The sequence below is a fragment of the Agelaius phoeniceus genome, chromosome 27 (assembly GCF_051311805.1).
Source record: "Agelaius phoeniceus isolate bAgePho1 chromosome 27, bAgePho1.hap1, whole genome shotgun sequence".
Taxonomy (NCBI): Eukaryota; Metazoa; Chordata; class Aves; order Passeriformes; family Icteridae; genus Agelaius; species Agelaius phoeniceus.
The window spans coordinates 972,002-1,042,032 of record NC_135291.1 but is presented as its reverse complement, the minus strand read 5'-3'; the positions used below and the strand labels follow the sequence as shown (position 1 = coordinate 1,042,032).

At 56.0% G+C, this 70,031-nt stretch overlaps 3 protein-coding genes across 3 annotated transcripts in view; 2 read left to right on the top strand and 1 right to left on the bottom strand.

The window, feature by feature from the left end:
* Nucleotides 1–20,215, bottom strand: part of LOC143695865 (retinoic acid receptor RXR-beta-like) — a 23,739-nt gene extending 3,524 nt beyond the window's left edge. The window contains exons 1-6 of the mRNA XM_077191074.1: nt 19,927–20,215; nt 15,597–15,793; nt 14,062–14,209; nt 8,686–8,865; nt 7,882–8,036; nt 3,085–3,214 (exon numbers count right to left, since the gene is read on the bottom strand). Of these exons, the coding sequence (XP_077047189.1) occupies nt 3,085–3,214; nt 7,882–8,036; nt 8,686–8,865; nt 14,062–14,209; nt 15,597–15,793; nt 19,927–20,200 (1,084 nt within the window). The 5' untranslated portion in view covers nt 20,201–20,215. The remainder of the gene's footprint in view (nt 1–3,084; nt 3,215–7,881; nt 8,037–8,685; nt 8,866–14,061; nt 14,210–15,596; nt 15,794–19,926) is intronic.
* Nucleotides 20,216–43,679: 23,464 nt separating this feature from the next.
* LOC129134394 (uncharacterized) lies at nt 43,680–52,320 on the top strand. Its single transcript, XM_077191073.1, has 7 exons — nt 43,680–43,694; nt 44,277–45,149; nt 45,493–46,482; nt 46,868–47,860; nt 48,281–49,270; nt 49,571–50,590; nt 50,974–52,320. The coding sequence occupies exons 1-7, from the start codon at nt 43,680–43,682 to the stop codon at nt 51,973–51,975; spliced, it is 5,883 nt and encodes a 1,960-aa protein (XP_077047188.1). The 3' UTR covers nt 51,976–52,320.
* An 8,041-nt stretch (nt 52,321–60,361) lies between these two features.
* LOC143695864 (uncharacterized) lies at nt 60,362–62,714 on the top strand. Its single transcript, XM_077191072.1, has 3 exons — nt 60,362–60,403; nt 60,966–61,964; nt 62,436–62,714. The coding sequence occupies exons 1-3, from the start codon at nt 60,389–60,391 to the stop codon at nt 62,712–62,714; spliced, it is 1,293 nt and encodes a 430-aa protein (XP_077047187.1). The 5' UTR covers nt 60,362–60,388.
* Nucleotides 62,715–70,031: the final 7,317 nt, after the last annotated feature.

The following is a 70,031-nucleotide window of genomic DNA, read 5'->3' as shown; positions in this document are numbered from 1 at the left end:
ACCCCCAAATCCCCTCCAAAGCCCCCACTCCAACCCCCTCAAACCACCCAAAACTTGCTCCAAACTCCCTCAAATCCACCTCAAAAATCCCCCAAATTTTGCCCAAATCCCCAAATTTTCCCCAAATCCCCCCAAAATCCCCATTCCAACCCCTTCAAACCACCCAAAACTGCCCCAAACCCCCTCAAATCCACCCCGAAAATCCCCAAATTTTTGCCCAAAATCCCCCAAATTTTGCCCAAAATCTCCCAAATTTTTCCCAAAAATTCCAAAACCACCCCAAAACTCCCAAATCCACCCCCAAATCCCAAACCCCCCAAAATCCCCTTTACAACCCCCTCAAATCACCCCAAACCCCCTTGAATCCACACTGAAAACCCCCAAATTTTGGGCGAAAATCGCCCAAATTTCACCCAAAATCCCCCAAATTTTGCCCAAAACTCCAAATCCATCCCCAAATCCCCTCCAAACCCCCCCTAAATCCCCATTCCAACCCCCTCAAACCACCCAAAACCCCGTTGAATCCACCCCGAAAATCCCCAAATTTCGGCCGAAAATCCCCCAAATTTTGCCCAAAATCTCCCAAATTTTTCCCAAAAATTCCCAAAACCACCCCAAAATTCCCAAATCCATCCCAAATCCCCTCCAAAAGACCCAAAATCCCCATTCCAACCCCCTCAAACCACCCAAAACTGCCCCAAACCCCCTCAAATCCACCCCGAAAATCCCCCAATTTTGGCCGAAAATCCCCCAAATTTCGCCCAAAATCCCCCAAATTTCACCCCAAATCCCCCAAATTTTTCCCAGAATTCCCAAATTCATCCCCAAATCCCCTCCAAACCTCCCAGAGCCCCCATTCCAACCCCCTCAAACCACCCAAAAATTGCCCCAAACCCCCTCAAATCCACCCCGAAAATTCCCAAATTTTGGCCCAAAATCCCCCAAATTTTTGCCCCAAATCCCCAAACTTTGCCCCAAATCCCCCAAATTTTGCCCAAAATTCCCAAATCCATTCCAAAATCCCCTCCCAAACCCCCAAAATCCCCATTCCAACCCCCTCAAACCACCCAAAACCCCCTCGAATCCACCCCGAAAATCCCCAAATTTTGGCCCAAAATTGCCCAAATTTCGCCCAAAAACCCCCAAATTTTTCCCCAAATCCCCCAAATTTTTCCCAAAAATTCCCAAAACCACCCCAAAATTCCCAAATCCATCCCCAAATCCCCTCCAAATGCCCAAACCCCCCATTCCAACCCCCTCAAACCACCCAAAACTGCCCCAAAACTGCCCCAAACCCCCTCGAAACCAGCCCAAAAATCCCCCCAATTTTGGCCGAAAATCCCCCAAATTTCGCCCAAAATCCCCCAAATTTCACCCCAAATCCCCCAAATTTTTCCCAGAATTCTCAAATTCATCCCAAATCCCCTCCAAACCTCGCAAAATCCCCATTCCAACCCCCTCAAACCACCCAAAACTTGCTCCAAACTCCCTCAAATCCACCCGAAAATTCTCAACTTTTGGCCCAAAATCCCCAAATTTTGCTCAAAATCCCCCGGATTTTGCCCAAATCCCCCAAATTTTCCCCAAATCCCCTCCAAAACCCCCATTCCAACCCCTTCAAACCACCCAAAAATTGCCCCAAACCCCCTCAAATCCACCCCGAAAATTCCCAAATTTTGGCCCAAAATCCCCCAAATTTTTGCCCCAAATCCCCAAATTTTGCCCCAAATCCCCCAAATTTTGCCCAAAATTCCCAAATCCACCCCCAAATCCCCTCCAAACCCCCCAAAATCCCCATTCCAACCCCCTCAAACCACCCAAAACCCCCTCGAATCCACCCCGAAAATCCCCCAATTTTGGCCCAAAATCCCCCAAATTTTCCCCCAAATGCCCCAAATTCTTCCCCCAAAATTCCCAAATCCACCCCAAAACTCCCAAATTTTGGCCCAAATCCCCTCCAAAACCCCCATTCCAACCCCCTCAAAACCACCCAAAACCCCCTCGAATCCACCCTGAAAACCCCCAAATTTTGGCCCAAAATCCCCCAAATTTGGCCCAAAATCCCCCAAATTTTTGCCCCAAATCCCCAAATTTTGCCCCAAATCCCCCAATTTTTTCCCAAATTTTCCCCAAATCCCCCAAAATTGCCCCATTCCCAGCTGCCCTGCTCTGAGCAGGAGGCCCTGGGTGTCCAAGGGGAGCCCCGAGCTCTGGGGGACCCTCTTGGCCCCACCCCAAACCCCCTAAATTCCCTTAGAACCCCTCAAAACCCCCCCAAACTGGCCCAAAATCCCCCAAATCTTTCCCCCAAAATTCCCAAATCCACCCCAAAACTCCCAAATCCATCCCAAATCCCCTCCAAAACCCCCATTCCAACCCCTTCAAACCACCCAAAAATTGCCCCAAACCCCCGAAAATCCACCCCGAAAATCCCCAAATTTTGGCCCAAAATCCCCGAATTTTGGCCCAAAATCGCCCAAATTTCGCCCAAAATCCCCCAAATTTTTCCCAAAATCCCCCCAAAGTGCCCCACTCCCGGCTGCCCTGCCCTGAGCAGGAGGCCTGGGTGTCCAAGGGGAGCCCCGAGCTCTGGGGGACCCTCTTGGCCCCACACCAAACCCCCCAAATTCCCTTAGAACCCCTCAAAACCACCCCAAACTGGCCAAAATCCCCCAAATCTTTCCCCCAAAATTCCCAAATCCACCCCAAAACTCCCAAATCCATCCCCAAATCCCCTCCAAAATCCCCATTCCAACCCCCTCAAACCCCCCAAAACTGCCCCAAACCCCCGAAAATCCACCCCGAAAATCCCCAAATTTTGGCCCAAAATCGCCCAAATTTTGCCCAAAATCCCCCAAATTCTTCCCAAAAATTCCCAAATCCATCCCCAAATCCCCTCCAAACCCCCCATTCCAACCCCCTCAAACCACCCAAAACTGCCCCAAAACTGCCCCAAACCCCTGAAAATCCACCCCGAAAATTCCCAAATTTTTGCCCAAAATCCCCCAAATTTCGCCCAAAATCCCCCAATTTTTTCCCCAAATCCCCCAAATTTCCCCCAAAAGTGCCCCATTCCCGGCTGACCTGCCCTGAGCAGGATGACCTGGTCGTCCAAGGGGAGCCCCGAGAAGTGGGGGACCCTCTTGGCCCACTCCACCAGGGTGAAGAGCTGCTTGTCGGCCGCCTGGCAGATGTTGGTCACCGGGTCATTGGGCTGAATTTGGGGCGATTTCGGGGCAAATTGAGACCCCCCCCGACACTCCCACCGTCCCAAACCCAGCCCACAGTTCCCAAAGGGGAAAATTCCCGAAAAAACCCGGCGGGAATCGGCCCAAAAATGGGGAAAATGCGCCCCAAAAACGGCCCAAAAATGGGGAAAAAACAGCCTGAAAATCGGCTCAGAATTGGGGAAAATCGGGGAAAAATCTTGGATTTTTGGGGTAAATTGAGACCCCAACCAACACTCCCACCGTCCCAAACCCAGCCCACAGTTCCGAAAGGGGAAAATTCCCGAAAAAACCCGGCGGGAATTGGAGGAAAAATGGGGAAAAGCGGCCCAAAAATGGGGGAAATCTGCCCCGAAATGAGGAAAATCTGCCCCAAAATCGGCCGAAAAATGGGGAAAATTGGGGAAAAATCTTGGATTTTTGGGGTTGAGACCCCCCCCCCCAACACTCCCACAATTCCAAACCCAGCCCACAGTTCCGAAAGGGGAAAATTCCAGAAAAAACCCGGCGGGAATCGGCCCAAAAATGGGGAAAAACGGCCCAAAAATGGGGAAAATCTGCCCCAAAATCGGCCTGAAAATCGGCTCAGAAATAGGGAAAATTGGGGGGAAATCCCCAAATTTTGGGGCAAATTGAGACCCCCCCAACACTCCCAGAATTCCAAACCAATTCCAGAATTCCTAAGGGGAAAATTCTGGAAAAAACCCAGCAGGAATTGGCCCAAAAATGGGGAAAAACGGCCTGAAAATCGGCCCAGAAATGGGGAAAAAACGGCCTGAAAATCGGCCCAGAAATGGGGAAAAAACGGCCTGAAAATCGGCCCAGAAATGGGGAAAACTGGGGGGAAACCCAGATTTTTGGGGTTAATTGAGACCCCCCCTGACACTCCCACCATCCCAAACCCAGCCCAGAATTCCTAAAGGGGAAAATTCCAGAAAAAACCCGGCGGGAATTAGAGCAAAAATGGGGAAAAACGGCCCAAAATGGGGGAAATCTGACCCAAAATCGGCCCAGAAATGGAGAAAATTGGGGGAAAATCCCAAATTTTGGGGTAAATTGAGACCCACCCTTGACATTCCCACAATTCCAAACCCAGCCTAGAATTCCTAAGAGGAAAATTCCAGAAAAAACCCGGCGGGAATCGGCCCAAAAATGGGGAAAATTGGGCCAAAAATGGGGAAAAACGGCCCAAAATTGGCCAAGAAATGGGGAAAATTGGGGAAAAATCCCAAATTTTGGGGTAAATTGAGACCCCCCCCCCAACACTCCCACCATCCCAAACCCAGCCCAGAATTCCTAAAGGGGAAAATTCCGGAAAAAACCCGGCGGGAATCGGCCCAAAAATGGGGAAAAACGGCCCAAAATCAACCTGAAAATCGGCCCAAAAATGGGGGAAAACGGCCCAAAAATTGGCCAAGAAATGGGAAAAACTGGGGTAAATCCCAAATTTTGGGGTAAATTGAGACCTCACCCTGACATTCCTAGAATTCCAAACCCAGCCCAGAATTCCTAAAGGGGAAAATTCCGGAAAAAACCCAGCGGGAATTGGACAAAAAATGGGGAAAATTGGGCCAAAAATGGGGAAAATCTGCCCAAAAATCGACCTGAAAATTGGCCCAGAAATGGGGAAAATTGGGGGAAAAGTCCCAAATGTTGGGGTAAATTGAGACCCCCCCTGACATTCCCACCATCCCAAACCCAGCCCAGAATTCCTAAGGGGAAAATTCCGGAAAAAACCCGGCGGGAATCGGCCCAAAAATGGGGAAAAACGGCCTGAAAATCGGCCAAGAAATGGGGAAAATCCCAAATGTTGGGGTAAATTGAGACCCCCCCCCCCTGACATTCCAGAATTCCAAACCCAGCCTAAAATTCCTAAAGGGGAAAATTCTGGAAAAAACCCGGCGGGAATCGGAGGAAAAATGGGGAAAAACGGCCCAAAAATGGGGAAAAACGGCCAAATATCGGTCTAGAAATGGGTGAAAGCTTGGGGTAAAACCCCAAATTTTGGGGTAAATTGAGACCCCCCCTGACACTCCCACCATCCCAAACCCAGCCCAGAATTCCTAAAGGGGAAAATTCCGGAAAAAACCCAGCGGGAATCGGAGGGAAAATGGGGAAAAACGGCCCAAAAATGGGGAAAATACGCCCAAAAATCGACCCAAAAATCAGCCAAAAATGGGGAAAACTGGGGGGAAATCCCAAATTTTGGGGTAAATTGAGACCCTCCCCGACACTCCCACAATTCCAAACTCATCCCACAATTCCTAAAGGGGAAAATTCCGGAAAAAACCTGGCGAGAATGGGAGGAAAAATGGGGAAAAGCGGCCAAAAATTGGCCAAGAAATGGGGAAAAAACAGCCCGAAAATCGGCCCAGAAATGGGGAAAATTGGGGGAAAATCCCAAATTTTGGGGTAAATTGAGACCCCCCCCCTGACATTCCCAGAATTCCAAACCCAGCCTAAAATTCCTAAGAGGAAAATTCCAGAAAAAACCCGGCGGGAATCGGCCCAAAAATGGGGAAAATTCCAGAAAAAATGGGGATAATTGACCCAAAATGGATGAAAATTGGGGGAAAAAAATCTCAGATTTTTGGGTAAATTGAGACCCCCCCCCCCCCCAACATTCCCACTAAATTCCCCAAAATTCCCCAAAATTTCCCAAATTTTGCACTCACGGAGGCTCCCCCGGGGCCGGCGCCGTCGTCGCTCTTGGAGAATTTTGGGGGAATTTTTGAGGATTTTTGCCAGAACTTTGAAGGATTTTGGGGCAATTTTCAAGGATTTTGTGCCGGAATTTTTGAGGATTTTAAGGGAATTTTTGAGGGATTTTTAGGAAAATTTTCAAGGATTTTTGCCACAACTTTTGAAATATTTTGGGGGAATTTCCAAGGATTTTTGCCCAAAGTTTTGAGAATTTTGGAGGAAATTGTTGAGCATTTTTGCCAGAATTTTGAAGGGATTTGGGGGGAATTTTCAAGGATTTTTTTGCCAGGATTTTAAGGGAATTTTTGAGGGATTTTTGGGAAAATTTTCAAGGATTTTTGCCCAAATTTTTGAGCATTTGGGGGATTTTTGGAGGAAATTTTGGAGGATTTTTTCTGGAATTTTGAAGTATTTTTGGGAAAAATTTCCTGGATTTTTGCTGGGATTTTTCAAGGATTTTTGTCAGAATTTTGAAAAATTTTGGAGGAAATTTTTGAGGATTTTTACCGGAATTTTGGAGGAAATTTTCGAGGATTTTTTTGCCACAATTTTCAAGGATTTTTGGGGACTTTTGGAGGAAATTTTTGAGGATTTTTGCTGGAATTTTGAAGGATTTTTGGGGAAAATTTTCGAGAATATTTGCCAGAATTTTTGAGGATTTTTGAAAAATTTTGGAGGAAAATTATGAGGATTTTTGGGGAATTTTGGAGAAAATTTTCGAGGATTTTTGCCCAAATTTTTGAGAATTTGGGGGGATTTTCAGAGGAAATTTTTGAGGATTTTTGGCAGAACTTTGAAAAATTTTGGAAGAAATTTTCGAGGATTTTTGCCAGAATTTTTGAGAGATTTTGGGGAAATCTTTGCTTATGCCAATAGGAATTTTGGCTGATTTTAATGGGAATTTTCCCCGATTTCTGTGGGAATTCCTGGGGATTTTGGGATTCCCAAGCCCTCCTTTCACCCTGGCCTTCCTCCCCTCTCCCAAATCCCCAAAATTCCCCCAAATTCCCCCAAATTTTGCACTCCCGGAGGCTCCCCCGGGGCCGGCGCCGTCGTCGCTCTTGGAGGATTTTAAGGGAATTTTTGAGGAGTTTTGGGAAAATTTTCAAGCATTTTTGCCCAAATTTCTGAGGATCTTTGTCAGAATTTTGAAAAATTTTGGAGGAAATTTTCGAGGATTTTTGGGGAATTTTGGAGGAAATTTTGAGGATTTTTGGGGAATATTGGAGGAAATTTTCGAGGATTTTGGGGCAATTTTGGAGGAAATTTTTGAGGATTTTTGCCAGAATTTTGAGAGATTTTTGGGACAATTTAGATGATTCTAATGGGAATTTTTGCTGATTTTACTGGGAATTTTCCCCGATTTCTGTGGGAATTCCTGGGGATTTTGGGATTCCCAAGCCCTCCTTTCACCCTGGCCTTCCTCCCCTCTCCCAAATCCCCAAAATTGCCCCAAATTGCCCCAAATTTTGCACTCACGGAGGCTCCCCTGGGGCCGGCGCCGTCGTCGCTCTTGGAGGATTTTGGGGGAATTTTTGAGTTTTGGCAGAATTGTTGAGGATTTTGGGGGAATTTTTGAGGATTTTTGGTGGAATTTTTGAGGGATTTTTGGGAAAATTTTCAAGAAATTTTGCCCAAATTTTTGAGAATTTGGGGGGATTTTCAGAGGAAATTTTCGAGGATTTTTGCCAGAATTTTTAGGGAATTTTTGAGGATTTTTGCCGGAATTTTGAGAGATTTTGGGGAAATCTTTGCTTATGCCAATAGCAATTTTGGCTGATTTTTACTGGGAATTTTCCCCACTTTTGGTGGAATTTTCCCCAATTTCTCCAGGAATTCCTGGGGATTTTGGGATTCCCAAGCCCTCCATTCACCCTGGCCTTCCTCCCCTCTCCCAAAACTCCCCAAATTCCCCAAAATCGCCCAAAATCCCCCCAAATTTTGCACTCACGGAGGCTCCCCCGGGGCCGGCGCCGTCGTCGCTCTTGGGCTCCACGGCGAGCTCGGCTTCCAGAAGTTTCTCCACCGGCATCTCCTCATTGGGGGCCAGCCCGAAATCGGCATCGCCCTCCTTGTCCTTGCCCCGCTGGCGCTCCTCCTGCACCGCTGGGGAGGGGGAAAAATAATGGGGAATAAATGGGGGAATGATGGGGGAATGATGGGGAAATAATGGGGAATGATGGGGGGAAAATGGGGAATAAATGGGGAATAATGGGGGAAAATAATGGGGAATAATGGGGGGGAAATGGGGAAATCATGGGGAGATAATGGAGAATGATGGGGGAATTAATGGGGGAATAATGGGGAATGATGGGGGAATTAATGGGGGAATAATGGGGAATGATGGGGAATGATGGGGGGAAATAATGGGGGGAATGATGGGGAATGATGGGGAATGATGGGGGAAATGATGGGGGAAATGATGGGGGAATAATGGGGATAATGGGGAATGATGGGGGAAATAATGGGGAATAAATGGGGGGAATGATGGGGAATGATGGGGGAATAAATGGGGAATGATGGGGCAAATAATGGGGGGAAAATGGGGGAATAATGGGGGAATAATGGGGGAAAATAATGGGGAAAATGGGGGAATGATGGGGGAATGATGGGGGAATAATGGGGGAAATTTCACCCCCAAATCCCCCATTTTTTGGCGGATTTTTCCCCCGTTTTTTGCCCTTTTCTCCCCGTTTTTTCGCCCAGACCCCTCTCCCAGTCCCTCCCAGTTTATCCCAGTTTATCCCAGTCTCACCCTCGCGCTTCATGCCCGTGGCCAGGCACTTCTGGTAGCGGCAGTACTGGCAGCGGTTGCGCTGCCGTTTGTCCACCACGCACTCGCGGTTGTCGCGGCAGGTGTAAGTCAGGTCCTTGCGGATCGTGCGCTTGAAGAAGCCCTTGCAGCCCTCACAGCTCGACACGCCGTAGTGCTTGCCTGCAATTGGGGATTTGGGGCAATTTGGGGTGAAATCCAAAAAAAACGGGGTCAAAATCGGCCCAAAAATGGTGAAAAACGGCCCAGAAACGGAGAAAATCGGCCCAGAAACGGCGAAAATCGGCTCAGAATTGAAAGAAATCAACCCAAAACTGACCCAGAATTGACCCAAAATGCAGCTGCAGCTCAAAATCCCTGGAATGGTTTCCTGCAATTGGGGATTTTAGGGAATTTGGGGTGAAATCAAAAAAAATCGGGGTCAAAATCGGCCCAGAAACGGCGAAAATCAACCCCGAAATGGTGAAAATCGGCTCAAAATGGAGCAAAATCCACCCAAGATTGACCCAGAATGGCCCCAAAGTGCCCTTGAAGAGCCCTTGCAGCCCTCACAGCTCGACACGCCGTAGTGCTGGCCTGGAATTGGGGATTTGGGGGAATTTGGGGTGAAATCCAAAAAAATCTGCACCAAAATCAGCCCAAAAATGGTGAAAATCGGCCCAAAAACGGCGAAAATCGGCTCCAAATGGAGCAAAATCCACCCAAGATTGACCAAAAATGGCCCAAAGTGCCCTTGAAGAGCCCTTGCAGCCCTCGCAGCTCGACACACCGTAGTGCTGGCCTGGAATTGGGGATTTTAGGGAATTTGGGATGAAATCCAAAAAAATCGGGGTCAAAATCGGCCAAAAAATGGTGAAAATCGGCTCAAAAACGGCGAAAATCGGCCCAGAAATGGCGAAAATCGGCCCAGAATTGACAGAAATCGGCCCAAAACCAACCCAGAATTGACCCAAAATGCAGCTGCAGCTCAAAACTCTGGAATGGTTTCCTGGAATTGGGAATTCCAACGGGATTGGGGCAAAATCCCAAGAAATTGGTGCAAAAATCAGAAAAATCGGCACCAAAATTGACCCAGAATGGACCAAAATCAACCCAAAATGGACCCAGAATAATCGGCTCAAAAATGGCAAAAATTGGCCCAAAACCCACCCAAAAGTGACCCAGAATTGACCCAAAATGCAGCTGCAGCTCAAAATCCCTGGAATGGTTTCCTGGAATTGGGAATTTTCATGGAATTTGTGGAAAATCCAAAAAAATTGGGGTGAAAATGGGAAAAATTGGTCAAAAACCGGCCAAGAATGGACAAAAATCGGCCAAGAATGGACAAAAATGGGCCAAGAATGGACCAAAATCCACCCAAAATGGACCCAAAATCCACCTGGCCGAGCCCTCTGAGCTGGAAACCCTGGAATTGGGAATTCCAATGGGATTTGGGTGAAATCCCAAAAAATTGGGGTGAAAATGGCAAAAATTGGGGTGAAAATGGCAAAAATTGGGGTGAAAATGGCAAAAATCGGCGCAGAATCGACAGAAATCGGCCCAAAATCCACCCAGAATTGACCCAAAATGCAGCTGCGGCTCAAAATCCCTGGAATGGTTTCCTGGAATTGGGAATTTTGATGGGATTTGTGGGAAATCCCAAAAAATTGGGACAAAAATGAGCAAAATCAGTGCAAAAATAAAAAAATGGCTGCAAAAATGGGCCCAAAATGGAGCAAAATCCACCCAAAAATGGACCCAGAATTGACCCAAACCCACCTGGCAAAGCCCTCACAGCCAAAAGCCCAAAATGTTTCCCTGGAATTTGGAATTCCCACAGGATTTGGGACAAAATCCCCAAAATTTGGCAGAAAAATCAAAAAATCGGCACAAAATGCACCCAAAATTCCCCAAATTGACCCAAAATCCACCAGGCAAATCCCAGCTCCTCTCCCCAGCTCCCATGGTTGGCCCAAATTCTCTTTTTTTTTTCCTTAAATTCCCATTTTTCCACAAAAATTCCCAATTTATTCCCCATTTTTTCCCCAAAAATTCCCATTTTTTCACCCAAATTCCCAATTTTTTCCCATTTTTCCCTGTTTTTGCCCAAAATCCCGGTTTTTCTCCCCAAACCTGAGCTCCTGTCCGCTCAGATGTTGCCCAGTTGCTCCCTTTGCCCCCAAATTCCCATTTCTCTCCCCAAAATTCCCATTTTTTTCACAAAAAATGTCCAATTTTGCTCATTTTTCCCCCGTTTTTGCCCAAAATCTCCATTTTTCAGCCCAAACCTGAGCTCCTGTCCCCGCAGATGTTGCACAGGCGTTTCCTTTACCCCAAATCCCCAATTTTTGCCCAATAAATCCCATTTTTCCCCCTTTTTTCCCCATTATTCCCCATTTTTTTGCTGTAATTCCCATTTTTTCCCGGTTTTTGCCCAAAATCCCGTGTTTTCCCCCCAAACCTGAGCTCCTGTCCCCGCAGATGTTGCACAGTCGCTCCCTTTACCCCAAATTCCCATTTTCTCCATTTCCCCCCATTTTCCCCCCAAAATTCCCATTTTTTCCCCATTTTCCCCCATTTTTTCCCATTTTTTCCCAGTTTTTGCCCAAAATCCGGGTTTTTCACCCCAAATTTCTCTCACCTGAGCTCCTGTCCCCGCAGATGTTGCACAGGCGTTTCCTTTACCCCAAATCCCCAATTTTTCCCCATTTTTTCCCATTTTTTCTCCATTTTTCCCCATTTTTTTGCTGTAATTCCCATTTTTCCCGGTTTTTGCCCAAAATCCCGTGTTTTCTCCCCAAACCTGAGCTCCTGTCCCCGCAGATGTTGCTCAGGCGTTTCCTTTACCCCAAATCCCCATTTTTGGCCCAATAAATCCCATTTTTTCCCCGTTTTTTCCCCAATATTCCCATTTTTTCCCCAAAATTCACGATTTTTTCCCAGTTTTTGCCCAAAATCCCGTGTTTTCTCCCCAAACCTGAGCTCCTGTCCCCGCAGATGTTGCACAGGCCTTTCCTTTACCCCAAATCCCCAATTTTGGCCCAATAAATCCCATTTTTTCCCCATTTATTCCCCATTTTTCCCCATTTTTTCACCAAAATTCCCAATTTTTTCCTGGTTTTTGCCCAAAATCCCGTGTTTTCCCCCCAAACCTGAGCTCCTGTCCCCGCAGATGGCGCACAGGCGTTTCCTTTACCCCAAATCCCCATTTTCCCCCCATTTTTCCCCATTTTCCCCCCATTTTTCCCCATTTTTTCCCCATTTTTCCCCATTTTTTCGCTGTAATCCCCATTTTTTCCCGGTTTTTGCCCAAAATCCGGGTTTTTCCCCCCAAACCTGAGCTCCTGTCCCCGCAGATGTTGCACAGGCGTTTCCTTTGCCCCAAAACCCCATTTTCCCCCAAAAATTCCCATTTTTTTCCCATTTTTTCCCCATTTTTCCCCATTTTTTCCCCAAATTCCCATTTTTTCCCCATTTTTGACCAAAATCCCCATTTTTCTCCCCAAACCTGAGCTCCTGTCCCCGCAGATGGCGCACAGGCGTTTCCTTTACCCCAAATCCCCAATTTTTCCCCATTTTCCCCCCATTTTTTCCCCATTTTTCCCCATTTATTCCCCATTTTTCCCCATTTTTTTGCTGTAATTCCCATTTTTTCCCGGTTTTTGCCCAAAATCTGGGTTTTTCTCCCCAAACCTGAGCTCCTGTCCCCGCAGATGTTGCACAGGCGTTTCCTTTACCCCAAATCCCCAATTTTGGCCCAATAAATCCCGTTTTTTCCCCATTTTTTCCCCATTTTTCCCCATTTTTCCCCCATTTTTCCCCATTTTTTCCCGGTTTTTGCCCAAAATCCCGTGTTTTCCCCCCAAACCTGAGCTCCTGTCCCCGCAGATGTTGCACAGGCCTTTCCTTTGCCCCAAATCCCCAATTTTTCCCCATTTTTTCCCCATTTTCCCCCATTTTTTCACCGAAATTTACAATTTTTCCCCATTTTGCCCAAAATCCGGGTTTTTCTCCCCAAACCTGAGCTCCTGTCCCCGCAGATGGCGCACAGGCCTTTCCTTTACCCCAAATCCCCATTTTTTCCCCGTTTTTCCCCATTTTTCCCCATTTTTTCGCTGTAATTCCCATTTTTTTCCCGGTTTTTGCCCAAAATCCCGTGTTTTCTCCCCAAACCTGAGCTCCTGTCCCCGCAGATGTTGCACAGGCGTTTCCATTACCCCAAATCCCCAATTTTGGCCCAATAAATCCCATTTTTTCCCCCGTTTTTCCCCCAATATTCCCATTTTTTCCCCATAATCCCCATTTTTTCCCGGTTTTTGCCCAAAATCCGTGTTTTCTCCCCAAACCTGAGCTCCTGTCCCCGCAGATGTTGCACAGGCGTTTCCTTTACCCCAAATCCCCAATTTTTCCCAATAAATCCCATTTTTTCCCCAATATTCCCCATTTTTTTGCTGTAATCCCCATTTTTTCCCGGTTTTTGCCCAAAATCCCGTGTTTTCTCCCCAAACCTGAGCTCCTGTCCCCGCAGATGTTGCACAGGCGTTTCCTTTACCCCAAATCCCCAATTTTGCCCCATTTTTTCCCCATTTTTCCCCATTTTTTCCCCATTTTTTCCCCGTAATTCCCATTTTTTCCCGGTTTTTGCCCAAAATCCGGGTTTTTCTCCCCAAACCTGAGCTCCTGTCCCCGCAGATGGCGCACAGGCGTTTCCTTTACCCCAAATCCCCATTTTCCCCTCATTTTTCCCCATTTTCCCCCCATTTTTTCCCCATTTTTTCCCTGTAATTCCCATTTTTTCCCCATTTTTTCCCCAAAATTCACAATTTTTTCCCGGTTTTTGCCCAAAATCTCCATTTTTCTCCCCAAACCTGAGCTCCTGTCCCCGCAGATGGCGCACAGCCGTTTCCTTTACCCCAAATCCCCAATTTTGGCCCAATAAATCCCATTTTTTCCCCGTTTTTTCCCCAATATTCCCATTTTTTTGCTGTAATTCCCATTTTTTCCCAGTTTTTGCCCAAAATCCGGGTTTTTCTCCCCAAACCTGAGCTCCTGTCCCCGCAGATGGCGCACAGCCGTTTCCTTTACCCCAAATCCCCAATTTTGGCCCAATAAATCCCATTTTTTCCCCATTTTTCCCCATTTTTTTGCTGTAATTCCCATTTTTTCCCAGTTTTTGCCCAAAATCCCGTGTTTTCTCCCCAAACCTGAGCTCCTGTCCCCGCAGATGGCGCACAGCCGTTTCCTTTACCCCAAATCCCCAATTTTGGCCCAATAAATCCCATTTTTTCCCCATTTTTTCCCCATTTTTCCCCATTTTTTCCCCCGTAATTCCCATTTTTTCCTGGTTTTTGCCCAAAATCCGGGTTTTTCTCCCCAAACCTGAGCTCCTGTCCCCGCAGATGGCGCACAGCCGTTTCCCAGCCCCGTGGGCGTTGCAGTTTTGGCCTCCCCGGATGCCCAGCGGGGGCTTCACGTCCTCGGGGCCGCCCCCGGGGGGCAGCGCCAGCCCCACCGGCCCCGGGGGCAGCTGGGGGGGAAAAAACCAAAATTTAGGGCAAAAAACACCAAGTTTGGGCAAAACCGACAAACAGAACTTTATCCCCAAAGCCCCAGGGGTTTTCCTCCTGAAATCCCCAATTTTCCCCTCAAAAATCCGGTTTTTGCACCCAAAAAAATCTTATTTTTCTCCCCCCAAAAAAATCCCATTTCCACCCAAAATCCCCAGCATTTCCACCAAAATTCCCATTTTTCCACCCAAAATCCCATTTTTCCATACAAGTCCCATTATTTCTCCCCAAATCCTCCCATTTTTCCCTCCCCAAAATCCCATTTTCCCCCCCTAAACCCCTTTATTTCCCCCCAAATTCCCATTTCCCCCCCATCATTCCCCCATCATCTCCCCCATCATTCCTCCATTATTTCCCCCCATTATTCCCCCATTTTCCCCCCATTTCCCCCATTATTCCCCATTATTTCCCCCATTATTTTCCCCCATTATTCCCCCATTATTCCCCCATTAATCCCCCATTATTTCCCCATTAATCCCCCATTATTTCCCCCATTAATCCCCATTATTTCCCCATCATTTCCCCCATTAATCCCCATTATTTCCCCATTATTTCCCCATTATTTCCCCCATCATTTCCCCCATTAATCCCCCATCATTCCCCCATTAATCCCCATTATTTCCCCATTATTCCCCATTATTCCCCCATCATTCCCCATTATTTCCCCATTATTTCCCCCATTATTCCCCCAATCATTCCCCATTAATCCCCCCATTATTTCCCCCATTATTTTCCCCATCATTCCCCCATCATTTCCCCAATTATTCCCCCATTATCTCCCCCATTATTCCCCATTATTCCCCCATCATTCCCCCCCATTATCTTCCCCCATTATTCCCCCATCATTCCCCATTATTTCCCCATAATTTTCCCCCATAATTCCCCATCATTCCCCCATCATTTCCCCCATCATTCCCCCATTAATCCCCATTATTCCCCCATTAATCCCCATCATTTCCCCCATTATTCCCCCATTATTCCTCCCCATTATTCCCCCATATTTCCCCATTATTCCCCCATATTTCCCCCATTATTTCCCCATTAATCCCCATTATTCCCCCATCATTTCCCCAATTATTCCCCCATTATTCCCCCAATCATTCCCCATTAATCCCCCCATTATTTCCCCATTATTCCCCATTATTTCCCCCCATCATTCCCCATTATTTCCCCATTATTTCCCCCATTATTTTCCCCCATCATTCCCCATCATTCCCCCATCATTTCCCCCATATTTCCCCCCATTATTCCCCCATCATTCCCCCATATTTCCCCCATTATTCCCCCATTATTTCCCCCATTATCCCCCATTATTATTCCCCATTATCCCCCCCCCCCCATGCTCACCTGTGCTGCGCTGCCGCTGCCGCTGCCGTAGCCGAGGCTCTGGGGGGAGCCCATGGAGGAGCCGATCACGGGGAACGGGGACCCCAACCCCAACGGCCCCCCCAGGGCGGGGGCGGGGCCCAGGGGCGGGGACCCCATGGGGGGAGGGGCGGGCGGGGGAGGGGAGGCGGCGCTGGAGCTGTCGGGGCTGCGGCAGTCTGGAACGAGAGGGGGAGGGGAGGGACCCCAAAATGTGAGGGGGGGGACCCCGGGGGTGGGACAGGGCTGCAGCAAAATGGCCCAAATTCCATCAAAACAGCCCCAAAATGTGAGAGAGGGGACCCCGGGAGTGGGACAGGGCTGCAGCAAAATGGCCCAAATTGTGTCAAAACAGCCCCAAAATGTGAGAGGGGACCCCGGGAGTGGGACAGGGCTGCAGCAAAGGGACCCAAATTCCATCAAAACAGCCCCAAAATGTGAGAGGGGACCCCGGGAGTGGGACAGGGCTGCAGCAAAGGGACCCAAATTGTGTCACATCAACCCCAAAATGTGAGAGAGGGACCCCGGGAGTGGGACAGGGCTGCAGCAAAATGGCCCAAATTGTGTCAAAACAGCCCCAAAATTGCAGCAAAATGGCCCAAATTGTGTCAAAACAACCCAAAGTTACAGCAAAATACCCCAAAATTGCACCAAAATAGCCCCAAACTGCATGGAAATAGCCCAAAACTGCAGTAAAATGGCCCAAATTGTGTCAAAACAGCCCCAAAATGTGAGAGGGGACCCCGGGACTGGGACAGGGCTGCAGCAAAATGCAGCAAAATGGCCCAAATTCCATCAAAACAACCCCAAGTTATAGCAAAATGGCCCAAATTGTGTCAAAACAACCCCAAGGGGACAGTGAAACAGCCAAAATTGCATGGAAATAGCCCAAAACTGTGTGAAAATAGCCCAAAATTGCATGGAAATAGCCCAAAACTGTGACAGAACTGCAGCAAAATGACCCAAATTGCATCAAAACAACCCAAAGTTACAGCAAAACAGCCAAAATTGCATGGAAATAGCCCAAAACTGCGTGAAAATAGCCCAAAATTGCATGAAAATGGACCAAAACTGCAGCAAAATGGCCCAAATTCCATCAAAACAACCCCAAAACTGCAGCAAAGTGACCCAAATTGTGTCAAAACAACCCCAAAATGTGAGAGGGGGACCCCGGGAGTGGGACAGGGCTGCAGCAAAGGGACCCAAATTGTGTCAAAACAGCCCCAACATTGCAGCAAAATGACCCAAATTGTGTCAAAACAACCCCAAAATTGCAGCAAAATAGCCCAAAATTGCAGCAAAATAGCCCAAAATCCCATCAGGGACCCCCAAATTACAACAAAGTGCAGCAAAATTGCATCAAAATACCCCAAAATAGCCCAAATCACCCCCATATAACGTCAAGGTCCCCAAAATTACCCCAAATCACCCCAAAATTGCAGCAAATCCCATCAGGGACCCCCAAAATCCTGTCAGGGACCCTGAAATTGCACTAAAATACCCCCAAATTGCACCAAAATACCCCAAAAATCTCATCAGGAACCCCAAAATTGCACCAAAATACCCCAAAATCTGCTCAGGGACCCCCAAAATCCCATCTGAGACCCCCAAATTACCCCAAAATCCCATCAGGAATCCTCAAAATCAGGGCAGGGACCCCAAAATTACCCAAAATCCCCAAAATCTCCAGTCAGGGACCCCAACATTATCCCAAAATTCCCAAAAAACCCAAACTCCAGTCAGGGACCCTGAAATGACCTGAAAATACCCCAAAAATACCCAATAATCCCCCAAAATCAGGGCAGGGACCCCAAAATCAGGACAGGGACCCCAAAATTACCCCAAAATCTGGTCAGGGACCCCAAAATCACCCCCAAATCCCCCAAAATCCTGTCGGGGACCCCAAAATGATCCCAAATCCCCCCAAAACCACCTAAAATCCACTCAGGATGCACCAGAATCCCCCAAAATCAGCCCAGACCCCCCAAAATTCAGAAACGAACCCACAAATGCAGCCAAGGGTCCCCCAAAATCCCATCAGGAATCCCCAGTTCTCCCTCAGGGTTCCCCAAATCCCCTCAGGACCCTCCCAAATACGCTCAGGATCCCCCAAATCACCTCAGGATTCCCCAAATCTTTTCAGGATTCCCCAAATCCCCTCAGGACTCCCCAAATCCCCTCAGGATTCCCCAAATCCCCCTCAGGATTCCCCAAATCTTTTCAGGATTCCCCAAATCCCCTCAGGATCCCCCAAATCCCCTCAGGATCCCCCAAATCCCCTCAGAATTCCTCAAATCCCCCTCAGGACCCCCAAAATCCCCTCAGGACCTCCCCAAATCCCCTCAGGATTCCTCAAATCCCCTCAGGATTCCCCAAATCCCCCTCAGGATTCCCCAAATCCCCTCAGGACCTCCCCTAAATCCCCTCAGGATCCCCCAAATCCCATCAGGACCCCAGAAATCCCCTCAGGACCCCCCAAATCCCCTCAGAATTCCTCAAATCCCCCTCAGGACCCCCGAAATCCCCTCAGGATTCCCCAAATCCCTTCAGGATCCCCCAATCCCGCTCAGAATTCCCCAAATCCCCCTCAGGATTCCCCCAAATCCCCTCAGGATTCCCTAAATCCCCTCAGGATCTCCCCAAATCCTCTAAGGACCCCCAAAACCCCCTCAGGACCTCCCCTAAATCCCCTCAGGATCCCCAAATCCCATCAGGACCCCAGAAATCCCCTCAGGATCCCCCAAATCCCATCAGGACCCCAGAAATCCCCTCAGGATCCCCCAAATCCCATCAGGACCCCAGAAATTCCCTCAGGGTTCCCCAAATCACCTCAGGACCCCCAAAATCCCCTCAGGATTCCCCAAATCCCTTCTGGACCCCCCAAAATCCCCTCAGGATTCCTCAAATCCCCTCAGGACCCCCAAAATCCCCTCAGGACTCCCCAAATCCCCTCAGGACCTCCCCTAAATCCCCTCAGGACTCCCCAAATCCCCTCAGGATCTCCCCAAATCCCCTCAGGACTCCCCAAATCCCCTCAGGACCTCCCCTAAATCCCCTCAGGACTCCCCAAATCCCCTCAGGATCTCCCCAAATCCCCTCAGGATCCCCCAAATCCCCTCAGGATTCCCTAAATCCCCTCAGGACCCCCCAAATCCCCTCAGGACCCCCAAAATCCCCTCAGGACTCCCCCAATCCCCCTCAGAATTCCTCAAATCCCCCTCAGGACCCCCCAAATCCCCTCAGGACCCCCGAAATCCCCTCAGGACCTCCCCTAAATCCTCTCAGGATTCCCCAAATCCCCTCAGGATTCCCCAAATCCCCTCAGGATCTCCCCCAAATCCCCTCAGGAACCCCCAAAATCCCCTCAGGACCTCCCCTAAACCACCTCAGGACACCCCAGTCCCCCTCAGGAACCCCCCAGATCCACTGAGGACCCCCCAAACCTCCTCAAGACTTCCAATTCTCCCTGACGACCGCCCCAAACCCCCTCAGGACCCCCAGTTCTCCCTCTGGAGCCTCAGTTCCCCCTCAGGAACCCCCAAAACCCCTCAGGATCCCCCACATCTCCTCATGACCCCTCACACCCACTCAGGACCCCACAAACCCCCTCAGATCCCCCCAGATCCCCTCAGGACCCCCAATTCTCCCACAGGACCCCCAGTTATCCCTCACACCCACCCGAACTCCCTCACGATCCCCCCAAACCACCTCAGGACCCTCCACATCCCCTCATGACCCCCAAACACCCTCAGGAGCCTCAGTTCCCCCTCAGGAACCCCCAAAACCCCACAGGATTCCCCCAATCCCCTCATGACCCCTCACACCCACTCAGGACCCCCTCAGGACCCCCAGTTCTCCCTCACAACACCCCCAAACCCCTTCAGGACCTTCCGCATCCCCTCAGAGCCCCCAAACCCCCTCAGGACCGCCAATTCTCCCTCACACCCCCCCAAACCACCTCAGGACCCTCAGTTCTCCCTCAGGAACCCCCCAAACCGCCTCAGGACCCTCCACATCCCCTCACGACCCCCAGACATCCTCAGGACCTTCAATTCTCCCTCACGACCACCCCAAATCCCCTCAGGACCCCCAGTTCCCCCTCAGGACGCTCAGTTCTCCTTTAGGACCCTCAGTTGCCCCTCAGGAACCCCCAAAACCCCTCATGACCCCTCACATCCCCTCATGACCCCTCACACCCATTCAAGACCTCCCAAACCTCCTCAGAACCCTCCAAAACCTCCCAAATCCTCTCAGGAGCCTCCCCAACCCCCTCCGCACCGCCCTCCCGCCCCTCCCCGCTCCCGGTGCTGACCGCGGTCGCTGTCGCCCATCCCGCGCTGCCGGGGGGGGTCCCGGGGCTCCCTCGGCGCCCCCAAATTCCCGCCCCGCCCCCCCCCGGGGCCGCGCCCCCCCCCCGCGGCCTCGGCCCCGCTCCGCCGCCGCTGGGCCCCACCGGGACCACAATGCACAGCGTTTCCTCCGGAAGCGGCCGCCGACGCCGCCGTGAGGGGAACTTCCGCCAGTACTTCTGCCAGGCGCTGCTTCTGATTGGTCCGCGCTGCAGGACAGGGCAGCTGTGCCGCCATCTTTGTTGAGGGCAATTCTGTGGGCTTCTCAGAGAGCTCCGCGTTCTCTCATAAATCCGGCCGGTAACAGCGGAATCCGCCTGGAAATGCCGGGACTGAGCCTAAATCGCCTGGGATTCAACAAAAGCGCCCAAATCCACCTAGCAGCGTCCCCCAGGAGCGCTCCTTAGGCTCAACCAGCGCAAACTGCCCGTCTCCGGCCAGAGGCATCGCCGCCATTTTGGGTGAGGGCAGTTCCGCCTTCCCCTCAGAGCGCTCCACGTTCCCTCATAAATCCAACCAGGAACGGCGGAATCCGCCTGGGAATGGCGGGACTGAGCCTAAATCCCCTGGGATTCAACCAGAGCGCCCAAATCCACCCGGCAGCGTCCCCAGGAGCGCTCCCCAGGCTCAACCAGCGCAAACTGCCCGCCTCTGGCGTGAGGCATCGCCGCCATTTTGGGTGAGGGCACTTCCGTCCGGTCATGGATGTGCTCCCACAGGCGGGCGGAGCAACGGGAATTACAAATTTAGACTAAACCCGCCAAATTCAGCCTAAATCGCCCCCAAAATTCCGACGAAATCCCCCCCCAAAGTCGACCTAAAACCCTGCAGGACTCCTGGAGCTTCTAAAGAGAGCCAGGACAGCTCCCGCTCTTTCCTTGAAGCAGCGCCGCCATCTTGCGTGAGGGCAGTTCCGCCCGCTCCTCAGAGCGCTTCAAGTTCCCTCATAAATCCGGCTGGGAACGGCGGAATCCGCCTGGAAATGACGGGATGGGGCCTAAATCCCCTGGGATTCAACAAAAGCGCCCAAATCCACCCAGCAGCGTCCCCCAGGAGCGCTCCTTAGGCTCAACCAGCGCAAACTGCCCGTCTCCAGCGTGAGACATCGCCGCCATGTTGCTTGAGGGCAATTCCGCCCGCTCCTCAGAGCAAGCCGCGTCCCCGCATAAATCCGGCCGGGAACGGCGGAATCCGCCTGGAAATGCCGGGACTGAGCCTAAATCCCCTGGGGATGGTTCCTAAACCCCCTGGGATGGAGCCTAAACCCCCTGGGATTCAGCCAAAGCGGCCAAATCTTGGAGCTTCCCATGGATAGGGGCGGTACTGGAAAGGCGGGCGGTGACGTCACCTAGCCCCGCCCCTTTCCAGCCCCTCCTGAGGCGGCTCCGCCATTTCCTCGGCGCCGTCCCCGGAGTCGGTTCTGGGCCGGGACCGGAGCCCGTCCCGGGGCTCCTTCGCCAGCGGAGCGTCCCTAAGGTGTCCCCAAGGTGTCACCAGTGACCATGGTGCCCAAAGAGGTGCGATGGGAGGGGAGAGGAAGGGGAAAATGGGGGGAGACGGCGGGGGAGGGGACCCGGGGACTGGCTCGGGGTCGCAGAGGGGACAGCAGAGGGGACAGGGGGACGGCAGAGGGGACAGCAGAGGGGACAGGAGGGTGGCAGAGGGAACTGCAGGGGGGTGGCAGAGTGTCGGAACTCAGGACATCCCTCTGGGTGTCCAGAACGGCCAAGACCCCTGCCAGGGGGCTCAGAAGCCCTGGCACAGAGCCCAGAAGTGTGGGAAATTAGGGACAGGCGATCGGAAGATAGCGCGTTGTACGGGCAGACAGAACCCCTCCCCTCAGCAGTTAAAGTCAGCAGTTAAAGCTGCTTAACCCCCAGCAATGCCCCGTCAGTGCCGTAAGCAGAGCTGAGGTTATATAACCCCATGTAACCGGTTAATAAACGCCGTTTTGCCGTTCACCACACCGGTGTCTGTGAGCTTGTGGCCCGAGCGGCCGGGGTTGCCGCCGTGCCGTTCCTGAACCAGGTCACCACGCCTCAGCGGAGGCAGCAAAGCGGTGCCGAAACCCGGGACCCTGCCCGGGGAACGGGAATCGCCTGGACGGGTGAGCGGCGGCCGAAGCGGCGGTGCCAGCTGGGCGGGGAGGATGGGAGCTCTCGCAAAGCTCGTATTTCAGATTCATAAGCAACGGGGCATTGATTGTAAACCAAAAGATTTTACCCTCGCAGCGTCGAGGCTGTTGCAGATTGGGGTCATTGACCGGGTGGTGGACGTATCCACCCAGAAATATGGGACAAATGTACCCAGGCTCTGGCCGAGGAAACAACGTCCTCAGGTTCAGGGAGCTGTCTTAAATCATGGGGAAAAGTGGTGCAGGCTCTGCAAAAGGCTCGGCAAGAGACCTGGAAAGCTGCACAAGACTGTCTGAGGGCAGTACCCGGCTGGGGTTGGGGTGATTACACAGACTATGGATGGTTTGGGTGATTGCAGCCTTGCCAGGTGCAAAGATTTGCAGCCACAGGACCCTCGTCGCAGCCCCCGAGCCCAGACCCACCAACTGAGGGCCAAGAGCAGGCACAATCATTTTGGGACGGGAGAGCAGAGGAGGCCAGGGGCGCTGCTGTTGATTCTGGGGGGGCCTGGGAGAGGCCTCTGCCCCACGCGGCACAGGATGGGGCTGAGCCCCGCAGAGATGGCAGGGACAGGGAAGCTCTGCTGGATAACGCGGATGCACGTGAGCAGGAAAGAGAGGGGAGAGACCTGGAGGGGGAGTCAGGGCCAGCCAGAGCGCTTGTCTGAAAACAAAAACTCATAAAACAAGAGCCTCCCCCAGCAGGAGATGGGGCGAGCCGAGGGGGAAGGAGCGGCCCAATCCTAAGAGAAAGGGACAAGGTCAGAGCTTGCTGGATCGGTGGGAGAAATGAGGCGCTCAATATGAGCGATCAGCAAGTCTCCAACTTTATTGATAGCTCACACATATTTATATTGGTGTTAATGAAGCTCATATATATTGCAAAGCTGAGATCATTATTGGTTAATCACTTATCGGTCAACCACGCCTACTTCTGTATTCTTATGGTTATTTTGTTACTGCTTCTACATTCTTGTGGTTATTCTGCTGAAACTATCCTCATATTTTTGGCATGAGATCCTCTCCTCTATCCAGTTGTTGCACCAAGGGCACAATGTCCTTGTCAGTGGTTGGACACTGGCTGCTGAATCCTTGACTTGCCTCCTTCTAACTCAACCAACGCTATTATGTCGACGTGAGCATCGAGTTCCTCGAGTGTTCCCAGGTCCCAGTCCGGAGCAGGTTCGAAATGACCAGAAAAAGGAAAGGAGAAACCAGGAAGAAATTGGACAGTTTAGCTAAACTAGCTAATGAGCAAAAGCAAGCAGAAGCGAAGCAAGCAAGAGCGAGAGAGAGCAAAGCGAAAAGCAAAAGCAGAAAAAGCAAAAGCTGCAGTCTCTGTGTCCCGCCAGGCTGATACGAAAACCCAAACAAAACTTTCCCTCTTCAGAACCAGTCTTAAAGGCATTAACAGAACACATGGATGGGGATACAAGCATCATAACGTCACCCTGGGACATTTTACGGTCATTACCGTCCGGGTCTGGCATCGCGGATGTGATCAGGCGTGTCACAAAAGAAGAACATGCAGCCCCGATCCAGGCGGCTGCTGACACTGCAGAAACCAGCGTGATATAGCATGTGTGATATAGCATGTGTGATATAGCATGTGTGATATAGCATGTGTGATATAGCATGTGTGATATAGCATGTGTGATACAGCATATGTGATATAGCATATGTGATATAGCATATGTGATATAGCATGTGTGATATAGCATATGTGATATAGCATGTGTGATACAGCATATGTGATATAGCATGGTTTGAGTGTGGTCAGCCCACGTTGCAATGAGCTGCCCCCAGCCAGGGCATCCACCAACGGCCGTTCCCCCGTGCCAGACGAGACCATGGGGGCCACGCTGGGCGTGTGGCAAAAAGGGACATTTCGCCAAAGAGCACAGATCTAAACATCAGGGAAACAGGAAGGGGAGGGGGCTGTGCCCGGGCTGCTCACAGCTCCCTCCCAACTGGGACATGAAACAGCCCAGTTGTGCCAGTTCTCAATGGGGCGCGATGCTCCCGCACCTACAGGAGAGGAAATGTATTTGAATTTCTGTATAGAGGCTTTGCCCCAGAGGTCCTGGTTGCCCTTGGTGGGCTGCAGCTGCCATGTCCTTAATTGGGCTGCAGCTGCGATGTCCTTAATTGGGCTGCAGCTGCCGTGTCCTTAATTGGGCTGCAGCTGTGATGTCCTTAATTGGGCTGCAGCTGCTGTGTCCTTGATTGGGCTGCAGCTGCCGTGTCCTTAATTGGGCTGCAGCTGCCATGTCCTTAATTGGGCTGCAGCTGTGATGTCCTTAATTGGGCTGCAGCTGCCGTGTCCTTAATTGGGCTGCAGCTGTGATGTCCTTAATTGGGCTGCAGCTGCCATGTCCTTAATTGGGCTGCAGCTGCCATGTCCTTAATTGGGCTGCAGCTGTGATGTCCTTAATTGGGCTGCAGCTGCCGTGTCCTTAATTGGGCTGCAGCTGTGATGTCCTTAATTAGGCTGCAGCTGTGATGTCCTTAATTGGGCTGCAGCTGCCGTGTCCTTAATTGGGCTGCAGCTGTGATGTCCTTAATTAGGCTGCAGCTGTGATGTCCTTAATTGGGCTGCAGCTGCCGTGTCCTTAATTGGGCTGCAGCTGTGATGTCCTTGATGGGCTGCAGCTGCCATGTCCTTAATTGGGCTGCAGCTGCCGTGTCCTTAATTGGGCTGCAGCTGTGATGTCCTTAATTGGGCTGCAGCTGCCGTGTCCTTAATTGGGCTGCAGCTGTGATGTCCTTAATTGGGCTGCAGCTGCCATGTCCTTAATTGGGCTGCAGCTGTGATGTCCTTAATTGGGCTGCAGCTGCCGTGTCCTTAATTGGGCTGCAGCTGTGATGTCCTTAATTGGGCTGCAGCTGCCATGTCCTTAATTGGGCTGCAGCTGTGATGTCCTTAATTGGGCTGCAGCTGCCATGTCCTTAATTGGGCTGCAGCTGTGATGTCCTTAATTGGGCTGCAGCTGCCATGTCCTTGATTGGGCTGCAGCTGCCATGTCCTTAATTGGGCTGCAGCTGTGATGTCCTTAATTGGGCTGCAGCTGCTGTGTCCTTAATTGGGCTGCAGCTGCCGTGTCCTTAATTGGGCTGCAGCTGCCATGTCCTTAATTGGGCTGCAGCTGCCATGTCCTTAATTGGGCTGCAGCTGCCATGTCCTTAATTGGGCTGCAGCTGCCATGTCCTTAATTGGGCTGCAGCTGCTGTGTCCTTAATTGGGCTGCAGCTGCCATGTCCTTGATGGGCTGCAGCTGTGACCATTTTTTTCCCATATCCATAATTGGGATAAAAGGGGGTGGGTTGGCCATTCAGGGAGAGCCTTGGAGGAGCCCTGACCAGGGAGAGAGCAGCGTGCAGAAGAAGGAGCCTGTGCTGTGCAGATCTGCAGCCATGAGAACACGCCGGGCAGGTATGGAATTTAGAGATCTGATAACAACAGCAGTATGGGGCTCCAGAAATAAAACAGCAACACGCACCCGCTGCCCCTTCCAATGACCAATTCAGCAACTCAACCAACGGCCCAGCCAAACCCATGGACACCCCAGGAATGCCAGGAACGGCTCCCTGGGGACAGGGTGGCCCTGGCCATGAAGGCGTGGGGGCGGCACCCCTGGGTGGCCTTTGCCGTGAAGGTGGGCAGGCACCCGCTGATAGCGAGGGCAGTTTGCCGTCTCTATAACACCCCTGATGACTCTGCTGTCTGCCTCCCCTTTTGGGTCGATACGGGATCAGGCGTTACCATCACCCCGAACATACACTGGCCTTTACAGTGGAAACTGGGAGAAGCCCCCATGGTGGGCAGGGCTGGAGGGTTATCCCAAAAATCACCCAACCAGTAGCGATAACGCTCTGCACCGAAAGAGGACCGGGGAGAACTATCACCCCTTCCCCATATGTCAGAATGCCCACCCTTGCTGGGGAGGGATGCCCTAGCCCTGTTGGATGTCAGGATGATAAATTTATGCTAAGGGCCACTGCTGCATACCCGCTGCTACCCATCAAACTAACATGGAAATCAGCAGACCCAGTGTGGGTCGAGCAGTGACCCTTGCCAAAGCCTCGAATGATTGCCCTTCTTGAGCTAATGGGCTGTGAGCTACAGCGGAACCACATAGAGCCCTCCGCAAGCCCGTGGAACATCCCCATCTTTGTGATACCCAAACGATCCGGTGAGCGCTTCCGCCTCCTGCACGGCCTGCGAGAGGTGAACAAAACAATTCAACCAATGGGTCCTGTACAAACTTTGCTGCCCATGAACTCATGATGCCAAGAACAGCCCTGTGCAGTGCTCGACATCAAAGACTGCTTCTCTTCCATTCCCCTGCACGATGAACACAAAGAGTTGTTTGCCTTTTCCGTCACCTTCCCGAGCAGCCAGCAGCCCAGCCTGCGCTTCCAGTGGAGAGTTTGCCCCAGGGAATGGTCAACTCCCCAACCATTTGTCAAATCACGGTGTGTCGGGTCCGGCTCTCTGTCTCTGCCCGGACACGGGTAGGGTGGTTCTTGGGTGGCACGCGTTTCAAAGGACGAGTCTGGACTCTTCAGCTTTTCAATCTTCAGATTGTTTATTGTTTCTTATCTACAAAATTTTCTGTCTGCCCAACAGAGGTCTGATCTGCAAGGCAGCCAAGGGCACTCATGACCACCCACGGGGTGGTCATGTCTTTTTATACTAAAATCTACGTACATGATATTTACTTTTATTTTCCAATACTTTTCACCCATGTTGGCAAGTACACCTTCACCATAAACCAATCCCCAAGTGCCAACATCACCACAGGAGATGGAAGACAAGAAGAAGAAAGAAGGAGGACGAGACACGCCCTGATCCCTCCATCTTGTCTCCATAACCCCCCTGTACCAAAAACCTTAAAGTTTATATCTCACCCTCTAAATGTGTCCCTTTTACACCCTTCACTCGAAAGTGATTCTCAAGTCCTCAAACTGCTGTCACTTCTGTGGATGGATCAAAATCAAGCCACCAAGCACTCTTGGCAACATTCCAGGATTTCCGAGACCCCCAAGGGTTCTCCTGGCATCTCTGGACATCGGGAACGATGTGCTGAGATCCCACAACAGTGGACCGAGCCCTAGCGCCAGCCCGGCAGAGCGATCCGACTGTGACCATTATTCAATACATGGACAACATCCTGATCGTGACTCTACTTCGAGCCAGGTAGACCAGCCAGTGTCGACAGTTTTCTGAGATCTTGAAAATAAATGGGTTCGAAATCACGAGTGCAAAAATAAAAAGGGACCGTGCATCACCTTTTTGGGAGTGGGAATTTCAAACTCCTATATAACCCCTCCCCAGATAAAAATTTGTCGAGACATCGAGACACTCCATGACAGGCAGCAGCTGGTGGGATCCCTACAATGGCTCCGCAACATCATCCTGATCCCCCCCGAGGTCATGGACCCCCTAAACGACCCCTGAGAGGGAGAAACCCATGGGAGCGGAAAACTCTGACACCGAAGCGATGAACACCAGAAGCGATGAGCTCACTCAGTTTTATTGAACATCAGATGTCAGTGATCACGCTCACCCAGATGGGACCCGGGAGCACTGATTCACCTGTATGTCCACTTCACAAAGAAAGGGGAGTAGGAGCGCTCCCGACAAAGCCCAACCATACAATGGGCGGTGTTGGGATAAACCATCACACGTAGGAGCCCTGGCCCAAGGCCCCCCAACAAAGCCCAGCCATACAATGGGTGGTGTTGGAAAAACCATCACACGTAGGAGCGCTGGCCCAAGGGCTCCCGACAAAGCCCAGCCGATACAATGGGTGGTGTTGGGATAAACCATCACACGTAGGAGCCCTGGCCCAAGGGCTCCCAACAAAGCCCAACCATACAATGGGCGGTGTTGGGATAAACCATCACACGTGGGAGCCCTGGCCCAAGGGCCCCTGACAAAACCCAGCCATACAATGGGCGGTGTTGGCAAAACCATCACGCGTAGGAGCCCTGGCCCAAGGGCTCCTGACAAAGCCCAACCATACAATGGGTGGTGTTGGGATAAACCATCACGTGTAGGAGCCCTGGCCCAAGGGCTCCCAACAAAGCCCAATTGATACAATGGGTACTCTTAGGAAAACCATCACACGTAGGAGCCCTAGCCCAAGGGCCCCTGACAAAGCCCAGCCATACAATGGGTACTCTTAGGAAAACCATCACACGTAGGAGCGCTGGCCCAAGGGCTCCTGACAAAGCCCAGCCATACAATGGGTGGTGTTGGATAAACCATCACACGTAGGAGCGCTGGCCCAAGGGCTCCCGACAAAGCCCAGCCGATACAATGGGTGGTGTTGGGATAAACCATCACACGTAGGAGCGCTAGCCCAAGGGCTCCCAAGAAAGCCCAACCGATACAATGGGTACTCTTAGGAAAACCATCACACGTAGGAGCCCTGGCCCAAGGGCTCCTGACAAAGCCCAGCCATACAATGGGTGGTGTTGGGATAAACCATCACACGTAGGAGCCCTGGCCCAAGGGCTCCCAACAAAGCCCAGCCATACAATGGGTGGTGTTGGAAAAACCATCACACGTAGGAGCCCTGGCCCAAGGGCTCCTGACAAAGCCCAGGCATACAATGGGTGGTGTTGGATAAACCATCACACGTAGGAGCCCTGGCCCAAGGGCTCCTGACAAAGCCCAACCATACAATGGGTGCTCTTAGGAAAACCATCACACGTAGGAGCCCTGGCCCAAGGGCTCCCGACAAAGCCCAGCCATACAATGGGTGGTGTTGGGAAACCATCACACGCTTTTTCCCCAGGAGTTGAGCACCTTAGCAGCCTTATCATGAAAGGCAGGAAACTCGCCCTAAGGCGTTTGGGCATCAAACCCGCCAGGATATATCTGCCCTTCCGCACGCAGCTTTCCGTGCAGTCAGTGTCAATATCAGAGCATCCAGCCATAGCCCTTGCTGGGTTTGGAGCAGAGATTCTCTACGCAGCAAAACCCCCTTGGACTCGGCTGCTCGCGATTGATCTCCTGCCAAAAATAATGGATCGGCCACGAGCAGCACCCACGGCCTTCATGGACTCATCTTCACCAACCTCCACCGCAGCAGTGGGAGGGCAGTCAGGAGAGCAGGGGCAATGCATCAAACACCGACCCCACACTTCCAGTCCAGCAGCTCGAATGCCAGTGGCAATGCATCAAAATAACCAATCCTACGCTTCCAGTGCAGCAGCTCGAATGCCAGGGGCTGTGCATCAAACACCAACCCCACGCTTCCAGTCCAGCAGCTCGAATGCCAGCGGCAATGCATCAAAACCACTGATCCTATGCTTTCGGTCCAGCAGCTCGAATGCCAGGGGCAATGCATCAAACACCAACCCCAGGCTTTCAGTCCAGCAGCTTGAATGCCAGTGGCAATGCATCAAAACACCAACCCCATGCTTTCGGTCCAGCAGCTCGAATGCCAGGGGCAATGCATCAAACACCAACCCCAGGCTTTCAGTCCAGCAGCTCAAATGCCAGCGGCAATGCATCAAAACCACTGATCCTATGCTTTCGGTCCAGCAGCTCGAATGCCAGGGGCAATGCATCAAACACCGACCCCACGCTTCCAGTCCAGCAGCTCGAAGCAGCCGCCGTGGCCCTAGCTTGTGGGCTGTTCCCTGAAGAGCGCCTCAGCATCGTAACCAGCTCTATGTTTGTGGCTGAACTCTGCCTTAGCCATGGCTGGACCCGGCATATCAGTGTCCACGGTGGTGATGATGCTGGAAGAGGCACTTTTTTGCAAAAAGGCGCCATATCTATCATCCACATTAACTGTGGAGAGCTTTGTGGACAGCTGGCCAGCTGAGAAAGGTCACGTCGACATAATAGCGTTGGTTGAGTTAGAAGGAGGCAAGTCGAGGATTCAGCAGTCAGTGTCCAACCACTGACAAGGACATTGTGCCCTTGGTGCAACAGCAGGGTAGAGGAGAGGATCTCATGCCAAAAATATGAGGATAGTTTCAGCAGAATAACCACAAGAATGTAGAAGCAGTAACAAAATAACCATAAGAATATAGAAGTAGGCGTGGTTGACCGATAAGTGATTAACCAATAATGAGCTCAGCTTTGCAATATGTATGAGCTTCATTAACACCAATATAAATATGTGTGAACTATCAATAAAGTTGGAGATTTGCTGATCGCTCATATTGAGCGCCGCATTTCTCCCGCCGATCCAACCGTTAACAGCCATGATCCGGGTAAGGGATTCTCTCAAATCAGCAACGACAAGGCAGACGCTGCCACAAGAGGGCTGTGGACGCTGAGAGGTGCCCGTCAACCACACGAGTCCCTTCATCATAGGGGAGCTAAAGCACTCGTGAAAAACTGCGGGATTTGGGCCGCTGGCGTGAAACGCATCATCATCACCACCGCCAGAAATCACCACTGTGCGCCAGCAGAGTCAACCCCAGAGGCCTCAAAGCCGCAGAGATACAGCAGACAGACTTTAGATAAAACAGACTTTGATCTAAATAAAACACAACGTGTTATGTCGACGTGTCAGCTGCTAAGGGCCCGAGCGTCACAGAATCACAGAGTCACAGAGTCACAGAGTCACAGAGTCACAGTCACAGAGTCACAGAGTCACAGAGTCACAGAGTCACAGTCACAGAGTCACAGAGTCACAGAATCACAGTCACAGAGTCACAGAATCACAGAGTCACAGAGTCACAGAATCACAGAGTCACAGAGTCACAGTCACAGAGTCACAGAGTCACAGAATCACAGAGTCACAGAATCACAGAGTCACAGAGTCACAGTCACAGAGTCACAGAATCACAGAGTCACAGAGTCACAGAGTCACAGAGTCACAGAGTCACAGAGTCACAGAATCACAGAGTCACAGAGTCACAGTCACAGAGTCACAGTCACAGAGTCACAGAGTCACAGAATCACAGAGTCACAGTCACAGAGTCACAGAATCACAGAGTCACAGAGTCACAGAATCACAGAGTCACAGAGTCACAGTCACAGAGTCACAGAGTCACAGAATCACAGAGTCACAGAATCACAGAGTCACAGAGTCACAGTCACAGAGTCACAGTCACAGAGTCACAGAGTCACAGAATCACAGAGTCACAGTCACAGAGTCACAGAGTCACAGAGTCACAGAGTCACAGAATCACAGAGTCACAGAGTCACAGTCACAGAGTCACAGAGTCACAGAATCACAGAGTCACAGAATCACAGAGTCACAGTCACAGAGTCACAGAGTCACAGAGTCACAGAATCACAGAATCACAGAGTCACAGAGTCACAGAGTCACAGAATCACAGAGTCACAGAGTCACAGTCACAGAGTCACAGTCACAGAGTCACAGAGTCACAGTCACAGAGTCACAGTCACAGAGTCACAGAGTCACAGAATCACAGAGTCACAGTCACAGAGTCACAGAGTCACAGAGTCACAGAGTCACAGAATCACAGAGTCACAGAGTCACAGTCACAGAGTCACAGAGTCACAGAATCACAGAGTCACAGAATCACAGAGTCACAGTCACAGAGTCACAGAGTCACAGAGTCACAGAATCACAGAATCACAGAGTCACAGAATCAGTCACAGTCACAGAGTCACAGAGTCACAGAATCACAGAATCACAGAGTCACAGAGTCACAGAGTCACAGTCACAGAGTCACAGAATCACAGAATCACAGAGTCACAGTCACAGAGTCACAGAGTCACAGAGTCACAGAGTCACAGAATCACAGAGTCACAGAGTCACAGTCACAGAGTCACAGAGTCACAGAGTCACAGAGTCACAGAGTCACAGAATCAGTCACAGTCACAGAGTCACAGTCACAGAGTCACAGTCACAGAATCACAGTCACAGTCACAGAATCACAGTCACAGAATCACAGAGTCACAGTCACAGAATCACAGTCACAGAATCACAGAGTCACAGTCACAGAGTCACAGAGTCACAGAGTCACAGAATCACAGAGTCACAGTCACAGAGTCACAGTCACAGAGTCACAGAATCACAGAGTCACAGAGTCACAGTCACAGAGTCACAGAATCACAGAGTCACAGAGTCACAGAATCACAGAGTCACAGTCACAGAGTCACAGAATCACAGAGTCACAGTCACAGAGTCACAGAATCACTGAGTCACAGAATCACAGAGTCACAGTCACAGAGCCACACAGTCACAGAGTCGCAGTCACAGAGTCACAGAATCACTGAGTCACAGAATCACAGAGTCACAGTCACAGAATCACAGAGTCACAGTCACAGAGTCACAGAGTCACAGTCACAGAATCACAGTCACAGTCACAGAGTCACAGAGTCACAGAATCACAGTCACAGAGTCACAGTCACAGAGTCACAGTCACAGAATCACAGTCACAGAATCACAGAGTCACAGAGTCACAGTCACACAATCACAGAATCAATCACAGAATTTCTTGGTTGGAAGAGCCCCTCCAGATCCTCCAGTCCAACCCATGTTCTAACACCTCAGCTAGATCATGGCACCCAGTGCCACGTCTGTTCTGTTTTTAAACACATCGAGGGATGGTGACTCCACCGCCTCCCTGGGTAGATGATTCCAGTATTTGGCCACTCTTTCTGTGCAAAGCTTCCTCCTCTATTCCAGCCTTATCTGTATCTCCCTTGGCACAGCTTGAGACTGCATCCTCTTGTTCTGTCTGTTGTTTCCTGGAGAAAGAGACCGACCCCAGCCCAGCACAGCCACCCCTCAGGACACTGAAGGGAGTGATGAGGTCACCTCTGAGCCTCCTTTCCTCCAGGCTGAGCAGCCCCAGCTCCCTCGGTCGCTCCTCACAGGGTTTGTGTCCCCAGCCCCTCTCCAGCCTCGCTGCCCCCTCTGGACACGCTCAAGCCTCTCAATGTCCCTCCTGAACTGAGGGGCCAGAACTGGGCACAGCACTCAGGGTGTGCCTCACCTTGAGTGCCAGCACAGGGGCACAATGAGCTCCCTGCTCCTGCTGCCCACACCACTCCTGATCCAGGCCGGGAGCCCTTGGCTCTGAGCCTCCTTTCCTCCAGGCTGAGCAGCCCCAGCTCCCTCGGTTGCTCCTCACAGGGTTTGTGTTCCCAGCCCCTCTCCAGCCTTGCTGCCTCCTCTGGACACGCTCGAGCCTCTCAATGTCCCTCCTGAACCGAGGGCCCAGAGCTGGGCACAGCACTCAGGGTGTGCCTCACCTTGAGTGCCAGCACAGGGGCACAATGAGCTCCCTGCTCCTGATCCAGGCCGGGAGCCCTTGGCTCTGAGCCTCCTTTCCTCCAGGCTGGGCAGCCCCAGCTCCCTCAGTTGTTCCTCACAGGGTTTGTGTCCAAGCCCCTCACCAGCCTCGCTGCCCCCTCTGGACATGCTCGAGCCTCTCAATGTCCCTCCTGAGCTGAGGGGCCAGAACTGGGCATGGCACTCGAGGTGTGCCCTCACCTTGAATGCCAGCACAGGGGCACAATGAGCTCCCTGCTCCTGCTGCCCACACCACCCCTGATCCAGGCCAGGAGCCCTTGGCCTTCTTGGCCACCTGGGCACGCTGCTGGCTCATGCTCAGCCTGCTGTCACCATCACGCCCAGGTCCCTTTGTGCCTGGCCCCTGTCCAGCCACGCCATGCCCAGCCTGTGACCGTGGTCACAAGCGTTTTCAGGATGAGGAAGAGACGAGAATGTTGACTCTATGATCAGAAGGCTTGATTTATTATTTTATGATATATGTTACATTAAGACTATACTAAAAAGAAATAGAAAGGAAAAGGTTTCTTGAGAAGCTAGCTAAGCTAAGAATAGAAATGAATGAATAACAAAGATCTGTGTCTCAGACAGAGAGCAAGAGCCAGCTCTGCCATGAGTGGTCAGGAAATCCAAACACCCACAGGAGACCAATCACGGCTCTGCCTGTTGCATTCCACAGCAGCAGATAACCATTGTTCACTTTTGGTTGCTGAAACTGCAGCTTCTCACAAGGAAAAACCCTAAGGAAGGATTTTTCATGGAAGGTGTCTGCGACAGTGGGCAATAATCAGGGGGCCGCATCAGCCCAGGGAATCTCTCAGTGATATTTTGTACCCGGGCCCCAGGGAGGCAACAGGCCTGGTCCACATGTGGGGCCCTGGGTTCCCTTCAGAAGGGAAGCACCTACCACGATTACCCCACCACGATTGCCACGATTGCCCTACCACGATTACCACAATTACCCTACCACGACTACCCTACCATTACCCTACCACGATTGCCCTACCACGATTACCCTACCACGATTGCCCTTCCACGATTGCCCTACCACGATAACCCTTCCACGATTGCCCTACCAAGATTACCACGATTGCCCTACCACGATTGCCCTACCAAGATTACCACGATTGCCCTACCACGATTGCCCTACCACGATTACCCTTCCACGATTGCCCTACCACGATTGCCCTACCACGATAGCCCTACCACGATTGCCCTACCACGATTACCCTTCCACAATTACCCTACCACGATTGCCCTTCCACGATTGCCCTTCCACGATTGCCCTACCACGATTGCCCTACCACGATTGCCACAATTACCCTACCACGATTGCCCTGCCACGATTGCCCTACCACGATCGCCCTACCACGATTGCCCTGCCACGATTGCCCTACCACGATTGCCACGATTGCCCTACCATGATTGCCCTGCCACGATTGCCCTTCCACGATTGCCACGATTGCCCTACCACGATTGCCCTACCACGATTACCCTACCATTACCCTACCACGATTGCCCTGCCACGATTGCCCTACCGCGATTGCCACGATTGCCCTTCCACGATTGCCCTACCACGATTGCCCTTCCACGATTGCCTTACCACAATTACCCTACCACAATTGCCCTACCACGATTACCACGATTGCCCTTCCACGATTACCCTACCACGATTGCCCTACCACGATTACCACGATAACCCTACCACGATTGCCCTACCACGATTGCCCTACCACGATTACCACGATTGCCCTACCACAATTACCCTACCACGATTGCCCTACCACAATTGCCACGATTACCCTACCACGATTGCCCTACCATGATTACCCTACCATTACCCTACCACGATTGCCCTACCACGATTGCCCTTCCACGATTGCCCTACCATTACCCTACCACAATTACCCTACCACGATTGCCCTTCCACGATTGCCCTACCACGATTACCCTACCACGATTGCCCTACCATGATTACCCTACCATTACCCTACCACGATTGCCCTACCACGATTGCCCTTCCACGATTGCCCTACCATTACCCTACCACAATTACCCTACCACGATTGCCCTTCCACGATTGCCCTACCACGATTGCCCTACCACGATTGCCCTACCATTACCCTTCCACGATTGCCCTACCACGATTGCCCTGCCATGATAACCCTACCACGATTGCCCTACCACGATTGCCCTTCCATGATTGCCCTTCCACGATTGCCCTCCTTTTCCTCGTGATGCTGGCGGCAGTGACCCATCTTGCAGACCAATCACACCTGGGCTTTCACAGGGCAGACAATTTTCCCCGAAATCGTCCAGCTGGGTCTCGAGACCCAGGACCTCGTACCTGTTCTGGAGCGGTCCCTGGCTGGCTGACGGGGATGGGGAGGAGTTTTTGTTATTGCCTCCCCGAACAGGGACCCATCCCCACTCCCCCTCACCCCCCGGTGCCCTTCCATTGCCTGGGAGCCCCGGGTCAGGGGCCGCCCTTAAGGGTGGGAGGGCTGAGCTCCAACAGTCGATTCCCCTTTCACTTTTCCCCTTTCAATTTCTATTTCCCTTTTCCCCTTTCTATTTCCCTTTCATTTCCCTTTCAATTTCTATTTCCCTTTCACTTTTCCCCTTTCTATTTCCCTTTCATTTCCCTTTCACTTTCTATTTCCCTTTCACTTTTCCCCTTTCTATTTCTATTTCCCTTTCACTTCCCTTTCACTTTCTATTTCCCTTTCAATTTCTATTTCCCTTTAATTTCCCTTTCACTTTTCCCTTTCACTTTTCCCCTATTTCCCTTTCACTTTCCCTTTCACTTTCTATTTCCCTTTCATTTCCCTTTCAATTTCTATTTCCCTTTCACTTTCCCCATTCACTTTCTATTTCCCTTTCACTTTTCTCTTTCACTTTTCCCTTTCACTTTCTATGTCCTATTCATTTCCCTTTCAATTTCTATTTCCCTTTCACTTTTCCCCTTTAACTTTCTATTCCCTTTTCACTTTCACTTTCTATTTATTTCCCTTTCACTTTCCCTTTCTATTCCCCTTTCACTTTTCCCCTTTAACTTTCTATTCCCCTTTCACTTTTCCCTTTCACTTTCTATTTCCCTTTCACGTTCCCCTTTCGCTTTCTATTTCCTTTTCGCTTTCTATTTCCTTTTCACTTTTCCCTTTCAATTTCCCTTTCACTTTCTATTTCCCTTTCGCTTTTCCCTTTCACTTTCTATTCCCTTTTCATTTCCCTTTCACTTTCTATTTCCCTTTCACTTCCCCTGATACTCCTTGACCTTTCCACTTCCTCCTGAAGCTCAGCCACCAGTGAAAGGAGGTCGTTCACTGTGACCGTGGTCACGAGGGTTTTCAGGATGAAGAAGAGATGAGAGTGTTGACTCCATGATCAGAAGGCTTTGTTTATTATTTTATGATATATGTTACATTAGACTATACTAAAAAGCAATAGAAAGGAAAAGGTTTCTTCAGAAGCTAGCTAAGCTAAGAGTAGACAAGAATGAATAACAAAGATCTGTGTCTCAGACAGAGAGCAAGAGCCAGCTCTGCCATGAGTGGTCAGGAAATCCAAACACCCACAGGAGACCAATCACGGCTCTGCCTGTTGCATTCCACAGCAGCAGATAACCATTGTTTACTTTTGGTTGCTGAAACTGCAGCTTCTCACGAGGAAAAACCCTAAGAGAGGATTTTTCATGGAAGATGTCTGCGACAAGCACTAACGAAGAAACCGGTGAGGACAGGACAGGGGCAGCGCAGCTCTGAGCAGGGCAGGGAGAGGCGAAGCTCAGGAGTCCCAAAGCACAAAGAGGTTCAGGATTCCCAAGGCACAAGGAAATTCAGGATTCCCGGTCCACACAAGGTTCAGGATTCCCAAGGCCCAAGGAAGGTCAGGATTCCCAGGGCACACAAAGTTCAGGATTCCTGGTGCACACGAAAGTCAGGATTCCTGGGATATGCAAAGTTCAGAATTCCCACAGCAAAGGAAGTTCAGGATTCCCAGAGCACAGGAGATTCAGGATTCCAAGAGCACACAAACAGAGCAATTCCTGGGGCACACGGAATTCAGGATTCCAGGGGCACACAAAATTCAGGATTCCAGGGGCACACAAAATTCAGGATTCCCAGGGCACACAAAATTCAAGATTCCCAGGGCACAAAAAATTCAGGATTCCCAAGGTACATGAAATTCAGGATTCCCGGGGCACACGTGGTTCAGGATTCCCAGGGCACACGAAGTTCACAGTTCCTGGGGCACACAGAATTCAGGATTCCCGGGGCACACGGAATTCAGGATTCCCGGGGCACACGGAATTCAGGATTCCCGGGGCACAGGAAATTCAGGATTCCCGGGGCACAGGAAATTCAGGATTCCAGGGACACACAGAATTCAGGATTGCCGGGGCACACGGAATTCAGGATTCCTGGGCACAGGAAATTCAGGATTGCCGGGGCACAGGAAATTCAGGATTCCTGGGGCACAGGAATTGCAGGATTCCCAGAGCACACGGAATTCAGGATTCCAGGGGCACAGGAATTGCAGGACTCCCGGGGCACAGGAGCGGACCCTGATCGGTCCCTCAGGGCTGAGCTCCGGCGGTGCCAGGGAATTCTCTCTGCAGGCACAGCCCGGCCGCCCTCCTCCCATGCCCAAAGAGCCACAGAGAGACGCTGCCCCCAACCCCTGCCCCCATCCTCCGCTGTCTCTGCTCCCCCCTCCCAGAGAAACTCCCAAAAACCAGAGCAGTTCCCCCTCCCCGCCTTCTCAGCCCTCAGAGCCTCTCAGCAACTCAATGGGGAAAAAAACCCCAAAGTAACAAGGAGAGAACAGAAAATCCCAATCCCCAACAGGGCGGGGGTGGCTGCGGTTTTTGGGGTCCCAGCGACGCCCGGGGCGGGCTCAGTGCTCAGCAGCCCCCAAACCACAGCCGGGTGTGAGAAACAAAGTTCACTCCTGGGAAATTGCCAACGTTTAATAGGGGCTATAAAAGGACTTTAGCACAAGAAGTCGCCTCTAACTGAACCCATCGTTCTCCAGAGCCGGTCCCGCGGCGGGGCTGCAAACACATTCCTGAGTCTGGACATTGCTCAAACATTCCCGGGAGGTTTGGATGCTCCAGGAGCTCCTGTTGGCTTTGAACCTCTGCCTTTGTCTGCTGGACACTCTGTGGATTGGGTCCATGTATTTGATTTCTTCTCCTGGTTCCATCCCGTTGTTTCACACCCCCTGATCGATTCATAAATTCTCCTCAGGTTTGTGTCGCTGCTGTCATCACCTGGAGAGGCCGGGCCCAGGCGTGAGAAACAAGGGAATTGTTTTACACCACTGAGTCAGTTACATAAAAGCATTTTAACATGTACTGTCCCTATTTTAATATTTATTATTTGTCTATTTAATTTTTTGAACATTTTAATGCCTGTGATATATTGATTTCTTACTTTTGTTTATTATTTATTATTTTTAGATGTAAAAATATATTACTGCAGAAGTGACTGCGCGAGTTGGGATTTTCAACAACCAAATTGTGAAATTGCAGCTCTCAACCTTTCTGAAATCTTCCAGTGGAAAGGTTCCCAAACTCTCCCAGCAGCATTGGTCACCACGGGAAAAGCCCCTGCATCATTTCAGAGAAAAGTCCCTTCCCCAGCAGCTTCCGCAATAACTCCCTTCCACTTTCGTTTCTGAGCTGCTTCTGTTTCAGGGCCTCATTCCAGCTCCGATTCCTCATTCTCTACAGCCTGAGAGGGAGGGTTTCGTTTAACCGGCTCCAGCGCTGGCTCAGAGACAAACTGAGAGGGCGCTGGCCGCTTTCCTGGCTGTCTGTCTGAACCCACTATCACTGGCAAGCCCATTTTCTCAAAAGAAAAGTCTCTTTTGGGGACAGCCGAATCCTTTTGTCCAATTCCCAGTTTTTGCAAATTGTCCACCAAAGATTTTAAACCCTCTTCGATAGCAGTATTATTCACAATAACCTCTCCTTCCTTATCCTTTTCACATAGAGCGTGCTTAGTTTCTAAATTACTGTCATCAACAGTTTCTTCACTCTGAGTGCAGCTGTGCTGTGCTCTGCACACCAATCCCCAGAGAGGTTTTTCACTCCCATTACAGCTGTGCCTTGTCCTGCACACCAATCCCAAGAGAGGTTTTTCACTCCCATTACAGCTTTGTCCTGTGCTCTGCACACCAATCCCCACAGAGGTTTTTTATTCTGATTACAGCTCTGTCCTGTGTCCTGCACACCAATCCCCAGAGAGGTTTTTCACTCCGATTACAGCTTTGTCCTGTCCTGCACACCAATCCCCAGAGAGGTTTTTTATTCTGATTACAGCTCTGTCCTGTGTCCTGCACACCAATCCCCAGAGAGGTTTTTCACTCCCATTACAGCTCTGTCCTGTGTCTGACAGCCCGGCCCCCCCAAGGGGCAGCAGCTTCCTCATTCCCGCTCGGAGCTGGAGGAGCTCTCGGTCCATCCAATGCTCGATTCTGAGCTCAGGGGCCGTGGGCTGCCTGCGGGGATATCTGAGGCGGCAGGAAACAGCTGCTGAGCTGAAGTTGCTGGGAATGCCTGAGGCTGTTCTGACTCGGAGGCAAGGGCTGCACAAGCCCCAGCAGCAGCAGCTGCTGCTTTCCTCTCTGCCTTTAGGGCTTGCAGCACCTCTATGCTAATTTCCCACAAAGCAGCAGATTTCGGCGCCTCTTTGGCCTCACTCTGGCCAGATGCAACACAGTCCCACAACATCCGCCCCACAGCTTCCCATGCTGAAATCTCAAAGGCGACCGCTGCTCCTGCTGTGAGGTCACGGTGCCAAGCCCAATAGTCCCTTCACGCTGGAAGCATCGCACTTTTGTTCTCTCTTGGAGAGGATGTGTTGGAGGAGTTTCTGAACACCTTCCCTTCCATGTCCAGACCCCATCTCCTGCCCGGCCGCTCACCTTGATCAGGGTGAGATTCAAGTCGGCTACGATTGGGGCTCCAGGACCCTTTCCCTCTCCCCGGGGCAGTGAGGAGACTTTCGAGCGGTTTCTCCTCTCCTCGAGGGTTGGCTCCGATGCCCTGCGCAGCGGCCAAATCGCCGACCTCGAGTCCCTTTGGTGCTACGACCTTGGGCCTGCCCGCGTTCCCCACCAGAATCGCGGGGCGCGGAGGTTCGGGGCCATCACCCCGTGACCACCAGGATCCTGTGGAGCCAAATTTCTCATCCCTAAAAGGACCTTATTGATCATAAATCCCCGCTGTCCGCGCGTCTCTGGCTAACACACGATTGGTCAATCCCAGCTGTGCACGCGTCTAAATTGGAATGCTGATTGGATCTCCTGATTTTTCATGTCTTGCTGTGGTCGTCTGGCCCACCCATGCCTCACTTTTTTCTCTCTTTCCCAAGCCTGCTGAGTCCTGATTGCTCTTCTTCCTGTCTCTCTTTCAAGGCTACACCGACCCCATTTCTGACCACGTCCATTATTCATTGCTGGTGCCCATTGGTGCAAGCAGGCTGGATTGTGCATCGGCTGAGTGCGGCCATCGTCCTGCAAGAACTCCTCCGTCTGCAAAAGACTCCCAGCATGGATCAGTGAAAATTCCCAGAAAATTCCCCAGATTCGTCTCAAATCCCATGTGGGGAGGGGACAGGTGACAGCAGCGATGTCCCCGATGATGTCATGGCCCACAATGATGTCACAGCGGTGACATCACTGACCCCGCAGCAGCCTCGGGATGTCCTCGATGGCTTTTTGGCACCGCTCGGCCACCGTGCGGCCATCGGAGCCACCAGGGCCACCAGAGCCCCCAGGGCCCTTTGTGAGGAGCCTGCAGATGTCCCCAAGTGTCCCCAGCAGGTGACGCGTGGCCAGGCGGGCGCTGGCCTCCCACAGCCGCTCAGCCTCGGCCACCGTGGCCACCGAGGCCTTGGGGACATCAGGGGACGCCTCCTTTGTCCCCTTGTCCCCTTCAGGGTGGCCTCGATGGCCTCGAGCTGGTGCCACCTCTCAAAGACGAAACACCCGGCTCTTGGACACGCGGCCACCACCAAGCGCTCCAGCGGCCCCAGGGCCACCGGCCAGCGCTGTCCCCTCCTGGTGGCCGCCTCCTCCTGTCTGGCACCCTCTTCCTCCTCTCTGGCTGCCTCTTCTTCCTCTCTGGCAGCCTCTTCCTCCTCTCTGGCAGCCTCCTCCTCCTCCTCCTCCTCCTCCTCCTCCTCCTCCTCCTCCTCCTCCTCCTCAGTGCCCACCGCCACCCGGGCCTTGAGCACAGCCCAATCCGAGGCCACCTCCTCCCTGTCCAGGGCCACCGGTGGCTGCTGGGCCATGGCCACCGTGTTGTCCCCACCCTGTGTCCCTGCGGGTGGCCTCACACTGCAGGTCCCCGGCCCGGGCGGTGGCCTCGGTGGTGGCCTCGGTGGTGGCCTCGGTGGTGGCCTTGGTGGTGGCCTCATCCCCACTGGCCTCATCCCCACGGGCCCCGCAGAGCTCAGAGGTGCCCCGGGCCAGCCGGTACCAGCTCTGGGCCAGCACCTGCCAGGCCCAGGCTGAGGCTCCCACCTTGGCCCAGGTGGCCCCGGGGTGGGCCTGAGGGTGGCCAGGGCCTGGCGCAGGGAGGGGACATGGCGGTGGCCCGGGGAGGGGACAGCACGGAGGGTCAGGGCCTTGTGGCGGCTCCAGGCATGGCTGCTCAGGGACCCTGGGCACAGGCGCTGCTGCTCGTCCCTCTGCGGCCCGGGCACGGTGGCCGCCACCTCGCCCAGGGTGGCCACCAGGGCCCCCAGAGCCCAGAGCACCGGAGAAGGGGACACCTGGGCAGGGCACAGGGGAGGTGTCAGGGACCTGGTGGCATTTGTGGCCTCCTGCGGTGGCCCCTGTGCCCTCCCGGGGTCCCCTTTGTCCCCTCCCTGGAGGGCTCTGCTGTCCCCTCTGTCCCTTTGCCACCCCCTCGTCCCCTCTGCCACCCCCTGCCACCCTCCCGCTGTCCCCTCTGCCACCCTCGGTCCCCTCCAGCCCTCTGGCACCTCCCCCCTTCCTGTCACGCCCTCCTGTCCCCTCTGTCACCCCCGTGTCCCCCCACGCCGGGATTGTCACACCTTGAGGGGCTCCATGGCCACTGGGGGCACTCTGGGGACACACTGGGGACACGCAGGGGACACTCTGGGGACACTCTGGGGACACTCAGGGGACACGCAGGGGACACTCTGGGGACACTCAGGGGGCACTCTGGGGATGCTCAGGGGACACTCTGGGGACACTCTGGGGACACTCAGGTGACACTCTGGGGACACTCTGGGGACACTCAGGGGACACTCTGGGGACACTCTGGGGGCACTCTGGGGACACTCTCGGGACACTCTGGGGACACTCTGGGGACACTCAGGTGACACTCTGGGGACACTCAGGGGACATTCTGGGGACACTCTGGGGACACACTGGGGACACTCAGGGGACACTCAGGGGGCACTCAGGGGACACTCTGGGGACACTCTGGGGACACTCTGGGGACACTTAGGGGACACTCTGGGGACACTCTGGGGACACTCTGGGGGCACTCAGGGGACACTCTGGGGACACTCAGGGGACACTCAGGGGACACTCTGGGGACACTCCAGGTGACAAACACGCCCAGGTGACAGCTGGGGACACAGGGGAACGTGGCACGGCCAGATGGAGGAAGCAGGAAGAGGTGACCTCACTGTCCCCCGTGCTCTCCCCACCTGTGGGGCCAGGGCAGGGTCCCCAGTGTCCCCCCAATGTCCCCAGTGGGACCCCGATGTCCCCTGAGTGTCCCCACATGGCCCTGGTGTTGCCCCGATGTCCCCCACAAGCCCCAAGTGTCCCCCAGTGTCCAGCTGGGGACACCAGGGACTCACCGGGGTCCTGTTGGGGACCTTGGGGACACCCCCGTGTCCTTCCCTTGGGGACACCCCCAGGTCCTTCCCTTGGGGACACCGGGGCCACCCTGACGTCCCCTGTCCTCTTTTGGGTTGCCACGATGTCCCCGATGTCCCCGCAGTGTCCCCAACAGGACCCTGGTGTGTCCCCAGGAGGACATCAGGGGACACCTGAGCCTTGTTGGGGACCCCGGGGGGACATTGGGGTCCCCTTGGTGGCCTCGGGGGGGGACATTGGGGACCCAGCGCTGGCCCCACAGGAAGCGGGGGGGGGTGGCGATGTCACCTCTTCCTGCTTCCTCCATCTGGCTGCACCCGTTCCTGTGTGTCCCCAACTGCCACCCGGGCGTGTTTGTCACCAGGAGCGTTCCCAGAGTGTCCCTGGAGTGTCCCCAGAGTGTCCCCAGAGTGTCCCTGGAGCGTCCCCAGAGTGTCCCCGGAGTGTCCCTGGAGCATCCCCAGGTGCCATGGAGCCCCTCGAGGTGCGACAGTCCCGGAGTGGTGGCGGGGGAGGGGACAGAGGGGACACGGGGGTGGCAGAGGGGACACGGGGGGGGCGACAAAAGGCAGTGGGGGACGGAGGGGACACGGGGGTGACAGAGGGGACACGGGGGGGTGACAAAAGGCAGTGGGTGACGGAGGGGACACGGGGGTGGCAGACGGGACACGGGGGGGTGACAAAAGGCAGTGGGGGACAGAGGGGACACGGGGGTGATTGGGGGGACACGGGGGTGACAGGGGGGACACGGGGGTGGCAGAGGGGACACGGGGGTGACAGGGGGGACACGGGGGTGACAGAGGGGACACAGGGGTGGCGGGAGGGACACGGGGCCGCAAAGGGGACAGGAGGGCAGAGGAGGAAGGGGGGAGGTGACAGAGAGGTGGGGGGGGACAACAGGAGGCGGCAGGGGGTGGCAGAGGGGACACGGGGGTGACAAAGGCACAGAGGGGACAGCAGAGCCCTCCAGGGAGGGGACAAGGGGCGCCCCAGGAGGGCACAGGGGCCAGGCCAGCAGGCCGCAGCTGCCACCAGGTCCCTGACAGCTCCCGTGTCCCCTCCCCAGCTGTCCCCGGCCCTGCTGCAGCCGCAGGACAGCGCTGTGGCCATCCTGGGCCAGCTGCTGGCCACCCTGCCCAGAGAGAACGAGACGCTGCTCGGGTCTGCAGCGAGCCTGTCCCGGGACATGGAGGAATTCACCAGGGAACTCCGGGCCACCCTGTACCGCACCGATGACAACTGGCGGTACTGGAATGTCACCAATGATTGTATTAACCCTCTCACCTTCCTGAGCCAGGCCCTGGCCGCCTATGACAGCACCCTAAGGACCCCCCAGGAGCATGGGCAATGGCGGTTCTCCACATGGGAGACGTCACCAAGAAGGCTCATGGAGAGGTGGGCTGAGCTGGCCAAGAAAGCCACCGAGCTCCGCAACACCTGCACGGAGGTGGCCGCTGAGACGGCCAGGTATGAAGCCTTGGTGAGGATACAGGCCGGGGTGGCTGCCAGCGAGGCCACCAGGGCCACCATGGAGAGACAGCGGCTGGAGGCGGCCCTGGGGCTGCTGGAGCGCTTGGGGGCCGCGTGTGACGGAGCCACCGCCTTCCCCTGGAAGCTGTCATGCCTGCTGTGGGAGATGGAGGACACCCTGGTGGGGAGAAAGGAGGCGTCCTCCATTGTCCCCGAGGCCTTGGTGGCCAAGGCGGCCGTGGCCGAGCGGCTGTGGGAGGCCAGCACCCGCCGAGCCGTGGCTCACTTGGTGAGGACATTTCCAGACACCATCAAGCTCTGGTTCACTGGTGCTCCCACCTGCCCCAGTGCCTGTGGGGTGGCCGAGCGGTGCCAAAGAGCCACCGAAGACATCCCGAGGCTCCTTCAACCCCCGGAGCGTCCCCAAGGTGTCCCCAGGGTGTCCCCAGTGAGCACGGAGTTCCAAGAGGTGCGAGGGGGGGGAAGGGGGGACAGAGGGTGGCAAAGGGGACAGGAGGGAGGGGCAGGAAGGGGGGAGGGGACACGGGGGGGGAGGGGGCAGGGGGGATGAGATGGACACAATGGGGAGGAGACACGGGGGGTGGGGGCGGTGGGGGGGGGAAGAGGGGCGGGGCTTGGCGGGGCTCCGAGGGGAGGGGCAGGGGGGGCAGGGGGAACAAGAGGCTGACAAAGGGACGGAGGGGACAGAGGGGACCCCTCGGGGGCAGGGGCCAGCCCAGGACACCACAAGTGCCACCAGGTCCCTGACACCGCCCCTGTCCCCTCCCCAGCTGTCCCCGGCCCTGCTGCAGCCACAGGTCACCGTGGTGGCCACCCTGGGCGAGCTGCTGGCCACCCTGCCCAGGCGGGACGAGGAGATGCTGCTGCCCGAGTCTGCAGTGAGCCTGTACTGGGACCTGGAGGAATTCACCAGGAACCTCCGGGTCACCCTGTACTGCACTGAGGGCACCTGGTGGCGCTGCAATGTCACCTCTGATGATGGTGTCCCTGTCCCCTCCCTGAGCCGGGCCCTGGATGCCTGCAGGAGCACCCCAGGGACCACCTGGGATGATGTGACAATGGCAGCCAGGAAGTGGCACCGGTCGGTGTCGGCGCTTGTGGACAGGTGGGCCAAGCTGGCCAGCAAAGCCACCGAGCTCCGCAACACCTGCAGGAATTTGGCCACCAAGGCGGCCGACAGGGAGGGCACCAACACCGCCCGGGCCAGGGAGCTGCAGGCCGAGGCTGCCCGTGATGGGACAGCTCAGGAACACATGGGGGAGCTGGGTCAGGCCCTGGGCAGGGAGGAGGGGGCCGAGGTGGTGGCCGGGCGTGAAGCCTGGGAGAGCAGAGAGGCCGGGGTGGCTGCCAGCGAGGCCACCAGGGCCACCATGGAGAGACAGCGGCTGGAGGCGGCCCTGGGGCTGCTGGAGCGCTTGGTGGCCGCGTGTGACGAAGCCACCGCCTTCCCCCGGGAGCTGCAGTGGCGGCTCAGGGACACTGAAAACGCCCTCAAGGGGACAAATGAGGCATCCCCCGATGTCCCCGAGGATTTGGTGGCCATGGTGGCCGAGGCCGAGCGGCTGTGGGAGGCCAACGCCCGCCTGGCCAAGGATCACCTGCTGGGGACACTTGGGGACATCATCGGCTTCTATTTCAATGGTGATCCCACCCGCCCCAGTGCCCGTGGGGTGGCCGAGCGGTGCCAAAGAGCCACCGAGGACATCCCGAGGCTCCTCCAAGTCCCAGAGTGTCCCCAGAGCGTCCCCAAGATCTGCCCAGTGAGCCTGGAGCCCCAAGAGGTGCGATGGGGGGCACGGTGGGCAGAGGGGACAGAGGGGACACTCGGGGGACAGGGGGCATGGGGGGTGGGGGAAGGGGCAGTGGGGGATGGGAGGGACAGGAGGGGGTGGCAGGAAGGGGGGAGGGGACAGAGAGGGGGAGGGGAAACGGGGGGGGGCAGGGGGCAGTGGGGGAGGGGGCGGCCATGGTGGGAGTTGGGGTGGCAGAGGGGACAGCAGAGGGGCGGGGCTGGGCGGGGCTCCGAGGGGAGGGGCCATGGGGCAGGGGGAACAAGAGGCTGACAAAGGGACGGAGGGGACAGAGGGGAACCCTCGGGGGCAGGGGCCAGCCCAGGACACCACAAGTGCCACCAGGTCCCTGACACCTCCCCTGTCCCCTCCCCAGCTGTCCCCGGCCCTGCTGCAGCCACAGGTCACCGTGGTGGCCACCCTGGGCGAGCTGCTGGCCACCCTGCCCAGGCGGGGCGAGATGAAGCTTGTGTCCGCAGTGGAACTTTACTGGGACCTGGTGACCTTCACCAAGGAGCTCCGGGTCACGCTGTACTGCACTGAGGGCACCTGGTGGCGCCGCAATGTCACCTCTGATGGTGGTGACCCTGTCCCCTCCCTGAGCCGGGCCCTGGCTGCCTGCAGGAGCACCCCAGGGACCACCTGGGACTGTGTGACAATGGCGGCCAGCGAGTGGCAGGGGTTGGTGGCTGTGCTGGTGAACAGCTGGGCCCGGCTGGCCAGGGCAGCCACCAAGCTCCGCAACTCTGGCATTGAAGCGGCTGCTGAGGCGCTCGACAGGGCAGCCCTGGCCAGGGAGCGGCAGCGCAGGGCTGAAATTTTTGTGACTCCTCAGGAAAACATGGGGGAGCTGGGACAGGCCCTGGGCGGGGAGGAGGGGGCCGAGGAGGAGGACAGCTATAATGTCCAGAGGAGGACAGAGGCCTGGGTGGCTGCCAGCGAGGCCACAAGGGCCACCATGGTGAGACAGCGGCTGGAGGCGGCCCTGGGGCTGCTGGAGCGCTTGGTGGCCGCGTGTGACGGAGCCACCGCCTTCCCCCGGAAGCTGAAGCGCAGGGTTGGGGACATCGAGGTCACCATGGAGGGGACAAATGAGGCGTCCCCCGATGTCCCCGAGGCCTTGGTGGCCAAGGTGGCCGAGGCCGAGCGGCTGTGGGAGGCCAGCGCCCGCCTGGCCAGGGATCACCTGCTGGGGGCAGTTCCAGACGCCAGCAAGCTCTGGTTCACTGGTGGCCCCACCAGCCCCAGTGCCTGTGGGGTGGCCGAGCGGTGCCAAAGAGCCATCGAGGACATCCCGAGGCTCCTTCGAACCCCAGAGTGTCCCCAGAGCGTCCCCAGGGTGTCCCCAGTGAGCCTGGAGCTCCAAGAGGTGCGATGGGGGCAGGGGGAGGGAGATGGGGACAGAGGGGACAGGAGCGGGGAGGGGACAATGGGGGATGGAGAGGACACAGGGGGGGTAGGTGGGGTCAGGAGGTTGCACAGGGGACAGGAGGGAGGGGCTGGAAGGGGGGCGGTGACAGAGGGAGGGAGGGGAAAGGGGGAGGAGCGTGCCGTGGGGAATGGGGGGGACACGGCGGGGAGGGGACACGGGGGTGGCGGTGGTGGCAGAGGGGACAGCAGAGGGGGCAGGGGCTGGGCGGGGCTCCGAGGGGAGAGACAGGGGCTGGCAGAGAGGGGAACTGACATAGAAAGGACGGAGGGGACAGAGGGGACCCCTCGGGGGCAGGGGCCAGCCCAGGACACCACAAGTGCCACCAGGTCCCTGACACCTCCCCTGTCCCCTCCCCAGCTGTCCCCGGCCCTGCTGCAGCCACAGGTCACCGCGGTGGCCACCCTGGGCGAGCTGCTGGCCACCCTGCCCAGACGGGACAATGAGATGATGATGCTGCTCAAGTCCCCATGGTGCCTGTACAGTGAACTGTTGGACTTCACTGCGGTGTTCGACTGCACCCCCTATGGCATTGATGAAGCCTGGTTCCGCCGCAAAGGCACCTCTCGGGTTGAACCTCCCACGTCCCTGAGCCGGGCCCTGGCCGCCTACAGGAGCACCCCATGGACCACCTGGTTCCATGTGAGACTGGCGGCCAGGAAGTGGCAGGAGGCGGTGGATTGGCGTGTTCGCATCTGGGCCGACCAGGCCAGGGCAGCCACCGAGCTCCGCGACGCCTGCAGGGCGATGGTCACTGAGGTGACTCACAAGGTGGCCACCAACACCGCCTGGGCCAGGGAGCTGCAGGCCGAGGCTGCCCATGATGGGACAGCTCAGGAACACATGGGGGAGCTGGGTCAGGCCCTGGGCAGCGAGGAGGGGGCCGAGGTGGTGGCCGGGCGTGAAGCCCAGGTGAGGAGAGAGGCCAGGGTGGCTGCCAGCCTGGCCACTACGGCAAGCAGAAGGAGACAGCGGCTGGAGGCGGCCCTGGGGCTGCTGGAGCGCTTGGTGGCCGCGTGTGACGAAGCCACTGCCTTCACCCGGGAGCTGCAGCGCAGGGTTGGGGACATCAAGGCTGCCCTGAAGGGGACAAATGAGGCGTCCCCTGATATCCCTGAGGCCTTGGTGGCCAAGGTGTCTGTGGCCGAGCGGCTGTGGGAGGCCAGCACCCGCCTGGCCAAGGATCACCTGGAGGGGACACGTCACTACATCTGCAAGGTCTATATCTATGATGAACCTGTCAGCCTCAGCGGCCGTGGGGTGGCCGAGCGGTGCCAAAGTGCCACCGAGGACATCCCGAGGCTCCTTCGACCCCGAGAGCGTCCCCAAGGTGTCCCCAAGGTGGCCCCAGTGAGTGTGGAGCTCCAAGAGGTTCAATGGGGGCGGGGGGGGCCAGGAAAGAGGGAGCACTGTGGGGGGAGGGGAGGGAGCAGTGGGGTCTAGGGGGGACACGGGGGGTGGGGGGGGTGGCAGAGGGGACAGCAGAGGGGCGGGGCTGGGCGGGGCTCCGAGGGGAGGGGCCATGGGGCAGGGGGAACAAGAGGCTGACAAAGGGACGGAGGGGACAGAGGGGGCCCCTCGGGGCAGGGGCCAGCCCAGGACACCACAAGTGCCACCAGGTCCCTGACACCTCCCCTGTCCTCTCCCCAGCTGTCCCCGGCCCTGCTGCAGCCACAGGTCACCGTGGTGGCCACTCTGGGCGAGCTGCTGGCTACCCTGCCCAGGGTGGATGAGGAGAGGCTGGCGTTCATGTCCCCAGGGAGCCTTTACTGGGTCCTGGAGGAATTCACCAATGAGCTCCGGGTCACCCTGTACCGCATTGATGACAGCTGGTGGCACCACAGTGTCACCTCCAATGATGATGATCCTCGCACCTCCCATGATGGTGACCCTGTCACCTCCCTGAGCCAGGCCCTGGCTGCCTGGGAGAGCACCCCAGGGATCACCTGGGGCCATGTGACAATGGCAGCCAGCAAGTGGCACCGGTCGGTGGCTGTGCTTGTGAACAGCTGGGCCCAGCTGGCCAGGAAAGCCACCGAGCTCCGCAACACCTGCAGGAATTTGGCCACCGAGGCGGCCGAATTGGAGGCCATCCACATCGGAGGGGTCAGGGACCTGCTGGAACTTGATGCCGTTGTTAGGAAAGCTCAGGAAAACATGGGGGAGCTGGGTCGGGCCCTGGGCAGGGAGGAGGGGGACTATGAAGCCCAGGAGAGGAGAGAGGTCAGGATGGCTGCCAGCGAGGCCATCAGGGCCACCATGGAGAGACAGCAGGTGGAGGAGGCCCTGGGGCTGCTGGAGCGCTTGGCGGCTGCGTGTGACGGAGCCACCGCCTTCCCCCGGGAGCTGCAGCTCAGGGCTGGGGACATCGAGGCCGCCCTGAAGGGGACAAACGAGGAGTCCCCTGATATCCCTGCGGATTTGGTGGCCAAGGTGGCCGAGGTCGAGCAGCTGTGGGAGGCCAATGCCCGCCTGGCCAAGGATCACCTGCTGGGGACACTTGGGGACATCATCGGCTTCTATTTCAATGGTGATCCCACCCGCCCCAGTGCCCGTGGGGTGGCCGAGCGGTGCCAAAGAGCCACCGAGGACATCCCAAGGCTCCTCCAAGTCCCAGAGTGTCCCCAGAGCGTCCCCAAGATCTCCCCAGTGAGCCTGGAGCCCCAAGAGGTGCGATGGGGGGCACGGTGGGCAGAGGGGACAGAGGGGACACTCGGGGGACAGGGGGCATGGGGGGTGGGGAAAGGGGCAGTGGGGGATGGGAGGGACAGGAGGGGGTGGCAGGAAGGGGGGAGGGGACAGAGAGGGGGAGGGGAAACGGGGGGGAGGGGGCAGTGGGGGAGGGGGCGGCCATGGTGGGTGTTGGGGGTGGCAGAGGGGACAGCGGAGGGGCGGGGCTGGGCGGGGCTCCGAGGGGAGGGGCCATGGGGCAGGGGGAACAAGAGGCTGACAAAGGGACGGAGGGGACAGAGGGGACCCCTCGGGGGCAGGGGCCAGCCCAGGACACCACAAGTGCCACCAGGTCCCTGACACCGCCCATGTCCCCTCCCCAGCTGTCCCCGGCCCTGCTGCAGCCACAGGTCACCGTGGTGGCCACCCTGGGCGAGCTGCTGGCCACCCTGCCCAGGAGGGACGAGGAGATGCTGCCCGTGTCCACCGTGAGCCTGTACTGGGACCTGGTGACCTTCACTGAGAGCCTCCGGGTCACCCTGTACTGCACTGAGGGCACCTGGTGGCACCGCAATGTCACCTCCGATGATGGTGACCCTGTCCCCTCCCTGAGCCAGGCCCTGCCTGCCTGGGAGAGCACCCCATGGACCACCTGGGGCCATGTGACAATGGCAGCCAGGAAGTGGCACCGGTCGGTGTCTGCGCTTGTGAACAGCTGGGCCCAGCTGGCCAGGGCAGCCACCAAGCTCCGCAACACCTGCAGGGATTTGGCCACCGAGGCGGCCGACAGGGAGGGCACCAACACCGCCCGGGCCAGGGAGCTGCAGGCCGAGGCTGCCCGTGATGGGACAGCTCAGGAACACATGGGGGAGCTGGGACAGGCCCTGGGCAGGGAGGAGGGGGCCGAGGTGGTGGCCGGGCATGAAGCCCAGGTGAGGAGAGAGGCCAGGGTGGCTGCCAGGGAGGCCACAAGGGCCACCATGGAGAGACAGCGGCTGGAGGCGGCCCTGGGGCTGCTGGAGCGCTTGGTGGCCGCGTGTGACGGAGCCACCGCCTTCCCCCGGGAGCTGCAGCGCAGGGTTGGGGACATCGAGGCCGCCCTAAAGGGGACAAATGAGGGATTCTTTGATATCCCCGAGGATTTGGCGGCCAAGGTGGCTGTGGCCGAGCGGCTGTGGGAGGCCAACGCCTGCCTGGCCAAGGATCACCTGCTGGGGACACTTGGGGACATCCACGACCTCCTCTTGAGTCCCTATGATGGTTACGGTGGCCCCGATGGCCCTGGCAGCTGCGCGGTGGGCGAGCGGTGCCAAAAAGCCATCGAGGCCATCCCAAGGCTGCTTCAGGACAGTGACGTCACTGCTGCGACGTCATCACGGCAGTGACATCATTGGGGACATCACTGCTGTCACCAGTGCCCTCCCCGTGCAGTCTTTGAGACAGATTTGGGGAATTTCCTGGGAATTTTCCATGATACTGTCCCAAATCCTGCTGGGAATTCCTGGGGTGACATCACTGGGGACACTCAGGGGGGACACTCGGGGACAGGGGTGAATGAGTCCCCTCAAGAGCGTCCAGCTTTCCACTGCGCAGCAGAGCCAGGCCATGAATTGCCATTTTATAATTGGCTTCTGCAATTCTGCATTGGCTTCTGCAATTCTGCCTTGCCTTTTGCACTTTTGTATTGCATTTTACACATTGTTATTGATCACCAGCAATTTGATACTGATTTTGATTATCGATGATTCCTTGTAGCTTCTGGTTGGTGCAATAGAATCTATCCGTTCATGTGTGCACCATGCAGCCTATAAATAAATAAATAAATTAATTAATGTCCTCTCTATAAATCAGACCGGGCTGATCTGAACTCTGTGTCTGACACATCACTGACCCCATCGAGAGACGAGTGGTCAATAAATCCATCCCAACGTTCCTTGAGGGGAGCACAGCCAGGGAGCTGCTTCAAGGCGCTGTCACTGAGATATTTCCCCTTGGAAACCCTGGGTGGGATGCAAATACACCCGAGCAGATGGCAAAACTAAAATGATATCAAAGCCTCGTGGAATGGGGGTTAAAACATGGGGTCTCTAAAAGCTGTAAATTGGCCAAAGCTTCGCCAAGTGAGGCAAAATGATGATGAATCAAACACTGATTTTTTAAACAGGTGAAGAGAAACCGCCATCAAATATGCTGATCTAGATCCTGAATCAGCTGAGGGTAAAGCACATCTGGGTTTGTTTTGGGTGCGTCACGCTTCAAATGATATAAGAAGAGAAGATAAAGGGAGTTCAGGACATGGATAAATTCCTGGAGGTTGGCTGGAAGGTGTTTTGAGACAGGGGCCCAGCTGCAAGAGTTAATCCCAGCCTAGCACTGTGACCGTGTTCACAGGGGTCTTGTGTTGAGGGAAGAGACGAGGATCTGACTCCAGGTTTCAGAAGGCTTGAATTTTTATTTTATGATATATATTGCATTAAAACTATACTAATAGAAGAAAAGGTTCTTATCAGAAGGCGAGCTAAGTTAGGAATAGAAAGGAAAGAAAATTAACAAAGGCAGCTGTCTCGGACTCTCTCTCCAAGCCAGCTGGGCTGTGATTGGTGTGGTGGTTTGACAGGAAATGTGTTTTCTGGGATGCTGTGCTCAGGCCATGGATGCTCAGATTTTAATATTGGCATCTAATGTGGCCATTAGGACATGGATCCGCCTCTGAGAACATGGGGTTAAAAGCAGGGCTCTCCCCTGGGAGGCTCTCTTGGGTTCCGGGGGGAAAGAGTTCGGGTCTCTGCCCCGGCCCAGCTGCTGGCTGGGCAGGGAGAGGGGAAAAGCCATGTGGCCGGGAGAGGTAGGCCTGAGCCCGGGGGTGGAAGGGTGGAAGAGAGAGAGAGAGACACCGGGAGCCATCGGGCAGCCCCCCCTGAGAGACACAGAGAGAGAGAGAGAGAGAAAGAGAGAGAGAGAGAGGGAGAGAGAGAGAGAGAGAGAGAGAGAGAGAGAGAGAGAGAGAGAGAGAGAGAGCCACTGCCTGGGACTGTAACCTTGAGACTGGATAAACATGGATAAACATGGATAAACATGGATAAACATGGATAAACATGGATAAACATGGGCCTGTGCCGGCAGCACGGCTGGGACGGAGAAGGGGGGGGTTCAGCCGGCCGCTTGTAGGAGCTTTTAACCCCTTTTTGGAGAATGAGAACTTTACAGATCATTGACCTCTCCTAGAAGATAGAATGGAAGATGAGGAAAGAATGTGCAAGTGTGAGAGAGCTCTGGGCGAGTGAGAAATCGTGGAAGAGTAGAGAAGAATCCTAGTGGCAAGAGATGATGGAGTGGCTTTTGCTGGACTCTTTTTGTACAGCCATGGACAGAACCATGTTCCTTGTGACACAGAGACTGCATCTAGGGGGAGGCAATGCCTCAGAACCAAGAGGGTTCAGTGTTGGTGCCCCTCAGCCCCAGGGGGTGAAAAAATATGGGGGGGACAGGTGTCCCAAAAGAGAGACTGTGGGGACAGGTGTCCCAAAGGAGAGACTGTGCCTTTTTTGGATCGGGACAGAGCATCCTTAAAAAGACAACCCCAGAAGCAGCTCTGGTCCGTGTTCAGTGGTGAGAGCACTGGACATGAAAAGGAAGAGGTCACGATGGCAGATGGACTCCGGCCGGTGCCACGAGTGACACGGAAACACACGAGGCTTCAGCTGTGTTTCCAGGGGAAGCCCATGGTACAAGAAGGACTCCTCTCCTCTTGATGAACTGAGGATTGATTGCCTGAAGGGTGGTGCTGGACTAAGAGTTGGTGATTTGAGGAACAGATGTATTGTGTTGGAAATTTGGTGGGGGGAGGAGGAAATGTATTTGTAAGGTTTTCATTTTTCCTGTGTGTGTTCCTTTTATCTATAGTTGTGGTGTAGTTAATAAAGTTTTATTTTCTTTCCTTTCCTAAGTAGGAGCCTGCTTTGCTTATTCCTGGTCACATCTCACAGCAGAAACCAGGGAGAGGGCATCCTCATGGGGGCACTGGCATTGTGCCAGTGTCACACCAGGACACTGGGGCACATGAAATCCAGGATTCCAGGGGCACACGGAATTCAGGATTCCCAGAGCACACAAAATTCAGGATTCCTGGGGCACATGAAATTCAGGATTCCCAGGGCATACGAATTCAGGACTCCCACGGCACACAAAGTTCAGGATTCCAGGGGGACAGGAAATTCAGGATTCCCAGGGCATACAGAATTCAGGATTCCTGGGCACAGGAAGTTCAGGATTGCCGGGGCACAGGAGCGGACCCTGATCGGTCCCTCAGGGCTGAGCTCCGGCGGTGCCAGGGAATTCTCTCTGCAGGCACAGCCCGGCCGCCCTCCTCCCATGCCCAAAGCCACAGAGAGACGCTGCCCCCAACCCCTGCCCCCATCCTCTGCTGTCTCTGTTCCCCACTCCCGGAGAAACTCCCAAAAACCAGAGCAGTTCCCCCTCCCCGCCTTCTCAGCCCTCAGAGCCTCTCAGCAACGCAATGGGGAAAAAACCCCAAAGTAACAAGGAGAGAACAGAAAATCCCAATCCCCAACAGGGCGGGGGTGGCTGCGGTTTTTGGGGTCCCAGCGACGCCCGGGGCGGGCTCAGTGCTCAGCACCCCCCAAACCACAGCCGGATGTGAGAAACAAAGTTCACTGCTCGGAAATTGCCAACGTTTAATAGGGGCTATAAAAGGACTTTAGCACAAGAAGTCGCCTCTAACTTAACCCATCGTTCTCCACACCCGGTCCCGCGGCGGGGCTGCAAACACATTCCTGAGTCTGGACCTTGCTCAAACATTCCCGGGAGGTTTGGATGCTCCAGGAGCTCCTGTTGGCTTTGAACCTCTGCCTTTGTCTGCTGGACACTCTGTGGATTGGGTCCATGTATTTGATTTCTTCTCCTGGTTCCATCCTGTTGTTTCACACCCCCTGATCGATTCATAAATTCTCCTCAGGTTTGTGTCGCTGCTGTCACCACCTGCAGAGGCCGGGCCCAGGCGTGAGAAACAAGGGAATTGTTTTACACCACTGAGTCAGTTACACAAAAGCATTTTAACATGTACAGTCCCTATTTTAATATTTATTAGTTGTCTATTTAATTTTTTGAACATTTTAATGCCCGTGATATATTGATTTCTTACTTTTGTTTATTATTTATTATTTTTAGATGTAAAAATATATTACTGCAGGAGTGACTGCGCGAGTTGGGATTTTCAACAACCAAATTGTGAAATTGCAGCTCTCAACCTTTCTGAAATCTTCCAGTGGAAAGGTTCCCAAACTCTCCCAGCAGCATTGGTCACCACGGGAAAAGCCCCTGCATCATTTCAGAGAAAAGTCCCTTCCCCAGCAGCTTCCGCAATAACTCCCTTCCACTTTCGTTTCTGAGCTGCTTCTGTTTCAGGGCCACATTCCAACTCCGATTCCTCATTCTCTACAGCCTGAGAGGGAGGGTTTCGTTTAACCGGCTCCAGCGCTGGCTCAGAGACAAACTGAGAGGGCACTGGCCGCTTTCCTGGCTGTCTGTCTGAACCCACTATCACTGGCAAGCCCATTTTCTCACAAGAAAAGTCTCTTTTGGGGACAGCCAAATCCTTTTGTCCAATTCCCAATTTTTGCAATTTGTCCACCAAAGATTTTAAACCCTCTTCGATAGCAGTATTATTCACAATAACATCTCCTTCCTTATCGTTTTCACTTACAGCGGGTTTAGTTTCTAAATTACTGTCATCAACAGTTTCTTCACTCTGAGTGCATCTGTCCTGTGTCCTGCACACCAATCCCCAGAGAGGTTTTTTATTCTGATTACAGCTTTGTCCTGTGCTCTGCACACCAATCCCCAGAGAGGTTTTTTATTCTGATTACAGCTTTGCTCTGTGCTCTGCACACCAATCCCCAGAGAGGTTTTTTATTCTGATTACAGCTTTGTCCTGTCCTGCACACCAATCCCCAGAGAGGTTTTTCACTCCCATTACAGCTTTGTCCTTTGACAGCCCAATCCCCAGGGAGGTTTTTCACTCCCATTACAGCTCTGTCCTGTGTCCTGCACACCAATCCCCAGAGAGGTTTTTCACTCCCATTACAGCTTTGTCCTGTGTCCTGCACACCAATCCCCAGAGAGGTTTTTCACTCCCATTACAGCTTTGTCCTGTGTCCTGCACACCAATCCCCCAGAGAGGTTTTTCACTCCCATTACAGCTCTGTCCTGTGTCTGACAGCCCGGCCCCCCCAAGGGGCAGCAGCTTCCTCATTCCCGCTCGGAGCTGGAGGAGCTCTCGGTCCATCCAATGCTCGATTCTGAGCTCAGGGGCCGTGGGCTGCCTGCGGGGATATCTGAGGCGGCAGGAAACAGCTGCTGAGCTGAAGTTGCTGGGAATGCCTGAGGCTGTTCTGACTCTGGCAGGAAACAGCTGCTGAGCTGAAGTTGCTGGGAATGCCTGAGGCTGTTCTGACTCGGAGGCAAGGGCTGCACATCCCCAGCAGCAGCAGCAGCTGCTTTCCTCTCTGCCTTTAGGGCTTGCAGCACCTCTATGCTAATTTCCCACAAAGCAGCAGATTTAGGCGCCTCTTTGGCCTCACTCTGGCCAGATGCAACTGAGTCCCACAACATCCGCCCCACAGCTTCCCATGCTGAAATCTCAAAGGCGACCGCTGCTCCTGCTGTGAGATCACGGTGCCAAGCCCAATAGTCCCTTCACGCTGGAAGCATCGCACTTTTGTTCTCTCTTGGAGAGGATGTGTTGGAGGAGTTTCTGAACACCTTCCCTTCCATGTCCAGACCCCATCTCCTGCCCGGCCGCTCACCTTGATCAGGGTGAGATTCAAGTCGGCTACGATTGGGGCTCCAGGACCCTTTCCCTCTCCCCGGGGCAGTGAGGAGCCTTTCGAGCAGTTTCTCCTCTCCTCGAGGGTTGGCTCCGATGCCCTGCGCAGCGGCCAAATCGCCGACCTCGAGTCCCTTTGGTGCTACGACCTTGGGCCTGCCCGCGTTCCCCACCAGAAACGCGGGGCGCGGAGGTTCGGGGCCATCACCCCGTGACCACCAGGATCCTGTGGAGCCAAATTTCTCATCCCTAAAAGGACCTTATTGATCATAAATCCCCGCTGTCCGCACGTCTCTGGCTAACACACGATTGGTCAATCCCAGCTGTGCACGCGTCTAAATTGGAATGCTGATGGGATCTCCTGATTTTTCATGTCTTGCTGTGGTCGTCTGGCCCACCCGTGGCTCACTTTTTTCTCTCTTTCCCAAGCCTGCTGAGTCCTGATTGCTCTTCTTCCTGTCTCTCTTTCCAGGCTACACCGACCCCATTTCTGACCACGTCCATTATTCATTGCTGGTGCCCGTTGGTGCAAGCAGGCTGGATTGTGCATCGGCTGAGTGCGGCCACTGTCCTGCAAGAACTCCTCCGTCTGCAAAAGACTCCCAACATGGATCAGTGAAAATTCCCAGAAAATTCCCCAGATTCGTCTCAAATCCCATGTGGGGAGGGGACAGGTGACAGCAGCGATGTCCCCGATGATGTCATGGCCCTCAGTGATGTCACAGCGGTGACATCACTGACCCCGCAGCAGCCTCGGGATGTCCTCGATGGCTTTTTGGCACCGCTCGGCCACCGTGGGCCATCGGAGCCCCCAGGGCCCTTTGTGAGGAGCCTGCAGATGTCCCCAAGTGTCCCCAGCAGGTGACACGTGGCCAGGCGGGCGCTGGCCTCCCACAGCGGCTCAGCCTCGGCCACCGTGGCCACCGAGGCCTCGGGGACACCAGGGGATGCCTCCTTTGTCCCCTTCAGGGTGGCCTTGATGGCCTCGAGCGGGTGCCACCTCTCAAAGACGAAACACCCGGCTCTTGGACACGCGGCCACCACCAAGCGCTCCAGCGGCCCCAGGGCCACCGGCCAGCGCTGGCCCCTCCTGGTGGCCGCCTCCTCCTCCCTGGCACCCTCATCCTCCTCTCTGGCTGCCTCTTCTTCCTCTCTGGCAGCCTCTTCCTCCTCTCTGGCAGCCTCCTCCTCCTCCTCCTTCTCCTCCTCCTCCTCCTCAGTGGCCACCGCCACCTGGGCCTTGAGCACAGCCCAATCCGAGGCCACCTCCTCCCTGTCCAGGGCCACCGGTGGCTGCTGGGCCATGGCCACCGTGTTGTCCCCACCCTGTGTCCCTGTGGGTGGCCTCACCCTGCAGGTCCCCGGCCCGGGCGGTGGCCTCGGTGGTGGCCTCGGTGGTGGCCTCGGTGGTGGCCTCATCCCCACGGGCCCCATAGAGCTCGGAGGTGCCCCGGGCCAGCCGGTACCAGCTCTGGGCCAGCCCCTGCCAGGCCCAGGCTGAGGCTCCCACCTTGGCCCAGGTGGCCCCGGGGTGGGCCTGAGGGCGGCCAGGGCCTGGCGCAGGGAGGGGACATGGCGGTGGCCTGGGGAGGTGACAGCACGGAGGGGACACTCAGGGCCTTGTGGCGGCTGCAGGCACAGCTGCTCAGGGACCCTGGGCACAGGCGCTGCTGCTCGTCCCTCTGCGGCCCGGGCACGGTGGCCGCCACCTCGCCCAGGGTGGCCACCAGGGCCCCCAGAGCCCAGAGCACCGGAGAAGGGGACACCTGGGCAGGGCACAGGGGAGGTGTCAGGGACCTGGTGGCATTTGTGGCCTCCTGCGGTGGCCCCTGTGCCCTCCCGGGGTCCCCTTTGTCCCCTCCCTGGAGGGCTCTGCTGTCCCCTCTGTCCCTTTGCCACCCCCTCATCCCCTCTGCCACCCCCTGCCACCCTCCCGCTGTCCCCTCTGCCACCCTCGGTCCCCTCCAGCCCTCTGTCACCTCCCTCCTTCCTGTCACGCCCTCCTGTCCCCTCTGTCACCCCCGTGTCCCCCCACGCCGGGATTGTCACACCTTGAGGGGCTCCATGGCCACCTGGGACACTCTGGGGACACTCTGGGGACACTCAGGGGACACACTAGGGACACGCAGGGGACACTCTGGGGACACTCAGGGGACACTCAGGGGACACTCTGGGGACACACTGGGGACACTCTGGGGACACTCTGGGGACACTCAGGGGACACTCCAGGTGACAAACACGCCCAGGTGACAGTTGGGGACACAGGGGAACGTGTCACGGCCAGATGGAGGAAGCAGGAAGAGGTGACCTCACTGTCCCCCATGCTCTCCCCACCTGTGGGGCCAGGGCAGGGTCCCCAGTGTCCCCCCAATGTCCCCAATGGGACCCTGATGTCCCCTGAGTGTCCCCACATGGCCCTGGTGTTGCCCCAATGTCCCCCACAAGCCCCAGGTGTCCCCCAATGTCCAGCTGGGGACACCAGGGACTCACCGGGGTCCTGTTGGGGACCTTGGGGACACCCCCGGGTCCTTCCCTTGGGGACACCCCCGGGTCCTTCCCTTGGGGACACCGGGGCCACCCTGACGTCCCCTGTCCTGTTTTGGGTTGCCACGATGTCCCCGATGTCCCCGCAGTGTCCCCAACAGGACCCTGGTGTGCCCCCGGTGTCCCCAGTAGGACATCAGGGGACACCTGAGCCTTGTTGGGGACCCCGGGGGGACATTGGGGTCCCCTTGGTGGCCTCGGGGGGGGACATTGGGGACCCAGCCCTGGCCCCACGGGAAGGGGGGAGGGGTGGTGATGTCACCTCTTCCTGCTTCCTCCATCTGGCTGCACCCGTTCCTGTGTGTCCCCAACTGCCACCCGGGCGTGTTCGTCACCAGGAGCGTCCCCAGAGTGTCCCTGGAGTGTCCCCAAGGCATCCCCGGAGCGTCCCTGGAGCGTCCCCAGGTGCCATGGAGCCCCTCGAGGTGCGACAGTCCCGGAGTGGTGGCGGGGGAGGGGACAGAGGGGACACGGGGGTGGCAGAGGGGACACGGGGGGGGGGGGGGGGGGCAGGTGACAAAAGGCAGTGGGGGATGGAGGGGACACGGGGGTGGCAGAGGGGACACGGGGGGGTGACAAAAGGCAGTGGGGGACAGAGGGGACACGGGGGTGGTTGTGGGGACACGGGGGTGGCAGAGGGGACACGGGGGGGTGACAAAAGGCAGTGGGTGACAAAAGGCAGGGACACGGGGGTGACCAGGGGGACACAGGCATGACGGGGGGGACACGGGGGTGGCGGGAGGGACAGGGGGCATCGCAAAGGGGACAGGAGGGCAGAGGAGGAAGGGGCGAGGTGACAGAGAGCTGGGGGGGGACAACAGGAGGCGGCAGGGGGTGGCAGAGGGGTCAGGGGGGTGACAAAGGCACAGAGGGGACAGCAGAGCCCTCCAGGGAGGGGACAAGGGGCGCCCCAGGAGGGCACAGGGGCCAGGCCAGCAGGCCGCAGCTGCCACCAGGTCCCTGACAGCTCCCGTGTCCCCTCCCCAGCTGTCCCCGGCCCTGCTGCAGCCGCAGGACAGCGCTGGGGCCATCCTGGGCCAGCTGCTGGCCACCCTGCCCAGGGAGAACGAGACGCTGCTCGGGTCTGCAGCGAGCCTGTCCCGGGACACGGAGGAATTCACCAGGGAACTCCGGGCCACCCTGTACCGCACCGATGACACCTGGCGGAAATGGAATGTCACCAATGATTGTATTAACCCTCTGACCTTCCTGAGACAGGCCCTGGCCGCCTATGACAGCACCCTAGGGACCCCCCAGGAGCCTCGGCAATGGCAGTTCTCCACATGGGACACGTCACTGGAAAGCCTCAAGGACAGCTGGGCCCAGCTGGCCAAGAAAGCCACCAAGCTCCGCAACACCTGCAGGGATTTGGCCACCAAGGCGGCCGACAGGGAGGCCACTGCCACCGCCCGGGCCAGGGAGCTGCAGGCCGAGGCTGCCCGTGATGGGACAGCTCAGGAACACATGGGGGAGATGGGACAGGCACTGGGCCCAGGTGAGGAGGGGGCCGAGGTGGTGGCCGGGCGTGAAGCCCAGGAGAGGAGAGAGGCCAGGGTGGCTGCCAGGGAGGCCATCAGGGCCACCATGGAGAGACAGCGGCTGGAGGCGGCCCTGGGGCTGCTGGAGCGCTTGGTGGCCGCGTGTGACGGAGCCACCGCCTTCAACCGGGAGCTGCAGCGCAGGGCTGGGGACATCGAGGGCACCTCGGAGGGGACAAATGAGGAGTCCCCCGATGTCCCGAAGGACATGGAGGCCAACGTGGCCGAGGCTGAGCGGCTGTCGGAGGCCAACGCCCGCCTGGCCAAGGATCACCTGCTGGGGGCAGTTCCAGACGCCATCAACATCTTCTTCGCTGTTGGCCCCACCAGCCCCAGTGCCTGTGGGGTGGCCGAGCGGTGCCAAAGAGCCACCGAGCAGCACCAAAGAGCCATGTTCTGGTTCTCTCACCCCCCACCATGTCCCCAGAGCATCCCCAGGGAGTCCCCAGTGAGCCTGGAGCCCCAAGACGTGCGATGGGGGGGGCGGGGGAGAGAGATGGGGACAGAGGGGACAGGAGGGGGGGGGGCAAAGGGGGATGGAGAGGACACCGGGGGGGGGGGGGTGGGCGGGGTCAGGAGGTTGCACAGGGGACAGGAGGGAGGGGCCGGAAGGGGGGCGGTGACAGAGAGGGGGAGGGGAAAGGGGGAGGAGCGTGCAGTGGGGAATGGGGGCGACACGGCGGGGAGGGGACACGGGGGTGGCGGTGGTGGCAGAGGGGACAGCAGAGGGGCGGGGCTGGGAGGGGCTCCGAGGGGAGGGGCCATGGGGCAGAGGGAACAAGAGGCTGACAAAGGGACGGAGGGGACAGAGGGGACCCCTCGGGGGCAGGGGCCAGCCCAGGACACCACAAGTGCCACCAGGTCCCTGACACCTCCCCTGTCCCCTCCCCAGCTGTCCCTGGCCCTGCTGCTGCCACAGGTCACCACGAGGGCCACCCTGGGCGAGCTGCGTGCCACCCTGCCCAGGCGGGACGAGGAGATGATGATGCTGCCCAAGTCCCCAAGTTTCCTGTACAATGAACTGTTTGGCTTCACCAAGGAGTTCGACTGCAGCCCCTGTGGCATTGATGAAGCCTGGTTCCGCCGCAATGGCACCTCTGAGGATCCACCTCCCACGTCCCTGAGCCGGGCCCTGGCCGCCTACAGGAGAACCCCAGGGACCACCTGGGATGATGTGAGACGGGCGGCCAGGGAGTAGCAGGAGGCGGTGGATGGGCGAGTTGAGATGTGGGATGACCTGGCCAGGAAAGCCACCAAGCTCCGCGACGCCTGCAGGGCGATGGTCACTGAGGTGACTCACAAGGTGGCCACCAACACCGCCCGGGCCAGGGATCTGCAGGCCGAGGCTGCCCGTGATGGGACAGCTCAGGAACACATGGGGGAGCTGGGTCAGGCCCTGGGCAGGGAGGAGGGGGCCGAGGTGGTGGCCGGGTGTGAAGCCCGGGTGAGGAGAGAGGCTGGGGGGGCTGCCAGCCTGGTCACTACGGCAAGCAGAAGGAGACAGCAGCTGGAGGCGGCCCTGGGGCTGCTGGAGCGCTTGGTGGCCGCGTGTGACGGAGCCACCGCCTTCACCCGGGAGCTGCAGCGCAGGGTTGGGGACATCGAGGCCGCCCTGAAGGGGACAAATGAGGAGTCCCCTGATATCCCCAAGGACTTGGTGGCCAAGGTGGCCGTGGCCGAGCGGCTGTGGGAGGCCAACGCCCGCCTGGCCAAGGATCACGTGGATGGGACTCATAACTACATCTACCAGTTCTATATCAATGATGAACCTGTCAGCCTCAGCGGCCATGGGGTGGCCGAGCGGTGCCAAAGTGCCACCGAGGACATCCCGAGGCTCCTTCGACCCCGAGAGCGTCCCCAAGGTGTCCCCAAGGTGTCCCCAGTGAGTGTGGAGCCCCAAGGGGTTCAATGGGGGCGGGGCGGGCCCGGGAGAGAGGGAGCACTGTGGGGGGAGGGGAGGGAGCAGTGGGGTCTAGGGGGGACACAGGGGGTGGGGGAGGGGGGCAGAGGGGACAGCAGAGGGGCGGGGCTGGGCGGGGCTCCGAGGGGAGGGGCCATGGGGCAGGGGGAACAAGAGGCTGACAAAGGGACGGAGGGGACAGAGGGCACCCCTCGGGGGCAGGGGCCAGCCCAGGACACCACAAGTGCCACCAGGTCCCTGACACCTCCCCTGTCCCCTCCCCAGCTGTCCCCGGCCCTGCTGCAGCCACAGGTCACCGTGGTGGCCGCCCTGGGCGAGCTGCGTGCCACCCTGCCCAGGAGGGACGAGGAGATGCTGGTGTTGATGTCCCCAGGGTGCCTTTACTGGGACCTGGAGGAATTCACCAATGAGCTCCGGGTCACCCTGTACCGCATTGATGACAGCTGGTGGCGCCGCAATGTCACCTCCAATGATGATGATCCTCGCACCTCCCATGATGGTGACCCTGTCACCTCCCTGAGCCAGGCCCTGGCCACCTGCAGGAGCACCCCAGGGATCACCTGGGGCCATGTGACAATGGCAGCCAGCAAGTGGCACCGGTCGGTGGCTGTGCTTGTGGACAGCTGGGCCCAGCTGGCCAGGGCAGCCACCGAGCTCCGCAACACCTGCAGGAATTTGGCCACCGAGGCGGCCGACTGGGAGGCCTTCCGCACCAGGGAGGCCAGGGATCTGCAGGCCGAGGCTGCCCGTGATGGGACAGCTCAGGAACACATGGGGGAGATGGGTCAGGCCCTGGGCAGGGAGGAGGGGGCCGAGGTGGTGGCCGGGCATGAAGCCCAGGACAGGAGGATACAGGCTGCAGTGGCTGCCAGCCGGGCAGCAAGGGCCACCATGAAGAGACAGCGGCTGGAGGCGGCCCTGGGGCTGCTGGAGCGCTTGGTGGCCGCGTGTGACGGAGCCACCGCCTTCCCCCGGGAGCTGCAGCGCAGGGTTGGGGACATCGAGGCTGCCCTGAAGGGGACAATTATGGGATTCTTTGATATCCCCGAGGATTTGGTGGCCAAGGTGGCCGAGGCCGAGCGGCTGTGGGAGGCCAACGCCCGCCTGGCCAAGGATCACCTGCTGGGGACACTTGGGGACATCATCGGCTTCTATTTCGATCGTGGTCCCACCAGACCCTGTGGGGTGGCCGAGCTGTGCCAAAGAGCCACCGAGGACATCCCGAGGCTCCTCCAAGTCCCAGAGTGTCCCCAGAGCGTCCCCAAGATCTCCCCAGTGAGCCTGGAGCCCCAAGAGGTGCGATGGGGGGCACGGTGGGCAGAGGGGACAGAGGGGACACTCGGGGGACAGGGGCATGGAGGGTGGGGGAAGGGGCAGCGGGGGATGGGAGGGTCAGGGGGGGGGGCAGGAAGGGGGGAGGGGACAGAGAGGGGGAGGGGAGAGGGGGGGAAGGGGGCAGTGGGGGAGGGGGCGGCCATGGTGGGGGTTGGGGGGGGCAGAGGGGACAGCAGAGGGGCGGGGCTGGGCGGGGCTCCGAGGGGAGGGGCCATGGGGCAGGGGGAACAAGAGGCTGACAAAGGGACGGAGGGGACAGAGGGGACCCCTCGGGGGCAGGGGCCAGCCCAGGACACCACAAGTGCCACCAGGTCCCTGACACATCCCCTGTTCCCTCCCCAGCTGCGCCCGGCCCTGCTGCAGCCACAGGTCACCGTGGTGGCCACCCTGGGCGAGCTGCTGGCCACCCTGCCCATGCTGGATGAGGAGATGCTGCTGCCCGAGTCCGCAGTGAGCCTGTACTGGGACCTGGTGACCTTCACCGAGAACCTCCGGGTCACCCTGTACTGCACTGAGGGCACCTGGTGGCACCGCAATGTCACCTCTGATGATGGTGACCCTGTCCCCTCCCTGAGCCAGGCCCTGCCTGCCTGGGAGAGCACCTCATGGACCACCTGGGATGATGTGACAATGGCAGCCAGGAAGTGGCAGCGGTCGGCGGCTGTGCTTGTGAACAGCTGGACCAAGCTGGCCAGGGCAGCCACCGAGCTCCTCAACTCCTGCAGGGCGGTGGCCACCAAGGCGGCTGACAGGGAGGCCACCGCCACCGCCCGGGCCAGGGATCTGCAGGCCGAGGCTGCCCATGATGGGACAGCTCAGGAACACATGGGGGAGCTGGGACAGGCCCTGGGCAGGGAGGAGGGGGCCGAGGTGGTGGCCGGGCGTGAAGCCCAGGAGAGGACAGAGGCCGGGGTGGCTGCCAGGGAGGCCACAAGGGCCACCATGGAGAGACAGCGGCTGGAGGCGGCCCTGGGGCTGCTGGAGCGCTTGGTGGCCGCGTGTGACGGAGCCACCGCCTTCCCCCGGGAGCTGCAGCGCAGGGTTGGGGACATCGAGGCCGCCCTGAAGTGGAGAAATGAGGGATACTTTGATATCCCCGAGGCCTTGGTGGCCAAGGTGGCCGAGGCCGAGCGGCTGTGGGAGGCCAACGCCCGCCTGGCCAAGGATCACCTGCTGGGGGCAGTTCCAGAAGCCAGCAAGCTCTGGTTCACTGGTGGCCCCACCAGCCCCAGTGCCTGTGGGGTGGCCGAGCGGTGCCAAAGAGCCACCGAGGACATCCCAAGGCTCCTTCGAACCCCAGAGAGTCCCCAGAGCGTCCCCAGGGTGTCCCCAGTGAGCCTGGAGCTCCAAGAGGTGCGAGGGGGGGGGGAGATAAAGGGGACACTGGGGGACAGTGACGGGAGGTGGCCATTGGGCATGTGGGGGACATGGGGGTGGTGGGAGGGGTCAGGAGGTCACAAAGGGGACAGGAGGGAGGGGCAGGAAGGGAGAAGGTGACAGAGAGAGGGATGGGAAATTGGGGCAGGGGGGCAAGGGGGATGGGAATGACTGGGGTGGAGGGGACACTGGGGCTGGGGGGCGGTGTCAGGAGGGACAGCAGAGGGTGACAGGGGCTGCGAGTGTGGTGGCAGTGGGTGGCAGAGGGGACAGCAGGTGGGGTGGCAGGGGGTGGCAGAGTGGAAAGCAGGGAGCGTGGCTGGGGTCGGCAGAGGGGAGGAGGGGGTGACAGAGGGACAGAGGGGACAGCAGAGCCCTCCAGGAGGGGGACAGAGGGGACCCCAGGAGGGCACAGGGGTCGCCCCAGGAGGCTGTAGGTGCCCTGAGGTCCCTGACACCTCCCCTGTCCCCTCCCCAGGTGTCCCCTCCCCAGGTGTCCCCTCCCCAGCTGCTGGAGGCTCTGGTGTCCACCGTGGCCACCCTGGGCGAGGTGACAGCCACTGTGACCGGGCCACGCCGGGGCGTGCGGCGCTGTGTGCCCCCGAAGCTGCTGCACGCGGCCCTGCGGATCTTCACCTGGAGCCTCCGTAAGGCCCTGGACCAACCTGGTGACCCCTCCCATGGCCCCCGCGATGTCCCCTCCCTGGGCCAGGCCCTGGCCGCCCTCGGGGCCACCCCGGGGGCCACCTGGGCCGGTGTGAGAGCCGCGGGCAGCGCCTGGCGGGAGCTGGTGGCCGCGCGTGAGGAGAGATGGAAGCAGCTGCTCAAGGAGGTCACCAAGCTCCGCGACGCCTGCGAGGACGCGGCCCTCGCCTGGGCCAGGCACCAGCAGGACAAGGCCACCCGCAGGGGGACAGCCGGGGACAACCTGGCGGCCCCTGCCCAGCAGCTGATGGTGGCCCTGGACAGGGATGAGGAGGCCTCAGCGGGGGCTGCGCACAGTGCCCCGGTGGCGGCGGCCACCAACGAGGCCGTGGGAGAGGCTGTGGTGGCCACCAGGCCGGCGAGGGCGGCCATCAGGAGGAGACATTGGGCAGAGGTGGTCCTGGAGCCGCTGCAGCGCTTGGTGGCCGCATGTGACAAAGCCACTGAGTTTATCAGTTACATGGACTGCCAGCTCAGGGCCATCGAGTTTGCCCTGGAGGGGACAAAGGAGGCGTCCCCTGATGTCCCTGAGACCCTGGTGGCCGCGGTGGCCAAGTTTGAGCAACTGTGGGAGGCCAGTGCCCGCCTGTTCAAGCATCACCTGCTGGGGACACTTGGGGACATCCACGACCTCCTCCTGAGTCCCTGTGATGGTCGCGGTGGCCCCGATGGCTCTGGTAGCCGCGCGGTGGCCGAGAGGTGCCAAAAAGCCATCGAGGCCATCCCAAGGCTGCTTCAGGACAGTGACGTCACTGCTGCGACGACATCACGGCAGTGACATCATTGGGGACATCGCTGCTGGAAATCTATAAATGTTGGAGTCAGAAATTAAAAGTGTTCTTTTTTAGTCGGAAATTAAAAGTATTCTATTTTAGTCGGAAATTAAAAGTGTTCTTTTTTAGTCGGAAATTAAAAGTGTTCTTTTTTACCTTGGGAGCGTTATCATTGTGTTATTTCCTGTCCCGTAGCAACATCTGGCGGCCGCCATGCGTGGAACAGCCATGGGTGAGGTCCAATGGTTTAACTCCCCTCCGTGTTTTGGCGCGGTGACTCTGAGCCCTTTGGCACTTTGGCCGCCGCTCCTGTGAGAATGGCAAATCCTGTGGGGTTCATGGAGGAGTCTCTGGTTTTGGACCTCTGGAAGGGTCTCCTGGAGCGGAAACGGGTTTCCATTTCCTGGAGTGATTTTGAGAGATTGTTTCTGTGGGCCAGAGAGCGAGGGGGTTTTTTCCAACCCTGCAGAGCCATTCCCTAGGGAGGCGTGGTCTCTCCTGGGAGGCCGAGCTCTTTTTGCTGATTGCACGATGGACGTGGGATCACTGCTGGTGCAGTGGAAAACGTTTGACGCGATTTGGCGCAGGGCTGGGTTCTGTGGCTCTCGGTGTTCCCAGGGGGACCCTTCTGTCTCGGATGTGGATGAGGGGGTGTAAAAGCAGAAATGAGAGATGCAGGACTCCAGGCAGCTCTTCAAGGTGCAGTTCATTGTTTCCAAGGTGTCACAGCATTCCAGGGTCATGGCTGACAGAGCTGTGCCCACATCTGTCAGCTCCTGCTGCAGGCAGCCCTGGAGACCCACGTTCCTCATTCAGGCTCTCAGTAAAGGTGCCCCACACGTTGGGCGCCACCATAAGAGCGGAAATGAGGGATGGGGGACTCCATGCGGCTCTTCAAAGTGCAGTTCATGGTTTCCAAGGTGTCACAGATGCCCAGGGTCGTGGGTGACAGAGCTGTGCCCACAGCTGTCAGCTCCAGCTGCAGGCAGCCCTGGAGACCCTTTAATTTTGGTTACAATGCATTCTAGACTTTTCTATTGGTTACAATGCTGTCTGTACTTTTCTTTGCTGAGCATCTTCATACAGCAGAACCAATCTCTACCTTAACTTTTACCTGTAGCCTATCATAAGTACTATAATTACCATATTCATGTTACTGTTCTCCAATCACTAAAAGTTAGTACATTACAGTTTAAGCCAGAAACTGCTTTTCAGTTTTCTTGCAGTGGAAAATTCGGAGACCTTTTTTCTACTTGCACCATTGGCAGGCTTGTTTCCCTCTGCTATTTTTCTGCTCGGTAAAAACGTCTTGTTTCTGGTGGGTTTATCTTTTGCTCTAAGCCTAAAAACCTCTTCTAACTAACACACACTTTGCCTCCGTGGTTATCCAGTAAGACTGGTTCAGCAATTCTTTTCTTCTAAATCAAAAATTGCACATATAGTTTCTATTTTAACGACAAAAGTTACACTTTAACTACAAAGCTAAATTTGCAATACTCTTAAAATGTTAATACAGCACTACTAATCAATACAACATAATACATACAGTAAATACCTGCCGGAGCCATATAATATGCACTTTTCACAACAGGTGAAAAACAAGTTGGCTTTGACAGTGTTCTGTTGCCCGGGGCCTTGCACCAAAGGGATTTAGAAATGCATCTCCAGGTGCCAATCGGTGTGGACACGACTGCGTCCCCTCTGCAAACCTCGTCTAAGAGGCAATGCCCCAATTCCTCCCAAGTTCTCGGAGTCAGTGCAGAACCCAGCTCTACCAGGAACCCGTGATCTCGGGCCCAGCCCAGCAGATCACAGAGTGCTTCATCCGAGACTGCAATTCCCATGGGAGGTATGAAAGCCCTCCGCATGGTCAGAACGAGTTGCTGGTCTCTAGAAGGTTGGTTCTCCATTTCTAAGGAAAACCCAACCCTCGGCAGCAGGCATCCACTTCAAGAGACAGACAGTCTGCTGAGTTGGGAAAAGCCGTCCCCCACTCAGTTCTCGGCCTCCCAGGGGAGGTTTCTTTGGTCTGTTGTTTTCCCCCAACCCCGTGGTCTGAACAGGACCAGTCTCCTCAGGAAGACACAGGGCAAAGGCAGCGTTACCTCACTCAAGAGGGCAAACGGTGTCCGATCGCAGAGGGTCACTGGGTCACTCGTCTCGGGCCGCGTCCCAGCTGTCCTGTGATTCCACGAGGGCACCAAAATCTGTCCTGGTTTGAACAGACAGGCGTCTGTTACGGAAGGCAGGAGCCTCCCCTGAAGTGGAAAATGTAAACCCCCTCCCTCCTGATTGCTACGAATTTTAAATTGTGAGGCTCTCAGACAACAACATGGGAGCTGGGATAACAGTTCTTTATTAGGGAAGAAAATAAAAAGATCAAATAAACAATGCAGTGAACAAA

Bases quoted from the DNA above. Each gene is read 5' to 3' on its own strand.
- LOC129134394 (XM_077191073.1), top strand. The intron at 45,150-45,492 runs GTGCGAGGGGGG...GCCCTGCTGCAG, and splicing joins TGAGCACGGAGTTCCAAGAG to CCACAGGTCACCGTGGTGGC. The intron at 46,483-46,867 runs GTGCGATGGGGG...TCCCCTCCCCAG, and splicing joins TGAGCCTGGAGCCCCAAGAG to CTGTCCCCGGCCCTGCTGCA.
- LOC143695864 (XM_077191072.1), top strand. The intron at 61,965-62,435 runs GTGAGCCTGGAG...CTGCTGCCACAG, and splicing joins GCATCCCCAGGGAGTCCCCA to GTCACCACGAGGGCCACCCT.